Source organism: Gossypium arboreum, chromosome 3 (assembly GCF_025698485.1).
Source record: "Gossypium arboreum isolate Shixiya-1 chromosome 3, ASM2569848v2, whole genome shotgun sequence".
NCBI classification, from domain to species: Eukaryota; Viridiplantae; Streptophyta; class Magnoliopsida; order Malvales; family Malvaceae; genus Gossypium; species Gossypium arboreum.
The window spans coordinates 35,940,093-36,012,181 of NC_069072.1; the positions used below are offsets into that span (position 1 = coordinate 35,940,093).

Genomic DNA, 72,089 nt, shown 5'->3' on the forward strand with positions numbered 1-72,089 from the left:
TACTTAAGCTTAAGAGCAAAGAGGATCAAAGTCGGATAGGGAAAAGAGGAAGTAAACGAATAGCCGTGGATATCTAGTCGTCGACCACTTTCGAGGTAAGTTTTAAGTGATTAAACGTTGAGTAAATTCAATCATAATAGAACATAATGAGTTGATTTAATAAGATATGATGTGGCCATGATATGTTTTAAACTCAAATGATAAGTTCATAAGTGTTTGGACTTGAAATTTAAGAGCAAATTGTAATAATTTGCTTAGGACAAGAGAGTAACGTGATTTTAGAAAATCACCATAAATTGTTGGTGTGGAATTATAAGCTGAATAAAATATGTAATCAAAGCTTAATTAGTCTAGTTCCTTATAAAAGAGGCCGTGTGAGCAAAGAAATTTCCTATAAAGAGATATTTAATGTTGTGTGAGACGGTGTCGAATGACTCAAAATCCCTGTTCTGTTTTTAGAAAATCGTTATAATTTGCACAAAATGGTTATAAGGTAAAATTTATATGCTTAGACTCCTTAATGAGTCTAGTTTCAAATGAAATTTAATATAACACATTTTGAATTCTGTACAATGAGAAATCGGATTCGTAGTGAGGAGTGGTCAGATTAGTCGAACAGTGAAACAGGGGAAAACTTTAAGAAAAATATGGTATTGATTGGCCACACCTAAAATTCTGAAAATTTTATGGATGAAAGATACATGAGTCTACATTCGGGAAAATTAATGGCAATTGATTTTGAGTTTTGTAGCTCAGTTATAAACAATTTAGTGACTGTTGCTCGGAAAACTGCTTGTAGTGAATATGTTATTTTGTTGTAAACTTTGATGAAACTATTTGAGTTGCTTATAAGCTATTGCTGAAATTGATGTACAAGAAAAATATGAAATATGTATGAGATATATATATGTGATAAGGCCTAATGGCCGATGTGATGAATGTGAAAGTGTATATATGTGACAAGGCCTAATGGCCGATGTGATGAATGTGAAAGTGTATATATGTGATAAGGCCGAATGGCCAATGTGATGAATGTGAAAGTGCATATATGAGATAAGGCCTAATGGCCGCGGTGATGAATGTGAAAGTGTATATATGTGACAAGGCCTAATGGCCCATGTGATGAATGTGAAAGTGCATATATGTGATAAGGCCGAATGGCCAATGTGATGAATGTGAAAGTGTATATATGTGATAAGGCCGAGTGTGTAACACCCCGAACCCGAGACCATCGCCGGTGTCGGACACGAGGGGTTAACGAGACAAATCCTCTTAAAGTACCGACCAATTTGGCATTTCCGGACAGGCTGGAAAACTGCGTCACTGTCGCCTTAAAAATCATATCTCGAGTTTCAAAACTCGGAAACTGATTCCGTAAATTTTTCCTGAATTTAAACTCATATATCCATCCATGGATTTATTTCTAGAATTTTTGGTCGGGCCAATTGATACAGTTTATTAGTTAAAGTCACCAATGTTACAGGGGTCGACTACACTGACCTTCGCAACTTACAACTTGAATATCTCTCTGTACAGGGCTTTAATACTGGTGCTGTTTGTTTCTAATGAAACTAGACTCAAAATGGAATCTGAAAATATAAGGCATGACTTCTAATTCTTTCTAGATAATTTATAGTAAATTTTCAAAGACGCGACAGGGGACCCAGAAACCGTTCTGGCCCCGTCTCACGAAATCTCGAATATCTCTTAAAATACGCCTCATATGGTCGTTTCGTTTCATCCATATGAAAATAGATTCATCAAGGTTCAATTTCATAATTTATTCACTATTTAATTCTACTTCTACTATTTTTAGTGATTTTTCCATCTCACCTCGCTGCTGCTGGCAGCATCTGTTACTAAAGCAAACAATGACTATTTCATAATTCTTCCATGGCCAACTATTTCATCATACGTAATGCAACTATGGCCACCTTATCAAAATTAAGGTTTCTAAGGCTCGTGACCATAGGTTTTAGAATCACACTCAACCGACCACATAGGCCATTTTCGCATGGCTTAAAGTTTACAATCCACAATTCAACAAAACAAAATAGCCTATACATGCCAAACGTTCTCCTAGTTCAACTACGAAGACAATACCAAAAGATTTCCAGCCGGTGTGATGACTTCAACGACGGTTCCGAGCACGCAAACGATACGAGTCCAAGAGACCTAAAATGGGTGACAAGAAAACACAGAGTGAGTTTATAACTCAGTAAGTCATAAGCATTCATCATCCAACCATTAATAAAATTATCACAACATGAAACGATAAACGAGGCTAGGTACTCCATCCATATCGAAACTATACTATAATTCCTCGGACCTTTCGGTTCAATCTCATACCAAGTCATACATCCACATTTCATATTCTATACAATAAGATATTTGAGGCATTTTCACACACCAACTCATTTTCACCACAATCATACAATTGCAATCATCACATAGATTTAAAGCTTACCAAGCTCAACCCCGAGCATGAACATATTGCCTATTCGTCATGAGCTCAAGGTACTTACCGATCCGCTGTCCGGATTAACTTCGTAATGTCGCACACTCGAGTGCCAATTGTAATGCAAGAGCATATAGTGAATCCGCACACTTAGTGCTATATACATTCAGCTCGCACACTTAGTGCTATATAATCAAACTCGCACACTTAGTGCTGTACAATTTAAACCCGCACACTTAGTGCCAATCTTGTCACCGTGTCCATTTATACCCGCACACTTAGTGTCGAGACCAATACCTTATGCATTTTGCTGCCTTTATACATTCAACAATGGCATCATTCCATACACATACATTTCCATTTACACATCAACTCATTTAAACACATTTGCATATATATTATGATCATTCAAATCAACACCAAATATATGCTTAATGACTTACCTCGTGTTGGGTAAAATAGTTCCAAGTCGGCTACTCGATGACCTTCGTCTTTCCCTTGCTTGATTCTCCTTCTTTAACTCCTTGAGCTTAATCAATAAATCACTAGTTTAACCATCTTGCTAAACATTCATAATTCAACTACACATGCATATGTATGCTTGTATATTCGACAACCATTCTTACTAATCGCCCATTTGGTCGATTATACACCTAACCGAATATGCACCAAAAACTTGATTCAACATTACCTACATACTCACTTTAATGGCCGAATATATATATATATATGTACAATGTCAACAACATCTTTTAATCACCTAATTTCATCTCATGAACATTTAATCAAATTTTCCCAATCTAGCATATATTTTCACATCCATTTGTAACATCATGTACAAACACATATACACATATATCAAAACACAAATTTTTACCTATCATGCAACAAGCATAAATCGCACTTATGAGCATGCCATGGCGAATACATCCCACACCATCCCCTTTCAATTTTTGGTCATGGTTAAACAAAGAAAACTCCATGTCTTACTCAAGAATGCTAAAAGAAATTTCAAGAGTAGTCAATCCATCATTACATGCATCATCAACAAGCTTCACATTTAGCATGCAATGGCTTTAACACAATATCAACCTTGGCCAAATACCATTTCCATGGCATAACAAGGATTTGAACCATGGGCTAACATGAACATCAAGTTAGCAACTAAAACATGCATGAATCTCATGACACAACCTCAAACATACCTTAATCTTGACACAAGTATGACCAAATCTCCTTCTAGTTCTCTTCTAAACCAAGCATGAAGCAAAAATCCTTCCTTTTTCCCTTAGTATTTTCGGCCAAGATTTGAGAATGGATGAACAAATTTTCTCCTTTCTTTTCCTCTACTCACGGCAACAAGGGGGGGCATCCATGCTCATTTTTTTTTTCATTTCTTTATTTTTTCTACATGATCCACTAACTAAACATGTTGGAAACATGTTCCCTTGCCCATATTCTTGTCATGGCCGGCCACTCTTCCCTTTTTTGGGGGCAAATTGACATGCAAAACCACTCTTTTGCATGCATGTACTATTAGACCATTGTAAGATTAGCCTATCACCTTTCAACAATGTTTCATACAAGTCCATTTTAATAAATTCAGATAGAAATGATCAAATTAATGCATGAAACTTTCACACATGCATTTACTAACATCATAAACATAGAATATAACTTTTAATTACTTATAAGACTCGGTTTAGTGGTCCCAAACCACTTTCCGACTAGGGTCAAATTAGGGATGTCACAACTCTCCCCACTTAAGAAATTTTCGTCCCCGAAAATCTTCTTGTAAATAGGTTTGGGTATCGCTCTTTCATAGAGTCCTCGAGTTCCCAAGTGGCTTCTTCAATTCGTGTTTATGCCACAACACCTTCACTAATGGGATTTTCTTATTGCGCAACTCTTTTACTTCACGCATCGTAATGCGAACCGGTTCCTTTTCATAGCTCAAATTAGGTGAATCTCAATCTCGATTTGAGCCGATTACGTCGATGGATCGAGCCTATATCGTCAAGCATCGAGACATGGAAAACGTTAGGATCCTTTCAAGCTCGGGGTAAAATTAATCGGTACGCTACTGGTCCAACTCGTTCGGATACTTCATACGGACCGATGAACCTCGGACTCAATTTCCCTTACGGCCAAATCTAAGCACCTTCTTCTAGGGTGAGACTTTGAGAAATACCTTGTCTCCAACCTGATATTCAATGTCTTTCCTTTTCAAATCCGCATACGACTTTTGGTGATCCGGCGCCTTCAAACTTTCACGAATTACTCGAACTTTTGCTCAAAGATCCTTAACCAAATCAACCTCAAGATTTTACCTTCACTAAGTTCACCCGAAGATAGTAGGGTACGGCATTTACGTCCGTATAAAGCCTCGTAAGGCGCCATCTTAATACTTGATTGAAAGCTATTGTTGTGCTTAATTCAACCAAAGGTAAATATCGTTCCCATGAACCACTAAACTCAAGGATGCAACATCTCAACATATCCTCGAGTATTTGAATTATCCGTTCGGATTGACCATCGGTTTGGGGGTGAAAAGCAGTGCTAAAATGCAGCTTGGTACCCAAAGCCTCTTGCAATTTCTTCCAAAATCGCGATGTAAATCTTGGGTCTCTATCCGACACGATAGAAATAGGCACCCCATGCAATCGAATAATTTGGGAGACGTATAATTCTGCCAATTTATCAAGCGAAAAATTCGTGCGGACAGGAATAAAATGAGCAGACTTGGTCAGTCTATCAACAATGACCCAGATCGCATCCTTCTTACTCGCTGACAATGGTAGTCCGGATACAAAGTCCATGGTGACTCGATCCCATTTCCACTTGGGTATCGTGATCGGCTGAAGTAATCCCGATGGCACTTGATGTTCCGCTTTCACTTGTTGACATATCAGACACCTTGAAACAAATTCAGAAATGTCTCGTTTCATCACCGGCCACCAAAATTGGCGTTTCAGGTCATTGTACATTTTAGTACTACCCGGGTGGATTGACATTCGACTACTGTGAGCCTCGTTCAAAATCATCGAAACAAGTTCCGAATTCCTTGGAATACATAATCGACCCTTGAACGTCAAGCAATCATGGTCGTCAATCTGAAATTCTGATTCCTCATTCAAACACATTCGCTCGCTTAGCGACCAATTCGGCGTCGACCTTCTGAGATTCAAGTACTTGATGAATCAATAACGGTTTGGTCTCTAATTCGACTACTAGCACCTCATCGGGTGAAACGGATAGATGAGCATCCATCGCTCTCAAAGCAACCAATGCCTTGCGACTTAAAGCATCGGCCACCACGTTGGCCTTTCCCGGTGATAATCAATGATGAGTTCATAGTCTTTCAACAACTCAAGCCAACGTCTTTGTCGCAGTTTAAATCTCTCCGAGTCATCAAATATTTTAGACTATTGTGGTCCGAATAAATGTGACACCTTTCTCCAAACAAGTAATGCCGCCATATCTTCAAGGCGAACACTATGGTCGCTAATTCAAGGTCATGGGTCGGATAGTTTCTCTCATGCGGCTTTAGTTGTCTCGACGCCGTAAGCCACAACTCGACCTTCTTGCATCAACACACAACCTAACCCAAGCAAGGATGCGTCATCAGATATGACAAACTCTTTACTGGACTCACTTTGTACTAGTACCGGGCCTCGGTTAAACAGTTTTTAGTCGATCGAAACTTTCTTGACAACGTTCACCACTCGAACTTAACATCTTTTGAAGTAGTTTTGTCATCGGTCCAGCTATCATCGAAAAACCTTTCACAAATCGTTGATAGTATCCGCAAGCCCCAAAAGCTCCTAACCTCGGTAACATTCCTTGAGGTTTCCAATCGACTATGGTCAAATTTTGTTCGGGTCCACCACGACACCGATCGCATACACCACGCGCCCCAAAAAGCTAACCTCTTTCAACCAAAATTCACATTTATTGAACTTTATGTATAATCGCTTATCTCGTAAGATTTGCAACACTAGCCTCGGTGTTCAAGATGTTCGATTTCATCTCTCGATAGACCAAAATGTCATCGATAAATACAACTACGAACCGATCCAAGTATGGCCTGAAAATTCTATTCATTAAATCCATAAATACCGCAGGGCATTAGTAAGCCCAAACGGCATCACCAAGAATTCAGTAGTGACCGTACCTCGCTCTAAAAGCGCCTTGGGTATGTTCGATTCTCGGACCCTCAACCGATAGTACCCGACCTCAAATCTATCTTTGAAAACACCGAGGCTCCCTTTAATTGATCAAACAAATCGTCAATTCGTGGCAACGGATATTTGTTCTTTATCGTCACTTTATTCAACCGACGATAGTCGATGCACAATCTCATAGTTCCATCCTTCTTCTTCACAAACAATACCGCGCCCTATGGAGAAAAACTCACGAGCGAAACCTCTATCCGTCAATTCTTGCAATTGAACCTTCAATTCCTTTAATTCCGTTAATGCCATACGATACGGGGCTATTGAGATCGACGTAGTACCCGGTACAACCGATGTCAATTCCACTCTCGAACCGGTGGCAATCCGGTAACTCCTCGGAAAAACATCTGAATACTCACAAACCACTGTACCGATTCGAGTTTCCTTTCCGTCTCTTTACTTTCAAACACATACGCAAGGTATGTTTCACACCCCTTTTTCACATACCTCCGAGCGGTCATAGAAGATATTATCGCTGGCACTCCTTTTAAATCAGTAGACTCGACTCGGACTACCTCATTATTTGCACTCCTCAAATCAATGGTTTTCCTTTGCGATCCACCACCGCATCATGTACGATCACCAATCCATACCAAGAATAACATCGAATTCATCAAATGGTAGAAGCATCGGATCGGTAGGAAAACAGATTCTCGAATTATTAGGGGCATCTCTTGCACACTTTATCAACGAGTACGTATTGACCCAAAGGGTTTGACACTGAATTACGAACTCGAGAGACTCAACAGGTAGAGTCTTACTGGATGCTAAGGTTTCACATACATATGAATGAGTAGAGCCGGGTCAATCAATGCAATCACACTAGTATCAAAGAGAGTAAAAGTACCAAAGATAACGTCGGGGAGGATGCCTCCTCTCGTGCGCGGATGGCATATGCTCTAGCAGAGCACGGGTCTCGGATCAAACAAACCGTATCGTAGGCTCCTCTCGATTACCACCCTACCTCTAGAAATTCTCTGAGGCCTACCTCTAGCCGTTGTTCCACTAGGTCTTGCACCTTGCATCTTATTCTTCTCATCTAGCTCCGTGCAATCTCTAATGAAGTGGTCCTTGAACCGCATCCATAACAGCCCTATTAATGACTTACCCCAACATTCACCTAGGTGTCGCCTTCCACATTGGGGGCATTCAGTCTCTCTTGACGATTATTGCCCACACTAGCTACCGAAGTAGCTCTCGAGTCCGCCAATGGTCTGCCTCGATGGAAATTCCCGCATCGCCTCGACTTATTAGTGTCCTCCCGAACTTCTTTCTGCCGAGAACGAGCTTTACTCACGATCTTTTACGATAATCTCTTGCTTCAAATTCAGCCTTCTTCTTTTCCTTTCCGAGTTCTTACGCCTTGCGTGCTCGTTCGACTAGTGTTACGAACTCCTTTATCTCCAAAATACCCACTAGCACTTTAAGTCTTCATTCAATCCTTCTTCAAATCTTTTGCACATAGCAACCTCATCACCTGCACACTCCCGAGCATACCGACTAAGTCTTACGAACTCATGTTCAGATTCGAATCTGATCATCCTACTTACTTGAGTTCCAAGAATTCCTTACGCTTCGATCGATGAACTGTTGACTAATGTATTTCTTTCAAAATTCGGATTGAAAGAAATCCCATGTAACTCGTTCATTTGGGACTATGGAAATTAAAGTCCTCCACCAATAGTAAGCTGAGTCTCGCAACAAGGATATAGCACACTTAAGACATTCATCGGGTGTGCATGACAGTTCATCTAACACTCGAATGGTGTTATCAAGCCAGAATTCGGCTCTTTCGGCATCATCAGTGACTATGGCCTTGAACTCCTCGGCCCGTGTTTCCTAATCAAGTCTCTGGTGGTTTGCTTAGCCTCACAGATCGATGAATCGGAGGCATTGCGGACTCTTGGGGCGGAGTATTTAAATTCGGGAATGGTTGGACAGCCGGGTTGGTTCGGGCATATTGCGCGACCCACTCATTCATTATGGTGAAGAAGGCTTGTTTCGCCCTTCATTTTGATTATTCGCGGATGACCGAGGCTCAACAGCGGTGTCCCTTGTGCGGAGCAGCCGCTACACTTTCAACGTCATCCGCCAAGGGTCTCTCTATCCGGGTTCCATTGCTAATCAAAACAAAAATTTCAACCGTCAAAAGTCATCACATTATTAAGCACTAACAATTTGGCATGTATAGCTACACTCACACGCGCTATGGTAGTCCTAGAACCGACTAAACCTGGCTCTGATACCAATAAAATTGTAACACCCTGAACCCGAGACCATCGCCGGTGTCGGACAAGAGGGGTTAACGAGACAAATCCTCTTAAAGTACCGACCAATTTGGCATTTCCGGACAGGCTAGAAAACTGCGTTACTGTCGCCTTAAAAATCATATCTCGAGTTTCAAAACTTGGAAACTGATTCCGTAAATTTTCCCTGAATCTAGACCTATATATCCATCCATGGATTTATTTCTAGAATTTTTGGTCAAGCCAATTGGTACAGTTTATTAGTTAAAGTCACCCATGTTACAGGGGTCGACTACACTGACCTTCGCACGTTACAACTTGAATATCTCTCTGTACAGGGCTTTAATACTGGTGCCGTTTGTTTCTAATGAAACTAGACTCAAAATGGAATCTGCACATATAAGGCATGACTTCTAATTCTTTCTAGATAATTTATAGTAAATTTTCAAAGTCGCGACAGGGGACCCAGAAACCGTTCTGGCCCCGTCTCACGAAATCTCAAATATCTCTTAAAATACGCCTCATATGGTCGTTTCGTTTCATCCATATGAAAATAGATTCATCAAGGTTCAATTTCATAATTTATTCACTATTTAATTCTACTTCTACTATTTTTAGTGATTTTTCCATCTCACCTCGCTGCTGCTGGTAGCATCTGTTACTAAAGCAAACAATGACTATTTCATAATTCTTCCATGGCCAACTATTTCATCATACGTAATGCAACTATGGCCACCTTATCAAAATTAAGGTTTCTAAGGCTCGTGACCATAGGTTTTAGAATCACACTCAACCGACCACATAGGCCATTTTCGCATGGCTTAAAGTTTACAATCCACAATTCAACAAAACAAAATAGCCTATACATGCCAAACGTTCTCCTAGTTCAACTACGAAGACAATACCAAAAGATTTCCAGCCGGTGTGATGACTTCAACGACGGTTCCGAGCACGCAAACGATACGAGTCCAAGAGACCTAAAATGGGTGACAAGAAAACACCGAGTGAGTTTATAACTCAGTAAGTCATAAGCATTCATCAACCAACCATTAATAAAATTATCACAACATGAAACGATAAACTTGGCTAGGTACTCCATCCATATCGAAACTATACTATAATTCCTCGGACCTTTCGGTTCAATCTCATACCAAGTCATACATCCACATTTCATATTCTATACAATAAGATATTTGAGGCATTTTCACACACCAACTCATTTTCACCACAATCATACAATTGCAATCATCACATAGATTTAAAGCTTACCAAGCTCAACCCCGAGCATGAACATATTGCCTATTCGTCATGAGCTCAAGGTACTTACCTGATCCGCTGTCCGGGATTAACTCGGTAATGTCGCACACTCAGTGCCAATTGTAATGCAAGAGCATATAGTGAATCCGCACACTTAGTGCTATATACATTCAGCTCGCACACTTAGTGTCAGATAATCAAACTCGCACACTTAGTGCTGTACAATTTTAAACCCGCACACTTAGTGCCAATCTTGTCACCGTGTCCATTTATACCCGCACACTTAGTGCCGAGACCAATACCTTATGCATTTTGCTGCCTTTATACATTCAACAATGGCATCATTCCATACACATACATTTCCATTTACACATCAACTCATTTAAACACATTTGCATATATATTATGATCATTCAAATCAACACCAAATATATGCTTAATGACTTACCTCGTGTTGGGTAAAATAGTTCCAAGTTGGCTACTCGATGACCTTCGTCTTTCCCTTGCTTGATTCTCCTTCTTTAACTCCTTGAGCTTAATCAATAAATCACTTGTTTAACCATCTTGCTAAACATTCATAATTCAACTACACATGCATATGTATGCTTGTATATTCGGCAACCATTCTTACTAATCGCCCATTTGGTCGATTATACACCTAACCGAATATGCACCAAAACTTGATTCAACATTACCTACATACTCACTTTAATGGCGAATATATATATATATGTACAATGTCAACTAACATCTTTTAATAACCTAATTTCATCTCATGAACATTTAATCAAATTTTCCCAATCTAGCATATATTTTCACATCCATTTGTAACATCATGTACAAACACATATACACATATATCAAAACACAAATTTTACCTATCATGCAACAAGCATAAATCGCACTTATGAGCATGCCATGGCGAATACATCCCACACCATCCCCTTTCAATTTTTGGTCATGGTTAAACAAAGAAAACTCCATGTCTTACTCAAGAATGCTAAAAGAAATTTCAAGAGTAGTCAATCCATCATTACATGCATCATCAACAAGCTTCACATTTAGCATGCAATGGCTTTAACACAATATCAACCTTGGCCAAATACCATTTCCATGGCATAACAAGGATTTGAACCATGGGCTAACATGAACATCAAGTTAGCAACTAAAACATGCATGAATCTCATGACACAACCTCAAACATACCTTAATCTTGACACAAGTATGACCAAATCTCCTTCTAGTTCTCTTCTAAACCAAGCATGAAGCAAAAATCCTTCCTTTTTCCCTTAGTATTTTCGGCCAAGATTTGAGAATGGATGAACAAATTTTCTCCTTTCTTTTCCTCTACTCACGGCAACAAGGGGCATCCATGCTCATTTTTTTCATTTCTTTATTTTTTTCTACATGATCCACTAACTAAACATGTTGGAAACATGTTCCCTTGCCCATATTCTTGTCATGGCCGGCCACTCTTCCCTTTTTTGGGGCAAATTGACATGCAAAACCACTCTTTTGCATGCATGTACTATTAGACCATTGTAAGATTAGCCTATCAGCTTTCAACAATGTTTCATACAAGTCCATTTTAATAAATTCACATAGAAATGATCAAATTAATGCATGAAACTTTCACACATGCATTTACTAACATCATAAACATAGAATATAACTTTTAATTACTTATAAGACTCGGTTTAGTGGTCCCGAAACCACTTTCCGACTAGGGTCAAATTAGGGATGTGACAGAGTGGCCAATGTGATGGATGTGAAAGTGTATAAATGTGATAAGTCCCGAAGGGCATTTGTGTCAGTACTATATCCGGGTTAAAACCCCGCAGGCTTTATGCGAGAATATTATCCGATTAATGTCCGTAGGCTTCACTTTCATACTATATCTCGAGCTCTAAAGACCCGATGACTACGTGTGGAGATTATGTCCGTAAGACCCGATGACCACGGTGGAGATTTTGTCCGGTAAGCCCGAACTAAAGGTTTCATTTGAAGATTCGAGTAAAGCGTAAGATTATACGACTTCACAAGAACAATTGGTAATAAATACATTCAATGCGTTAAGTTGGTCGGTATGTATTTTGAGATTATATTTAAGCTTGATTTGGACTAAATCACAAGGTCGTTATATGATGAATATGTGAGTAAAGTAATAAGACTGTTCTATGATTATTGTGCATTTGGTCGATGTGGAAAGTTAGGTGAAAATATGTAATGTACCTATGTTTACAAGAGATCACTATCAAGTGAGAATTTATCGCCTATTATATATGATGAGATGTGCATATTCGGTGAAGGGATGGTATGCCCAAGGAAGAGTGAAATAAAAATACGAACAACTATGTTATAATTTGGTTGTTATCTGTTGACACCGCTTAAAACTTACTAACCATTGTAATGCTTACTCCGCTTACTTTGTTTCCTCTGTTTTATAGATCTCATTTGGAAGCTACAGCTCGGGGATCATCAGCAACTAGTCACACTATCACTATCCACCGCTTGGTACCGCTATGTTTTGGATTATCTTATGGCATGTATAGAATAGACTAGTAGCGGAGGATATTTTGGTTAATGTATATAAGCCATGCGAAAATGGCTTTAAGTATACTTTGATCATAGCATTATAATCATTTTGTATGTCGTCCGTCGAGAGGTATGGAAATGTTGGTAACGGTTAGTAATGGGAATGGTTATTCATTATCACTTTTGGTATATGTATGACAAACTCTAGTTGATCCATGGAGGATCATGAGATAGGTAAAGTTTACCTTAAAAAAATTGATGCCGGCAGCAGCAGTGATGTGAATGTGAAAAATCTCTAAAAATAGTAGGAATGGAATTAAATAGTGAATAAATTATGTAAACGAACGTTGACGAGTCTATTTTCATAGGAAAATAACAAAACGATCATATGAACAGTATGTTAAGAGATATTTAAGTTTTTGTGAGACAAGGCCAGAACGGTTTCTGGAGTCCCTGTTCCGACTTTGGAAATTCATTATAAATTCACCAGAGATAATTAGAAGCCATGCCATATATGTACAGATTCCTTTTCGAGTATAGTTTCTGTAGAAATAAACAAAATCAGTATTGAAGCCCTGTACAGGGAGATATCCTAGTCATAATGTGCAAAGGTCAGTGTAGTCGATCCCTGTAACATGGGGGAGTTTAACTAATAAACTGTACTAATTGACCTGACCAAATGTTCTAGAAAAAAAGTTGTAGATGGATATATGAGTCTAGTTTCAGGGAAAAATCACGAAACTGATTTTCGAGTTGTGGAACTCAAGATATGATTTTTAAGGTGACAGTGACATAGTTAGCCGGCTGTCTAGAAATTTTTAAAATGAACTGTGCAAGTAAGTGGATTAAGCCCGTTAACCCCTCGTGTCCGACTCCGACAACGGTCTCGAGTACGGGGTGTTACAGTTTAAGACAGCCTTCAAAGGAAAGTAAGTTGGGGCTAGTTACGTGGACGCTCGTCGAAAAGAATTTCTGAACTTGGTCCAAGGGAGTAAGTCAATGGCTGAGTATGAGTCTGAGTTTCTGAGACTGAGCCGGTATGCTTTTGGGATTGTTGCTACACAGTATGAGCGTAGCGTACGCTTCGAGGATGGTCTGAGAGATGAACTTAGGGTGCTGATTGCTCTGCAAGAGGAGTGTAACTTTGCTACTTTAGTGGAGAAAGCTAAGATAGCTGAGGAAGTGAAGCATAGAGAAAGACAGAATCGTGAGAAAGATCAGAACCGTTTTAGGAGAGATTCGGGACTTTCAGGTGGTATGAACTGAAATGTTAAGAGAGCAAGGGTAATGGAGCCAGTTCAAGCAGTACCGATGAATGCTATTAGACTGCAGGGTTGTAGGAATTGTAGGAAGATGTATATGGGCGAGTGTCGAAAACGTTCTGGTGCTTGTTTCCGATGCGAATCTATGGAGCATAGGGTTAAGTATTGTCCCCAGGAACCAGATCAGGTTCAAGTTTTAGAGCAGAGGGTCGCTCAACCAGTGAGGGGTGGACCACAGTTTCCGAGAGGACGTGGGCAAGGCAGTGGTGGTAATGGAAATGGTCGAGGAAGAGGAGTGCCTGGCAAGGGTGCTGGATTTGCTGAGGCTCGTCAGCCGGCGTTGGTGTATGTAGCTCGTCGCCGAGAGGAGGGTGATGCACCTGACGTCAAACTGGTACGTTTCTAATTTCGAGTATGCCGTACACTACATTGATAGATGTTGGATCTACCCATTCATATGTTGCATGTGCTATATCTGGGTCGCTGGGTGTGCGCTCTGAGGAGACCGTGAGTGGGGTATCTGTACTATGTCCTTTGGGTCACTCGGTTAGGGTAGATAAACTGTATAGAGATGTGCCTATAGAAACTCAAGGAAAAGTTTTCTCTGGAGATCTGATGGAGCTACCTTTCAGAGAATTCGATCTCATTTTGGGAATGGATTGGCTTGTTAAGCATAGGGCTACTCTAGATTGTGCTGCTAAGTGAATAATGTTAAAGACCACAAAGGATGAGGAGGTTTTGGTGATAGGCGAGCGTAGAGATTATCTGTCTAATGTGGTGTCAGCATTGAGAGCCGAGAAGTGGATTCGAAAGGGATGTGAGGCTTATTTGGCATTTGTAAGCCAATCAAAAAATTGAGAATCTGACAGTAGATAAAGTTAGAACTGTCAAGGATTTTCAAGATGTTTTTCCAGAGGAGCTTTCGGGTTTGCCCCCAAACCGAGAGGTTGAGTTTGGAATCGACTTGTTGCCTGAAACGGCATCGGTGTCCATTACACCTTATAGGATGGCACCGAAGAAGTTGGTGGAGCTGAAAGCCCAAATTCAAGAGTTATTGGATAGAGGCTTCATTAGACCAAGTATGTCTCCGTGGGGAGCACCAGTGTTGTTCGTAAAGAAGAAAGATGGGTCAATGCAGATGTGCATCGATTATCGGCAGTTGAACAAACTGACGATTAAGAACAAGTACCCACTGCCTAGAATCGATGATTTATTCGACCAACTTAGAGGAGATTCAGTATTTTCCAATATTGACCTTCGATCTAGGTATCATCAGTTGAGGGTTAAGGAGGTGGATATTCACAAGACGACATTCAGAACTCGGTATGGTCACTATGAGTTCTTGGTTATGCCATTTGGGTTGACGAACGCACCTGCGATATTTATGGATCTGATGAATCGAATGTTCCAGTCATACTTGGATCGATTCGTGGTCATCTTTATCGACTATATTCTGGTTTATTCTGAAACTAAGGAGAAGCATGATGAGCATTTTTGTATTGTGCTGCGAGTGTTGAGGGAGAATGAGCTTTATGCGAAATTTAGTAAGTGTGAGTTCTGGTTGAGAGAGGTAACTTTCTTGGGGCATGTTGTCTCTGCTGAAGGAATCAAGGTGGACCCTCGAAAGATTGAAGCGATTCTGGAATGGAAGCCACCGAGGTCAGTGTCGGAAATTCAAAGTTTTCTGGGTTTAGCTGGGTACTATAGAAGGTTTGTGGAAGGATTTTCTGTGATGGCAACACCTTTGAAAAAGCTTATAAGGAAAGGAGTACCGTTTGTTTGGACTGAGAAACAACAAGAATCTTTCGAGAAGTCAAGAAAGTTCGATCGAGGCACTGTCTTCGATTCAATGAGTCTGGAAAAGATTTTACCGTAGGCAGTGATGCATCACATGTACGGTTGGGTTGTGTGCTGATGCAAGAGGGTAAATTGGTTGCTTATGCATCGCGACAGCTTAAACCACATGAAGTTAACTATCCTACTCATGATCTAGAGTTGTCCACGGTAATTTTTACGCTTAAGATTTAGAGACATTACCTGTACGGAGAAAGGTGTATTATATACACAGATCATAAGAGTCTTAAGTACTTGCTGACTCAGAAGGAGCTGAACCTTAGGCAGTGGAGATGGATAGAGTTGCTTAAGGATTATGACTGCACGATTAAGTATCACCCAGGCAAAGCTAATGTGGTGGCTGATGCCCTAAGTCGTAGAACTATATCTGATCTGAGAGCCATGTTTGCTCGTTTGAGTCTGTATGATGACGGTAGTCTATTAGCAGAACTGCAAGTTAGGCCGACCTGGGTGGATGAGATTAAGGAAAAATAGTCGAGGGATGAGTCCCTGGTTTCTCGATTCTGGCAGGTTAAGAGTGGGGATACTTCTGAGTTCGGACTGAATAGTGAGGGAGTTCTGTGTTACTAAGGTAGAGTTTGTATTCCGAAGGACTCTGACTTGAGGCAAGCAATTCTGAAAGAAGCTCATGGAGGTCTGTGTGCTATGCATCCTAGAGAGACTAAAATGTATCGCGACTTAAAGGAGTTGTATTGGTGGCCTGGATTGAAGCGAAAGGTAACAGAAGTTGTGGGAAAATGTGTGACTTGTCAGCAAGTGAAAGCTAAACATCAATTACCTTCCGGACTTTTGCAGCCAGTGAAAGTACCACTTTGGAAGTGGGAGAGGGTAAGCATGGATTTTGTGAGTGGGTTACCCTTGACACCGTCGAAGAAGGACTTGATTTGGGTAATTGTGGATAGGTTGACCAAATCTACTCATTTCATACCTGTCTGCACTGATTATTCACTTCAGAAGTTAGCCAAATTGTATGTGGTAGAAATAGTGCGACTTCAGGGAGTGCCAGTGTCGATTATTTCTGATCGAGATCCTAGATTCAATAATCGGTTTTGGAAAAAGTTGCATGAGGCGTTGGGTACGCGGTTGAACTTTAGTACAGCCTTTCATCCTCAGACTGATGGTTAGTTAGAAATGGTTATTCAGATTATGGAAGACATGTTAAGGGGATGCGTTATCGACTTTCGAGGCAGTTGGGAGGATTACTTACCGTTGGCAGAGTTTGCATACAACAACAGTTATCAGGCAAGTATTCGAATGGCTCCTTATGAGGCAATCAGATGGGCGAAGATGTCGTACACCTAGTTGTTGGACCGAGTTGGGTGAACAGCGTGTTCTTGGACCCGAGTTGGTGGCGAATCGAGGATAAGGTCAAGTTGTTAGAGATCGGTTGAAGGAAGCATCTGATAGACAGAAGTCATATGCAGATTTGAAGCGCAAGGAAATTGAGTACTCTGTGGGTGATATGGTCTTCTTGAAGGTTTCACCTTGGAAGAAAATATTAAGGTTTTGTGACAGCCCTAAATTGACCCTAGTCGGAAAGTAGTTTCGGGACCGCTAAACCGAGTCATAAAAATAATTAACCGTCATAGTTGATGCTCATTATATGTACATATGCATGTGTGAAAATTTCATGTTTGGATTTTGTTAATTGTAAGTGAATTTTATCAAATAGGACTTGTGTGAGAAAATTTAGAAATGTGCTAGGAAAATGTAAAGTGGTCTATTAATGCATGTTGTGAAAATGATGGGTTTACATGTCAATTTACCCAAAATTTAAGCATGGTGGCCGGCCATGCTTTGAGTGGAAACATGTTGCAAACATGTTGGGTTAGTGGTTATGTTAGAAAGAATAAAATAATGAAAAAAAAGGAATATGATGAAAATAAAGGAAAAAAAAAAAGTGTCCATCCTTTCACATTTTTCTTCCTTGGCCGAATATTCTAAGAAGAAGGGGGGGGAGAGCTTGAGAAAATCAGCTATGGTAGTTTGCTAGACTAAGGTATGTTTGATGTTGTCCATGAGATTCATGCATGTTTTTAGTTGTTAGTTTGAGTTCTACCTAGCCCATGGTTTAAATCTTTGCTATGGGATGGAGATGACATTCGGCCATGGGTGTTGTCTTCTTGGTTGATGTTTGATGTTGTGGTGATGAGGCATGAAGATGAGTTAAGTTTCGCTAAGGTGGATTTGTGTTGATGTCATTTATGCGTGCTAAGTGTGAAGCTTTGTAATGATACATGTGTATGGTGCTTGTGATGTTGTGAATGGAAGTAGTGGAAAAGTAAAAGAAAATTTATGTAGAAATGTGGTATATGTGGATTTGTAGGATGTTATAAATATATGTGAAGCCATGCTAGATTAGGAAGAATTCGGTCAAGTGTTCATGAGATGAAATTTTGTGTTTAGGTGAATTAAAGATGATAGTATAGTTGATATCATGTATATATGTATGCATATTCGGCCATCAAATTAAGAGCATATGTGATGTTGAGTCTAAGCTTTGTACATTCGCCATATATATATATATGCATGTGTGATTGAATTATTGATAGTAGGGCGATAGCATATGGTTATTAGTCGAATAGCTCAAAAACATATGGTAGGAAGATAAGAATTAGTCATGTATCTCCTATGATATGAAATCATTAATATTTTGATATAAATATTTAGCAAGACGGTTAAACTAGTTAATTTGTTGATTAAGCTCAAGAAGTTAAAGGAGGAGAATCAAGCAAAGGCAAAGGAAAGGACATCGAGTAGCCGAGTTAGAACCATTTTACCCAACACAAGGTAAGTTATTAAGCATATATTTTGTATTGATATAAATAATCATAATACCTATGTACTTATGCCGAATTGAATGATATATAAATGCATGAAGTGTTAAAATTTATCGAGTGTAAAAAAAAGAAGTGAGATGTATTGAGTTGCTGATTTTGGCACTAAGTGTGCGGGTATAAACGTTTACTATAATGAGATTGGCACTAAGTGTGCGAGTTTAATTGTATAGCACTAAGTGTGCGAGTTTAATTGTATAGCACTAAGTGTACGAGTTTGAATTGTATAGCACTAAGTGTGCGAGTTTGAATATTAAGCACTAAGTGTGCGGACTTACTGTATATTTTCGAATAATCATTAACGTTAAGTGTGCGACTTTATCGAGTAGATGTTATGTTTATATTTGGGCCGAGCTTGGTAAGTCTTGAACCTATGTGGTGATTATATTTGAAGTAGGAACATAATATTATTGTGGAGTAGATGAAATGCTATTATTAGTATAATTTAAATGAAGATAAAATGATGTGTGGAGATGCATCAAATATCATATCGAATATCATACGAGATGTCAATGGAGGCTTGGCTAGTTGAGAGCATGTAATCATAAATGTGCGTGAAATTATGGCATAGTCGGTATGGATGGAGTACCTAATCTTGCATTATTTGATTTCTTTTATGATATTTTATAGATGGACAGAGTGTAATGCTTATGACTTCTTGAGTTATATACTCATTCGGTGTGTTTATTTGTCACTTGTTTAGGTTCCTTTGATTCATTTTTGTGTGCTCGGGACCATCGTCAAGTCATCACACCACTTGCAACTTTTGGTATCTTCTTCCTAGTTGGTCTAAGAGAACATTTCGCATGTATAGGCTATTATGTTTTGTTTGAACTTTGGTATGTAAACTTTGGATAGCCATGCGAAAATGGCTTATATATGTTTTGAGCATAATGTTATAGTCATCTTGAATGTATATGTTCATTAAGAGGCATGGAAACTATGTAATAGGTAAAGTCTACCTTAAAAATGGATGCTGATAGCAGCAGTGACGTGGATGTGAAAAATCGCTAAAAATAGTAGGAATGGAATTAAATAGTGAATAAATTATGTAATCGAACCTTGATGAATCTATTTTCATAGGAAAGTAACGAAATGATCATATAAACAGTATATTAGGAGATATTTAAGTTTTCGCGAAATAGGGCCAGGACGGTTTCTGGATTCTCTGTTCCGACTTTAGAAATTCATTATAAATTAACCAAAGATAATTAGAAGTTTTCCCATATATTTACAGATTCCTTTTCGAGTCTAGTTTCTATATAAATAAATGGCATCAGTATTGAAGCCCTGTACAGGGAGATATCCAAGTCGTAATGCTTGAAGGTCAGTGTGGTCAAACCCTGAAACAGGGGAGATTTAACTAATAAACTATACTAATTGGCTCAACAAAAAATTCTAGAAAAAACTTTTTAGATGGATATATGAGTCTAGTTTCAGTAAAAATTTACGGAACTGGTTTTCGACTTTTGGAACTCGAGATATGATTTTTAAGGTGACAGTGACGCAGTTAGCCAGCTCGTCTAGAAATTTAAAATGGACTGTGCAATAAGTGATTTAAGTCTGCGAACCCCTCGTGTCTGACTCCGGCAACGGTCTTGGGTATGAGGTGTTACAGGTTTGGGAGGAAAGGCAAGTTAAGTCCGCAGTTCATTGGGCTTTATCGGATTCTTAAGCGAGTGGGTCCAGTGGTTTATCAGTTGGAGCTACCTCCAGAGTTGGATAGGATTCATGATGTCTTTCACGTCTCCATGTTAAGGCGGTATCATTCTGACCCTACTCATGTTGTGCCGGTTGCAGAGATCGAGGTCCAAACAGACTTGACTTTTGAGGAAGAGCCTGTACAGATTTTGGATCAAGATGTTAAGATCTTGAGGAGGAAATCAGCTCCGCTAGTAAAGGTGTTGTGGCGTAATCATGGCAAAGAAGAAGCTACTTGGGAGCTAGAAGTGGCGATGCGTCAACAATATCCTCATCTATTTGATTCAGGTAAAATTTTGAGGACGAAATTTCTTTAAGAAGGGTAGAGTTGCAACGCCCCAATTTTTGGGTTTTTTGTGTTTCTGTGATTTTTAAAATTTGTGTGTGTTCTGGTTGGTTAAAATATACATTTTAGTAGGTTAGTGGGCCTTTGGAAGGCCCAAACTTAAGTTAAATCCGTGGTAGTCTTCGGAATTTTAATTTTATGAACAGGTGATGCAATTGGCGTTTGGGCTTTTAAGAGTAAAGGGGTAAAAGATGACACAAAAAGGAGTGTAGTGTAGTGGCAAGGTGGCGCCACTTAGAGGACAAAGAAGTGACGCCATAGAGGAAGCAAGGGGTCTAAGGTTCAAGTCTTGGCTCTTACAATATATTTTGGTTATTCTTTTCAATAAATCTGGAAGCAAGTAGCTGCGCTTTAAAGTTTAATGTGTTGGATTTATGACACAAATGAGTTGATGGCCTAGTGGTGGTGGCGTGAGTTGGCATGTGAGAGGACTTTGGTTCGAATCCCTTGGCACACAAAGGTTGATTATTTTGCTATGTTGGGACGGCAAGAGTTGGTGTTGGTTTTAAACTCTGGTGATGGAGGGATCCCACATCGGGAAGCTAACATAAGAGTAGATGGAGAGCTAGCTTTAAGTAGAGCAAACCATGAGGAGAGTAGGCATACCCTTCTTGGCTGATCCCTTTCGCTTTGTGACGTGCTCATTTGGGTTGGGCGTCAACTAAGAGTGTTTGGAGCGCGGATTAACTGTAGTCTTCTAACAGGTGTGTATTTCTCATTACTCTAGCAGTAGGATGGCTATTTCAGGCCGTGATGGGCTGAAATGGGCCATGTGGTCCTAATGGGTCCGTAGGCCCAAGTGGATAAGTTGTAGAATTATCGAAATACCCTTGTAGGGTAGAATTACCAAAATACCCCTGTAGGATAGAATTACTGAAATACCCTTGTAGGGTAGAAATACCGAAATACCCCTGTAGGGTAGAATTACCGAGATACCCTTGTGGGGTAAAATTACCATTTTGCCCCTAGGGTGTTAAATGACTATTTTGCCCCTCGTGCGTAAATGACTAACTTGTGTGATGATTGGGTTAGTTGACATGGATTTATGTTAGTTATCGTTAATTCGTAAGTCTAATGTGCTAGTGATCGATTGTAGGATTATCGCGTGGGAGATATCGTCATCAACCAGGTGTGTAAATGACACCCTCCCTTAGACTGAATCGGTAAAACCCAAAATATCGAAACGTTGGTATTTTGTGAACTCACGAGCGTGCCAGGGCTCGTGAGATAGTTGTTAATGAATATGCATTTGGATGATTAGAGTGCAGAGTGTTCATTTTCATGCACAATGGTATTTTGGGGCTTAATGGGCCAAAAATGGGCCAATGGGCCAACGGGCCCATTTTGGTAAAAAGACGAGGTAAGTACTTCTGATTACTTGGTAAACTTTAGAATGAGCATGAAACCTTAGCAATAGGTAATAATTACTGAAATACCCTTATGCATGCAAAATTACGATTTTACCCCTAGGGTTATTTTTTTCGAAAAGCATGATGTTACATTTACAGATACATATGCCATGACATATTATTTCATTGCATGGGACATGGGTTTATATTGATGGAGGAAGCGTTACGGCGACCTCATTGCAATCTGTGGCCTCGCCACATATATCTGCTCCGTGATTTCACACAATATCCGGCACCTCATTTTGCAATCCGGTGGTAACGCCACATATATATATATATATATATCTTACGTGGCCTAGCCACACTATCTTTATCTGGTGACTTCGTCACAATATCTGGCAACTTCGCTGCAATTTCTGTGGTGTGTAGCGGTTAGGTGGGTCGAGTAGTCTCCCCACATGGTGTAAGGCTGGTACGGGGGTGATATGGATGGCTCTGGGTTGGGATTTCTGCATTCATGATATATTTGTTCTGTATCTGCTATGGGCCTATGGGTTTCATTTTGATTTCTGTACTGGGCCAAGGCCCAGATAAGTCTGACTCTGAGGTTTGATCTGTTTTGGGCTATGGTCGGGTTATGTTACACACTGAGTTTACCGAACTCACCCTTTATTTTCATCTCTACAGGAAATCCCCAACCATAGTGGGCTTGGAGCTATGAGGGATTCGGAATGGCCATATCATCTACAAAGTTGGTTTTTCTAAGTTAGTTTATTTTTATTATTTTTATATTTTGATTTAATTTTGGGTTTTAAGTTGTAATAAGGTCGCCATTTAAATTTCTTTTTCTGCTATGGTTTTATTTTCTGATTATATTTATACTATGTCAAAACTGCTAGTATTAGGCTGCGCAGGTTTTCAAAATTAATGAACGTTTCCAAGACTCAACAAGCACAACAAATGGATAGCCTAAAGATTGATAAATCGGCTTTTCATTCAACCGCTGTTTTTACAAAGACCACCCCGATCACTTAAACCAACGAATGCATACTAAGTCGTAAGTCCATGTGACACGTCAGATCTGGCCATAACGTCTGGGCCGGGTTTGGGGTGTTACATAGACTCAACTTGCATCGGACCTTCAAAATAATTACCTTCAATACATCAACTTTCTTTGCTTTGACATGCTCTTTTGTACATCTTATTTTAAGAACTCATGCTTTCTTTTTCACACGAGCATTTTACTGAATGTGCTACAAATTTAGAGCATTTGATACTTCTTTTCAACTCCCCCAAACATAATTTCAAAGAATACTTTGAATAGTACTTAGTCTAGTGCTTGGGACAATTTTTAAGATAGTTAAGAGAGAAGTGATGGCTAAATTTACAAGGGTTAAAATAAAATTAGGCCATATAGTCTCAAATTTGGGTTTCAAAGGATAAAAATTTCATCATGGTTGGCTTGAAAGGTTCAAATGGTCCAAACAACAATTGCCTAAATCATTTTCAACATTCCTACTTCCTAGGATTTCGCCTCAAGAAACTACTAAGTCAATTCTAAAGACTTAAACTTTCATGCACGTCTAACTTTCCTAAGGAACTAAAAATTTTATGGTATGATTTGCATGCTTTATTAAAAATACATTTATGTCATTATTAAGCTAACATAACAATTATTGAAGTAATTGAACTTTATTTATACTGAAGTTTAGCATATTTAACAACATTTAAAATTATTGAACAATATATAACCTAATCATAACTGAAAGAAAAATTTATTCTAAGTGGAAATAATTTCAATTTTTTGGTCCCCCTACTTAAGACGAACAATGTTCTCATTGTTAAGAGTGAATAGATACTATACACCAGGTAAGAGTCTAGAAAAGAGGAGGTGAGTCAGTTTGACTGGTTAAATACCAAGCTCTCTCTAAATCCATTCCTAGACATGTATATATCTATTGCCACACTTTGTACTTTGCAATTTGTTCATTTTTATTTATGATTTCCACATCTTGTTTTGTTATGCAAAAAAAAAATCATAATAGAACCTAATCCTAAAACATTAAATAACCTAGGAAAGAAAATGAAATAAAGTAAAGATACCCTCTTTTTATTTATTTGCAGATCCCTCAGAATCTAACTCATCTTTTTCCTTCCTCGACATTGGAGTCCATGGTTGAAGTATAAAGCCTGGAAATTCATGCACAAAAATAAACGGGTCATTGTATATTTTTGTAAAAGCGCTTCTCATGGAGTCATCCCTTATTTTTTAATATCTCTAATAAACTTGTTGCTGTCACTGTATGTGTTGCATCATAGCCATTATACCAAATTGCTCACTTTGTAGAATGGTGCTAGATAAAAGGATTCTCAGCATCAAACTTAGGAAATTTGTTAAAGGTGGTTTTAGTTTTGGGCAGGTGGGTGAGTAGTTGAGGGTAAGGTTAAGAGTTGAAAAGGGTGGTGATTTTAAGGATAGTTTAGATGCAGTAGTTTGTGAATTCAAATGAAGGTGTTTGGGGTGGTGATTTAAGGAGTTAAGGGCTGCAAAATTAAGGGGTTAAGTCAGATCCATTATTGGGCTACTTGGGAGTGGTGGTGGAGCAAGGTATGGGCTGTAGGTTTTTATGGAAAAGGGTTGAATATTTCCCTTCTTAATAGTGTCTTAAGTCCAATGGCAGCTCTTTTTTGGATCCTAGGCTCCTATACTGAAAATAAACTAAAAAAAACTCAAAGAAATTAGTGCTTGGGTTAAAAGTTGACCCTTTATTTAACAAAACAAATACTTAAATTCTTTGAGCTACTTAGAAAAAATATATTTTTTTAAAATTACATAAAATTAAACTCCCAAGAAAGACTGGAGGGGTCAGGGATGGTTCCGTTTAAGTCCCAATCTCCTAGACAGAGTTTTAATTAATGTAATGAACTAAAGAAAATTTTATCTAAATCTACCATTTTATTCAAATGAGAAAAAAAAAAACTATAACGATAGAGAAAGTGAAGAGAACTCCCTCCCTTTTATTTAGGATCGCCATTGACCATGGTGGTGTCAAATGGCCATTTGTCTTACTAACCATAATCATCTAGGAAGTAGTCATATTCTTTCCCATCAAATCTGTCCAACATCTTATTAGGGAAAGAAAACCCGTAATGACCTTTCCTGGTGGCCTTGTTCAACTTCCTATAATTCTTACAAATCTTTCAACCCGTGACTCAAATATGTGAAATAATCCATCCAGTACCTTTCTTGTGCCTTTCCAAAATCACAGGTGCTCTTCATTGGTGAACTCAATTGAAATAATGATAGGCAAATTCGAAGACAGACCCAAATAATCATATTTCAAATGAGGAGACAAAATCTTCGGTTCCAATTTAGCTGGCTTTTCAATCAACACTTTTGGTTGTGTGTACTCCCAAGATAATAAATCTAATGATTCCAGTGGAACTTCCTGAGTGAATCCCTTCGTTTTAGCTTCTAACAACAACAAACATTCCTCATCTTCATCATCACTTGCGAATCCGATAGCAAAATACATTCTAATGGATCATCTATAGAATTGAGCTCCAACTCTGTAGAAGCCAGCAATTCCATCTTGGAAATAGCAGAACAATCTTCAACTACATCTGGGGATTTAGCAGCATCGAAGTCATTGAAAGTCATCTTGTCATCAAAAATTTCTTTCAACTGAGTATCCGGTTACTACTTCTGGAATCGTTAAGGATATGGCAATGGTGGAATCTTAGCTTTAATCAGACAACTCTTCTGTGGAAATTTTTCTGCGTATAGCAAGTGTTTTAGATAATCAGAACTAACTGGTTTAGAGTTTACCTCATCAAGGATCACTGAATCTAACTTCTGTGATACAAAAATTTCAACACTTCGTTAAACTTCCTCTTTGTCTTGAGCTAGAACAGGCTCATCTTGAACCTCAACCACATTGAGCTCCAATGTCTTTCGACTTGGCAAAGAGGCTGTTTTGCAATGTTCTTTGCCCAAAATTTTTGGATTTTCTGTGTCGCTTCGCCAAATACCTTGGGGTTTATTTTGAAGTTCATTGGTTAGCTGACCCATTTGATTCTCCAGATTTCTTAAAGTGGTATCATTCTTCACTATGTATGCCTTCAGCAGATTCTCAAGATCACTTGAAGATTCAGTTTGTGGGGGTTGTTGCACTTGTTGAGAATATTTCGATAGATAATTTGGTCGAAATGGCATAATAGAGTCGTTATGGTCCGCCCATTGATTACTCCATGCAGAAATTAGATGATTCTGCCATGAAGAGTTGTAAAAATTTGGATGTGGACCATTCCAACTCTAATTTCCCATGTAATAATTTGACTCTTAATTCGATGGGAAATTTTCAAAAAAATGGCCATCTCCACAGTATTCACAAGAAATATTCTCGAACTAGTTCAATTACTGACCTGTCATATTACCATTGAAACCATTAACAGTTATGTTCTTAAGCATAGAAGACATAGAGGATACCTGGGCTACCAAAGAAGCAAGTGTGTCCATTTTATGTACTCATGCTGCTCATCTTTCTGAGGCTGCTCGGTTGGTTGGCCACTGATAGTTATTGCTAGCAATTCTTTCAATAATCTCGTAAGCATCGTTATAAGACTTAGAAAGAAGGGCTCCATTTTTCGAAGAATCCACCATCATTCTAGTATGAATATTGAGACCAATATAGAAAATCTCCATTTGAATGTAGTAAGGAATGCCGTAATGAGGGCACTTTCGTAGTAACTCCTTGAACTGCTCTTATGCCTCATATAAAGATTCTTCATCAAGTTGTTGAAATGAAGTGATTTCATTTTAGATCTTAGCATTTAAAGATGGAGGAAAATATTTCATTAGGAAACGTTCAACCAACTCTTGCCATGTAGTCATAGAACCAGATGGTAGGGAGTTCAACTACGCTCGTGCTCTATCTCTTAAGGAGTATGGAAATAATCTCAATCTGAAGGTATCCTCAGTCACCCCGACTAGTTTAAATGAGTCACTCACTTCCATGAATAGCCGAAGATGAAGATGTGGATCTTCAGTAGGAATCCTACTAAATTGACCTATATTTTGCAACATTTGGAACATGACTGGCTTCAGCTCAAATTGTTGTGCCTCGATTTTGGGTCTCCTAATACTCGGATTGAGATCATTGAATAGAGGAATGGCATATTGTTGAATGACACAGTTTTTATCATTGGAAACAATGATCGAATTGTGAGTATTATAAGCGAATGTTCCTCCTGGATTTTGGTTTGGAATTTCAAAATTCATATCTTCGGTCCTTCTTTGGTTCATTTGTCTTCTCTTTTGTCAGAAAGTCCTTTCAATTTTAGGGTTTATGGGGAGTAAGTCAATGATTTGATAAATACTCATAAACACCTGAAACAAACGCACAAAAAAATGAAATTAAAATTTAACAGAAAAAAATAGACCAAAATGCAAAATTAACAATTTCACAAATAATGTCTTCTAAAACAGTCCCCGGCAATGACGCCAAAAACTTGGAGCAATGGAAATGTGCAAGTGTACACAATCGCAACAAGTAATAAAGTGACAAGTAAATGTCGAGTTATCGTACCCACAGGGACTGTGAAAAGAATTATTTATGAACGCTATTTAAAAGACTTTGTTGAAGAAAAAATATTTTGTTGAAGAGGGTGATTAAAAACTAAGATTTTAAACTAAGTAAACTAAATAAATAAATCTCTAATGCACGATTTCAAATTATGATTTTAATCAAGATAACATAATTGTGTTAGATTAATTACATTTCTTTAACTTAGAATTATTAAACTCGTGTTTATGTTGTTACGAACAAATTCACGGCAACTCGGGAATTTGCTAATTTATGAACATACTCACCGACACAAATCCATTCATCTCTTAACATATCCCTATGTCAATTCAAACGATTAAATAGATTTTAATAAGCAAACATGTTATTTCACATACATACTCATTAAATTGAACTAGTCTCTTGCATATTCCTATGTCATTTCAAACGATTAATTAAATCTAATAAGAACATAAAAGACTATGTGAGGTAACAAGGTATCCTTACCTTGAAACAATTTAATCACAATAATCTTGCAAGTTATGTAAGGCAAGTGTATCGCCAGATACATTACTAATTTAACCTTCAACTACCTTAGAACAATAGACATGCACTGATTAAGTATTGTGTCCATTAATTACAATTTCAATCTGTTTAAAAAATTAATTCATTAGTTCCCTCACAATTATAATGCAAGAATAACTTAGGCATGATTTTACTTAATCAAGCATTTTATCGAGACCTATAACAGCATAAACAAAATTTTAATAATTTAAGAGGACAAAATGCAATCAACCCAACACGAATTAAATTCAAGCTAAGCTTGTAACAGCACGATGTAGACCCTAGTCAAAACAGTGGTCTTGGGACCACGAATTCGAGTCAAAAAATATTTAAAAATTATTTTCAGTGTTTATTATGCGTGAATTTATATGTGTGAAATTTTCGTGATTAAATTTAATCATTTGTGTGCTCAATTTGACAAAAGGACCTAATCGCGTAAAAGGTGACAGTTGATTGCTACTTGTAAAAGTGCCTATTTGTTTTGATTAATTAAAGGTGAGGTCCTTATGATGAAATAAATCCAACTATATGATAGTGGAAGACATGGTTTAGCAATTTGGTAATTAGAAATAATTTTAATGAATGGTTAGGTAATTTATGTATTAAATGAATATTAACAAAAGCAAAAGCATAAAATAAAGCCATTGTTCATCCATACTTGTTGAAATTGAAAGAAAAGAAAAGAAAAAGTCTAAGCTAGGGTTCGGCTATTATTTCCTTTGATTAAGGTATGGTTTTGACTTGGTTTTTGATAATTTCTATATTTTTGTGATCGTTGCTTTGTGTTTTACTAAACCCATGTCTCAATTTCTATTGTTTTGGATGATTTTGAGCTGAGCTATAGATGAAAATATGAGTTTTGTGTTGTTAATTGTTGATTAATGGAAGATATGTTTTTGGTTAACATGTTTTGTCTCTGAATTTTTGATGAAATTGAGTAAAATGGGCTAAAATGTGAAATTTGTAAATTGAGGGACTAAAATGTGAAATAAATGAAATTTGTGGACTTTTATGAGTACTAGGAAAATTCAGCCCAACATGAGTGTATTCAAATTTTGAATATTTTGTGTTTTGTGAAATAGCGACTAAATTGTGAAAAATGTGAAAAGTCAGGGGCAAAAGTGTAATTTTCCCATTTATGTGTTTTTTGATGAATTTGATTGAATATTTGATTAAATAAGTTTAATTTATATTAATCTAGATCAAGAACCAAAGAAATTAGATTTGGATCGGGGAAAAACTTAAGTTGTCGACTAGCCGTTCCGTTTTGGTTTTTCCTTGTCTGAGGTAAGTTTATAAGCAAATAAATGTTGAATATATGTGAAAGTAAACATTTGGACTACTTATGTATTCATGACATAAATGGGAGTACATATATGTGTAAGAAAATCTATAATTGGTCAAATGATATGTATATGTGAATTTGTAAATGAAATGTATGTGTTTTCATATTTGGGCAATTGTGAAGTATATTCACTATATATATATATATATATATTACGTATAAATATGTGATATTAAGGTTTGATTTAAGAAGGTATGCATATAAGAGTTTAAATATTCAGTTATATATACATTGATAATATGGCTTTGAAAGAGTATGTTATTTTGATAATAGATACTGTAACAGCCCAAATTTGCCCGGGCCCATGAAATAAATAAAATAGAGGAAATAAAAAAGTTCATTTACAGTCCATTTACAATAAACAGGCCTCAAGGCCTGATAAGCCCAAAACCCACTACACTTGTAACCCAATTGGTCTAAACCAAAATGCCCATTAACTCTATACCTGGTTACACCCAAAACCTTTAGCCCAAATACCTAAAACCCAACAGCACCAAATACCCAAACTAGCAAGGCCCAGTGCCTAAATCGAATCTGGAAACCCTAGGGTTTCCAGAAGCTTCGCGCCGCAAACACCCAATCGTCACGCCTCTTCGTCTCGCGCCGTTCTAGTGGCCCTCCATCAGCGCTGTGACTCCGGCTCCGTATCGCGCCGCAATCGACGCATTCACTACCGAATTTCTTGCTATTACCTGCAAAAAAGGGAAAGAAACAACAGAGACGAAACAAATATAGCAGGAAATAAAATCGAAATCTGTAAATATATTTTATGAGGCTATAAAAGCCCGAATAGAAACAATGTAAAGGGACTACGGTTTTTTTAAATAGAGATATACAATAAAAGTACAACAGTTTATCAAAGAAAACAGAGGTGATTAGTTCTTTACCTTTTCTTCTTGTTGCAAACATATACAAATGTCACTAAAATAAAAGGAAAGGGAGTTTACCGTTGGATTTGCACCAAAAATGGAAACTTTTTAGCTTCCGGCCGCTGCATCCGGCGGAGTCGACGAAGGTGTGTGGGCGCGTGAGTCCGATGACCGGGGTTTGGCCCAACGGAGGCCGAAGCCTGGAGGACTTCCTCTCTTTTCCTCTTTTAGAGGATCTCTGTTCTTTTTTTTAAAAAAAAACCAGGGGCTAAAATGATTTTTGAAGTTTTTTTTTTTACATTTATAGGCAACCTATACGACATCGTTTTGGGATGACCGTTTAATGACCAAAACGGTGTCGTTTTAGGGCTGAGGATCATCGCGTTGACCCTTGACCCGAGGAGGATCCGCGCGTTTTTGGTAAATGGGCAAATTGCCCAATTGATCCTCTCGCATTTTTATGTCTTTAAAATTCATTTTATTTTTATTTTAATCTGGCCTTAAACTTTTGTATTTATTTCGATTTAGTCCCAATAGTCATTAAAATCTATTTTGAAGAACGACATCGTTTTTAGGGGTTAGGGCTAATTGCCCAGTGAGTCCCTCCGTCTTTAATATGCTTTTCAATTAGGCCCAAATTGTTTGTTTATTTGCAATTAACCCTGGATTCTTTAATTAAATTCAATTTTAATCCTTTTATATATTTAATTTATTTTAAATACTATATGTATTATTTTTAGTTATATATAAAAATAGTATATATATTATTTTTAATTATAGGTTATTTTATCATATTATTTATATTTCATTATATATTATATATTTTATATTTTATATTTTATTACATATCATATTTTATTATATATTATTCCTATATTATTTTCCTTTTATTATACATATGATTATTACATTATTTATTATTTATTAGTACATAAAAATTAAAATTTGTAAATTATTATAAACTAATACATATATTATTATTATATGTTTAATGTCTAATATTTTAAAATTTACTACAAAATTTTACTCCAATTTAACATATTATTATTTTTATAAGTATTAACTTATTATATCATGTAGTGTATTTTGTGTATATATATTAATCATCTCTAAAACTCATCTTCATATTTTATACTTTGTTTAAAATATTTTATTAAATACTTCATCTATTTTTTTTAAAAAATTTGTATTTATTTTCTTATCTTTTTTATTTATATGTTCATAATTTTGTTTATTTATTTTTGTATTTTTTGTATTTACTTAATATTGTTTTAAAATGGTAATGATATCTCACGACCTATTTGCTATTTTTTATATTTATTGTTTGCCATATTTGCATAAAATTGATGTTGTTTTAAGTTATATTTCCATAGAATATTGTTATATATTATGTAATTTATATGTTGCTAGATTCATTGTTTTCTATGTTATATTTTGCATGAAATATTATTATGTATGTATTATGTAGTCTATATTGTATTTTCATTGTTATCTATGATCATATATGCATAAAATGATAACGATATTGTGTAATTTATGCCATTATTCATCTTTTTTATATTATATTTGCATGGATCATGTTAAAGTAGGTATCATGTAGGATAATTTATTTAATATTGATCTTTTGTAATATGTTAAATGCATCATCACTTTAAAAAACTTTATATTTCATTCAATCTAAAAAGAATTTAAAAATAAGGCAATATTTTTTGGTAGTTAGGAATTCGGGAAGTAGTGCCCTAATATGCTGGGTTGCGATTTCTCGTTTGTCTAAAGACCTAAAATATCATTCTAAATAAGTTTTGAAAAATCACAAGATGCTTTTAGTTACAAAAGTTTAAGGATATCGTGTCCAATCATGCTGGATGTGATATTTATATTCTTTTGAAGTGAAGGAATCTTGATCCTTTTTAACTCAAATTATTACGGTTTTAAAAGAGATCTTATTTCTAAATTCTTTCAAACTTTTGACATTAAGACAAAACTATTCAATTTGGTTCCAATTTTGGGCGTTGTAAGGGTGCTAACCCTTCCTCGTACGTAACTGACTCCCAAGCTTATTTTCTCATAATTTCGTAGACCAAAATATTTTATAAGGTGATCCAATCACACCTAAAAAGGTTGGTGGTGACTCCCGTATTCAAAATACCTCCTTTTTAAAAAGAGGTTTCAACAGCTTGGCGACTCCACTGGGAACCAATAAGAGAGTCAAGCCAAAAAACTGATTATTTTCTATCTTAATGTCGGAAGTTTGGAAAATTTTAAAAATTGATCCTTTTTACAGGTGTGCTGCATATGTTTGTTATCCTGCTTCCGTACATTGCATTTACATGATCACTGTCGTCGCACCCTTAAGTGGGAGTGAGAAGCTACGCTTTCGTGAGGTTTTCACCTCCGTATGAGCTAGTGGATTGCTTCCGGGATACTGTACCTATGTCTTCGTGAGATTTTCATCTCCGCATGGCCATAGGGAAATGTGTCCCCCTAAACTGAACTTGTTCTATATGAGCCTATAATGGGTGAGGACTGAGGAATCTGCTGGTTCAGGTACCCTTGCTTTAGAACTAAAACGCACGCTTATAGTGAACTTTAAGTGCTTGCCCTAGGGAGTATAGTGATAGCCTTTAGTAAATTACCCTTATAGGTACTTGTTTATTATACTTTTATATATGATACTAACTTATTTTATTTTGCTATCATTGCATGACATTCAACATTTAATGGTGTCGATTCACGGTTCGGTTTCTAGATTAGAAAGTTTTGTAATGAGGAATGAATATCTTGATAAAGTGGAGGACAATGCTTATGTCTGTGCATGGTCAGAGAAAACCCAGTTAGCGAAAGGGGATAGTGTCACTGAGGGGTACACGTCAGAGTTATGGGACTTCATTTATATCAGTTCGACATAGAATGAGTTCCAGGAGTTGAAGGACATTTGGGCTCAATGGGATGACGAGGCTAAACAGTTGTTCTACCAGAATTATGGAGATCTTCCCTATTTGCTAGACATCAAGGTGGATAAGCATCTATTTCGGGCTATGGTACAGTTCTGGAACCCTGCTTATAGTTATTTTACATTTGGAGAAGTAGACTTAGTACCTACTTTGGAAGAGTATACGACCTTGCTTTGCTGTCCAAAAATTCAAGGTAACAAAGCTTATGTTAGGGCTGCCAATCTCCCTACTTTCGTGAAGAAATTAATGATGATCACAGGGGTGAGTGAACAGTGGGCCGCAGCTCAAATCCAACAAAAAGGTGATGGTAAATGCATCTCGTGGGCAAGTTTGAGGGATTTAATATTGGCACACCTAGATGTAAAGAAGAAGGTTGATGTCCTAGCCTTAAGTATTTATGGTTTGGTGATTTTTCCAAAGGCTATGGGACACGTAGATGAAACAGTCGTGAATTTATTCGATCGATTAGGTAAGCAGAATACACCTGTGCCTGCGATCTTAGTAGAAACATTTAGGTCCTTGAATGCATGTCGATGAGTTGGGGAAGGCAGATTCATTGGATGTGCACAGTTGTTGTTAGTTTGGTTCCATAGTCACTTCTGGAAGGTTGATAAGGTTCCTTGCCGAGTGTTCTTTAAAAACTATTCTTCGCTAAAGGAAGCAGCAGTTACACCGAGGAAGGATGACATTACAGAGGAAAGGTGGATAGAAATACTTTAGAATCTCCAAGAAGAAGATGTTATGTGGAAAGCCACTTGGATGACTCCTAGCAAAATCCTTTATCGTTGCGGGAGCTTTGATTGGGTACCTCTTCCTGGAATTTGGGGGGTTGTTGGTTATGCACCATTACTTGTCCTAAGGCAATGCAAGGCAGAGTAGTTTATACCGGCAACACAAGGGCTAGCTCAGAGTGACTTCTAATATAAATGGGATCATTATAAGAAGAAGATGTGAGAAATTTCCAAGACTTGGAAGAAGGTTTGTTGTGTGAAGATTCTGACTAAAGGACTGATGACAACTTTTGAATACAAAGGGTGGTTTAGTAAGAGGGTCAATGATAACATCCCTAGACCGAGTTTGGAGGCTGCTCGATCAATGGAGGAGAATTTATGAGTGATTCCATCAGCGTTAGAGGTTATAAAGTAAGAGTTCGAAAGGAAGAGTTTAGAGCTTGGAAGAAAGATAGAGAGGCTCAAAGAGGAAAATATGTACCTAAGCTTAGACATCGACGTTCAGAAAATCGAGGTTGAAAAAGTAAGGAAGGAATAGAGGAAGATTGAGGAAGACCGAGATGACTTGAAGACCCAGTATAAGAAGACACAGCTATCATTGAAGAGAGCTGGATTGGGGAAGTCTTCAGAGTAGTGGAAACAAGAGGTTCAAGAAGAAAGAGCCAAAGTAGAGTATTGGGAGAAGAAGTTCCAAGAGATGCAAGCACAGAATCAGTCCTTAGAGAAGGAGAATCAAGGATTAAAAGCTAAGGTGACAGAGCTTGGACGATCTCTCCATCATCATCGAAATCATAATTCTGCGGTCGAGTTAAAAGCAAGTCTGAACAAAATCGAGGAAATGAAGCATAATATTGGAAGGTTGGAAGTAGCATTGCAGAACTATGAATTACGGATAGAGTAGCTCGAGGCAAGAGAAGGGAATTAGAAGGAAGAGCTTCACCATCTTCAGGATCAAGTTAGAGATAGGGATTATCTCATGGGAGAAGCCATAGTCTAGATTCGAGAGGTTGCTAATCATTTACAAGACCTAGCAGGACAAGCTAACGTATTAAGTACAAAGTATGAGTTAGTGACAGATAGAGGTTTAGAGTTAGCTTCGTTGTTGGATAGGATTAAAACTCTGGACCTGAGGGCAAAGGCTGTAACACCCCGTACTCGAGTCCGTTACCGGAGTCGAACACAAGGTGCACACAAACTTGACTTAATCATTTTCACAGTCCATTTAAAATTTTCTAGACAAGCTGGTTACTGCATCACTGTCGCCTTAAAAATCATATCTTGAGTTTCAAACCTCGAAAATCAGTTTCATAATTTTTCCCTGAAATTAGACTCATATGTCCATCCACAAATTTTTTTCTAGAATTTTTGGTCCGGCCAATTAGTACAGTTTATTAGTTAAAGTCTCCCCTGTTACAGGGATCGACTACACTGACCTTTTCGCATTACGACTTGGATATCTCCTTGTACAGGGATTCAATACTGATGCCGTTTGTTTCTATAGAAACTAGACTCAGAGAGGAATCTATAAATATATGGCATGACTCCTAATTATCTCTGGTTAATTTATAATGAATTTCCAAAGTCAGAACAGGGGTTCCAGAAACTGTTCTGGCCCTGTTTCACGAGAACTTTAATATCTCTTAACATATAACTCATATGACCGTTTCGTTTCTTCCATATGAAAGTAGATTCATCAAGGTTCATTTACATAATTTATTCACTATTTAATTCCATTCCTACTATTTTTAGTGATTTTTCACATCCACATCACTGCTGCTGTCAGCATCTGTTTTCAAGGTAACCTTTACCTACTTCATAATTTCTTTGATTCAACTAGCCCTTTTAGCATACATGGCACAAGGAATGATCATGATTAACCATTCCAATGGCTAATCGTTTCCAAACATTTCCATACCTCTTAATGAACAACATACAAAATGATTATGATACCATGCCAAAGTGTATATAAGCCATTTTCGCATGGCTATCCAAATTTATACAAAATCAAAGGGGTCTATGACCAACAAACGAAAAAGTAGTCCTATACATGCCATTTCAAAGTTCAACCAAACTTTGTACCAAAAAGGGGGCTTTGATAGTGTGGATGACTTTGACTTCGACTTCGATGATCCCGAATCCAATAGCTAACGAGCAAAATCTATAAAACAGAGAGCCAAAGCAACGGGGTAAGCATTTTAATGCTTAGTAAGTCTCAAGTAAAGAAATCAGCTTTGACTAAAGTATTACAGTCACATAGCTAAATGAATCACTTTATTAATACACATTCTCATAATCATACTTACTTCATCAACATATACACACAAGGTATCAACCTATCTAAGAGCCGAAAATTCGTTAGTCGATTGAACGAATACTATTTCAAACGGATCGACTTTTCCGATGCACATGTAAACATACCTTATCGTATGGGTTTTTCGAAAGTATTAATTGAATTTATTACAGCACCAAAACGCTCACCTTCAAACCGAGTCTCTTCGAATTTAGCGGATATAACCACAAGCACAATTGCCTTCGGTCTTAACCCGGTTTGGTAACTTGCACAAATGCCTTGGTCTTAGCCCGGATATAACAACTCGCACGAATGCCTTGGTCTTAGCCGGATATAACAACTTCATACGAATGCCTTGGTCTTAGCCGGATAGAATCACTAGCATAAATGCCTTCGGGACTTAGCCCGGGTATCATTCAAATGCTCATGTACACATATATCAATAATCACGACACATCCATATTTCATTCTCGTTACTAAGGCTCAAACACAAAACATTTATCAAACCTTTCCAATTTCGGCTCAATAGCCACACACAAAGAGCATGATTTCAATTGACTTTATAACTTAGTCCCTACGCACATTCGGCTGTCCGCCATAATATGACAAATCATTTCAATATAATTCAAGTAGGGTCATTACTCGAAGACTTACCTCGGATGTTGTCGAACGATTTCGTGACTATTCGATCACTTTTTCCTTTCCTTATCCAACTGTGGTCCTCTAAGCTCTTGAGCTAATTCACACAAATTTAACTTATTAAAATCTCATTATGATAGCTTATGGCCGAATATGACAAGGAGTTTAAATGGTCATATGGCCATCCTTTAGCTCAAATACACAATGGTCATGCACATTTTTAATCACAACAAGCAATTCAATACAATTCATTCAAACATCAAAGTGAAGCTCAAGGTACTTAGCCCTTATATACATTAGACATTAGAGTCACATGTGTACGAAATCATGAATCAATTCAACACATTAGTTAGTACTCTCCTTAGCCAATTCTCCAAGCCAAGAATAGGCATCAATATGCTTGCCTCTAACCGAATGCATGCACACCACCCCCTTCATGTGGCGAATATGCATGTCCATGTTGAGGCCAATTATACACTTAATACCACACAAAAACAGCATACATTTTACTAACTAATGCATTCCATATTGTAACTCAATACGCATCCATCATTTATTTCATAACCGAAACATCATCATATGCAAATATATACCTTGAGATAGTATATATGTCATACCAATACATCATGTGCAACATATATACATGTAGGTGCAAGGGCCGAATCTCAAGTTGATTATAACTATCTCATATATTTTCATCATGGCCGAATGCTCCTTCCACACCATTTACCTTCACAAAGCATGAATTTCATCATCCAAATTACAAGCTTACAATCTCATGAAGTTTAACCTCATAGTATCTATCAAACTCTCACTCATTAGCTTCTATCATAATCTCCAACAACACCATCTAAACATATACTCCGTGGGCCTATGGTAGAACTAAGAAAGGAACTCATAGATATCAAGATGTAAGCAAACTACCATTATTTATCTAAGTTTAGCATCAAACACAACCATCACCCTTATTAATCTTTTATAGCCGAAAACCATACTCATCCCACTTAATCAAATTTCAACATGGTTTTCAAAAATCACTTAATATCTCGTCAACATAACATCAACACCAAGCAAGAATGATACATCCATGGCCGAGTATCATCTCTATCACATAGCAAGATTTAGACCATGGGGCTAGGTAGAACTCAAGCTAACAACTAAAACATGCATGCATCTCATGGAACATCATCAAACATACCTTAACTTAGATGCAAGTATGGCCGAATATCTTCAACCTTTCTCCTTTCAAAACGGCCAAGAAGAACCCAAGGATGAAGCTTTTCTTTCTCTCTTTTTCCTTCCTAGTTTCGGCTAGCAAGAACATGAATGATGATCTCTTTTTTTTCATTTCTTATTACTAACTTTTTATTTTATTGTTTCCTCCCATGATGCACCAACAAAACATGTCTATGACATGTTTTGCCCATAATTCTTTGTCATGGCCGGCCACTAGGCTTTAGTTTAGGGAAATTTGACATGCAAACCCCTCATTTTTGCATGCATGATCAACTAGTCATCACACATTTCCCTATCCTATTTTCAAAGTTTACTACTAGGTCCTTTTTAGTGAAATTCACATTTAAAACCCTAAATCAAAACATCAAAAATGTCACACACGAATTAACACATATTATAGGCATCAAAATGAATATTAGATTATTTTTATACCTCGGTTTGGTGGTCTCGAAACCACTTCCCGACTAGGGTCAATTTTGGGCTGTCACAACTCTCCCCCACTTAAGAAATTTTCGTCCCCGAAAATCTTACCGGTAAATAGGTTTGGGTAACGCTCTTTCATAGAGTTCTCGAGTTCCCAAGTAGCTTCTTCCATCCCGTGTTTGAGCCATAACACTTTTACTAATGGAACCCTTTTGTTTCGCAACTCCTTCACTTCACGAGCTAGGATACGAATCGGTTCTTCTTCATAACTCATATCGGCTTGAATTTTAACCTCTGATGGACTAATTACGTGCGACGGATCAGATCTATAGCGTCGAAGCATCGAAACATGAAAGACGTCGTGAATCTTTTCAAGTTCAGGGGGCAAAATCAAACGATACGCAACTGGACCGACTCGTTCAGATATCTTATATGGCCCGATGAACCTCGGGCTCAATTTGCCTTTACGGCCAAATCTGAGTATCTTTTTCCAAGGCGAAACTTTAAGAAACACTTTATCTCCCACCGATACTCAATGTCTTTTCGTTTGAGATCCGCGCACGACTTCGACGATCGGAGGCTATCTTCGATTTTCACGGATTACTTTTACTTTCTGCTCAAATCTTTAATCAAATCCACTCGAAAATTTTTCTCTCACCGAGCTCGGTCCAAAACAATGGTGTACGGCATTTACGCCTCGCACAAGGCCTCGTAAGGCGCCATCTTAATACTTGATTGAAAACTATTGTTGTAGCGAATTCAATCAAAGGTAAATACCGCTCCCATGAACCATCGAACTCGAGGATGCAACATCTCAACATATCCTCATGTATCTCAATTATCCGCCGGATTGACCATCGGTTTGGGGATGAAAAGCGGTGCTAAAATGCAGCTTGGTACCCAAAGCTTCTTGCAATTTCTTCCAAAATCGCGAGGTGAATCTCGGATCTCTATCCGACACAATGTAAATCGGTACCCGTGTAATCTCACAACTGAGAAACGTACAATTCAAATGAGTTTATCCAATGGAAAATCCGTGCGCACGGGATAAAGTGAGCCGACTTAGTCGGTTTATCAACAACAACCCAAATCGCATCCTTCTTACTTGTCGACAATGGCGGTCCGGACACAAAGTCCATTGTGACTCGATCCCATTTCCACTCGGGTATCTTGATCGGTGAAGTAATCTCAAGGCACTTGATGTTCGCTTTCACTTGTTGACATATTAAGCATCTCAAACAAAGTCGGAGATGTCTTGTTTCATGCCATGCCACCAAAACCGACGCTTCAAATCGTTGTACATCTTCGTACTCCCGGGTGAATTGACATTCGGCTACAATGGGCTTCGTTCAGAATCATTGAAATGAGTTCAATTCCTTGGAACACACAAACGACTTCAACCTCAAACAATCATCATCATCAATTTGAAACTCCGATTCCTTGTTCGAACATACTCAAATTGCTTTACAACCATTTCATCATCGACTTTCGAGCTTCACGAATTTGATGAATCAATAATGGTTTGGCTTTTAATTCACTACTAACACATTGTCGGGTAGAATGCAGACAAGTGTACATTCATCGTCAGAAGCTTAACAAGGATTTCGCTTAAGGCGTCCGCAACCACATTAGCCTTTCTGGGTGATAATCAATGACCAGCTCATAATCTTTCAACAACTCAAGCCAACGCCTTTGTCGAGATTCAAGTCTCTTTGGGTCATCAAATATTTGAGACTTTTGTGATCCGAAAATACATGGCACTTCTCACCAAATAAGTAATGCCGCCATATTTTCAAGGCGAATACGATGGCGACTAATTCGAGATCATGGGTCGGATAATTCTTCTCATGTGGCTTTAATTGTCTCGACGCATAGGCCACAACTCGACCTTTTTGCATCAATACGCAACCTAACCCAAGTAGGGAGGCATCACTATAGATGACAAACTCTTTGCCTGATTCGGATCGCACTAAAATTGGAGCTTCCAGTCAAATAAGTTTTCAGTTGATCAAAACTTTTCGACATTTTTCCGTCCATTCAAACTTAACATCTTTTGAAGTAGCCGTCATGGGTGTGGCTATCATCGAGAAACCTTTACAAACCGTCGGTAGTAACCGCGGAGGTTTCGATTAAGTATGGCTGAAATTTTGCTCAGGTCAACTCGAATCCCCGATGCAGATACCACATGACCCAAGAAGCTAACCTCTCTTAACCGAACTCACACTTGTTGAACTTAGCATATAACCGCTTATCCCGTAATATTTACAACACTAATCTCGGTGTTCAAAGATGTTCGGTCTCATCTCTTGAATAGACCAAGATGTCATCAATGAACACAACTACGAACCGGTCCAAATATCATTCAAGATCCGATTCATCAAATCCATAAATACCGTAGGGCATTAGTGAGCCCGAACGGCATCACTAAGAACTCGTAGTGATCGTACCTCATTCGAAAGCGCTTTGGGTACATCCGAATCTCGAATCCATAATCGATAATAGCCCGATCTCAAATCTATTTTTGAGAACTCGAGGCTCCTTCAGTTGATCGAACAAATCATCGATACGCGTAACGGATATTTGTTCTTTATTGTCACTTTATTAAGTCGACGATAGTCGATGCACAACCTCATGGTTCCGTCCTTCTTTTCACAAACAACACCGGTGCACCCAAGGTGAAAAACTCAGGCGAGCAAAACCTCTATCCACCAACTCTTGCAACCGAGCTTTCAACTCCTTTAATTCCGTTGGTGCCATACGTTCGGAGCTATCGAAATCGGTATGGTCCTGGTACAAGCTCAATACCAAACTCTATCTCCGAACAGTGGCAAACCCGTAATTCTTGGGAAAACATCCGGTATTCACAAACCACCGCACAGATTCGTGTTTTATTTCTAACTCCTTATCATCAAGTACATATGCAAGGTATGCTTCGCACCCTTTTCTTACATATTTCGGGCCAACATTGATGATATTACACCGGCAACCCTTCAAGTCCGTAGACTCAACTCGGATCATCTCGTTATTTGCGACCTCAAATCAATAGTCTTGCTTTTGCGTTCACAACCGCATCATGCAACGTCAACCAATCCAAACCAAGAATAACATCAAATTCATCGAACGGAAAGCATCCAATCCACGGAAAACAGAACCTCGAATTACTAGGGGCATTTCTTACACACTTTGTCGACAAGCACGTAACGACCCAAGGATTTGACACCGAATTACGAACTCAAGAGACTCAATAGGTAAAGTCTTCTTGGATGCTAAGGTTTCGCATATATAAGAATGAGTAGAACCAGGGTCAATCAAAGCAATCACATTAGTATCAAAGAGAGTGAAAGTACCGTAATAACATCCGGCGAGGAAGCATCCTCACGTCTGCGTATGGCATAAGCCCTAGCAGAGCGCGAGCCTCGGATCTGGTCGTAGCATCTCTAGATCCTCTCGACCACCACTAGCATTGCCCGTATTTCTAGATGGTCTACCTCGGCGAGTGGTAGTGCCCGGTTCCCACTCGATCTACATTCTTCGCACAACCTTGGGCAATCTTTAATGAAGTGGTCAACTGATCCGCACTTGTAACAGAGCGGTCACGGAATCTACAACTTCCGAATGCCATTTGCCACAATCGGCACTCCATTCTCTCTCGACGATCATTTCCACCATCGGCGATCGAAGTGACTCGTGGTCACGGGGGTCGATCGCGATCTCGTCTAGAAAAGCCCAAGTGTCTCTAGACCGCCTAAGCAATCTCTAAATTTCTTTGATGATGTGGGAAGGGCTTCCCGAAGACCTCTTACGAAACTCCTTGCTCCCACTTCACTTTTCTTTTCTCCATATTGAACTCCTCGGCTTTGCACGCCGCCGACAAGAGCCACAAACTCTCGGATTTCCAAAATGCCAACATACGACTTTATATCATCATTCATCCATCTTCAGCGTTTACACATCACAGCCTTCAAGAAATGCATTCACGCCGCATACCAAATAAGCCTCACAAATTTTCGCTCATAGTCGGTAACCGACATGGAACCTTGTTTAAGTTCAAGAAATTCCTTCCGTTTTTGATCCATAAATCTCGATGATATACTTTTTTCAAACTCGGTTTGGAAAAACTCCCAAGTTACTTGCTCTCGGGCACAATGAAGTCGAGTACACCACCAATAGTAGGCGTAATCACGTAGCAAGGAGATAGTACACTTTAGGCATTCATCGGTGTACAAGATAGCTTATCGAGTACCGGATAGTGTTGTCCAACCAAAATTCAGCTTGCTCGGCATCGTCATTGTCCGTAGCTTTAAATTCAAGAGCCCCATGTTTTCGGATTCATCAACTGGGGCTTATTGGACCTTATTTGGTCGATTCTCGGAGGCATTGTAGGTGCGGGGTTGTATTAGTCGGGAATGGAGGTTGTGGAATGCAGTAGTGTTAGTTCGAATGTATTGGTTGAACCAATCATTCATCACGTTATAAAGCTTGCCTAGCCTCATCATTCGGATTGCTAGCAACAGGTTGAGAGTCCGCCGGCGCTGTCCCTTATGCGGGAGTAGGCGCCACACTCTCCATGTAACACCCGCACTGAGTCCGCACGGAATCGAACACAAGGTGCACAGACTTAACTATTTTCACAGTCCATTTAGAAATTTCTAGACAAGTTTGTTTCTTGCATCACTGTCGCCTTAAAATCATATCTTGAGTTTCAGAGCTCGAAAATTTGTTTCGTCATTTTTCCTTGAAACTAGACTCATATTTCCATCTACAGATTTTTTCTAGAATTTTTGGTCGAGCCAATTGGTACAGTTTATTAGTTAAAGTCTCCCCTGTTACAGGGATCGACTACACTGACCTTTGTGCGTTACAAATCGAATATCTCCTTGTACAGGGATTTAATACTGATGCCGTTTGTTTCTATAGAAACTAGACTCAGAGAGCAATCTATAAATATATGGAATGACTCCTAATTATCTCTGGTTAATTTACAATGAATTTCCAAAGTCGGAACAGGGGATCCAGAAACTGTTCTGGCCCTGTTTCACGAGAACTTTAATATCTCTTAACATGTAACTCCTATGACCGTTTCGTTTCTTCCATATGAAAGTAGACTCATCAAGGTTCATTTACATAATTTATTCACTATTTAATACCATTCCTACTATTTTTAGTGATTTTCACATCCACATCACTGCTGCAGTCAGCATCTGTCTTTAAGGTAGGCTTTACCTATTTCATGATTTCCATGATTCAATTGCCCCTTTTTGCATACATAGCACAAAGTGTGATCATGATTAACCATTCCAATGGCTAATCGTTTCAAAATAATTCCATACCTCATAATGATCGACATACAAACGATTATAGTACTATACTAAAAACGATATAAGCCATTTTCGCATGGCTATCCAAGTTTACACAAAACCGAAAGGTACATGACCTTCAACAAAAGGGTAGTCCTATACATGCCATTTCAAAGTTCAACCAAAATTATACCAAAATGGAGGCTTTGATAGTGTGGATGACTTTGACTTCAATGATCCCGAATCCGATAGCTAACAAGCAAAATCTATAAAAGCAGAAAAAGAGAAAGCGGAGTAATTAATTTATGCTTAGTAAGTTTGAGCAAGAAATTCCAGCACAACAAAAGCATAGCATTCATAAAGCTAACGGATAATTTCATATGCACAAATTCCCAATATCATACTCATTTCACATTCCAACCCCTATGTTCATACATAAGGGATCACCTTAGTCAAATACTGGGAAACTCATTACTCGATCGAGCGAATATTATTCAAGGAATCAACTAATTCAAGCTCATATGAACATACCTCATTGCTGGAATTTTTTTCAAGCGCATTAACTGAAATTTTACAGCAAGATCGCTTATTCTAGAATCACGTACCTTCAGAATTTAACCGGATATAACGACTCGCTCAAATGCCTTCGGGACGAAGCCCGGTTATAGCGACTCGCATACGAATGCCTTCGGACTTAACCCGGTTTAGTAACTTGCACAATGCCTTCGGCTTAGCCCGGATTTATTAACTCGCACGAATGTCTTCGGATCCTAGTCCAGATATAGTCACTTAGCACAAAGCCTTCGGGACTTAGCCCGGACATCATTCGAATAACCGAGCACAATTATCAATAAATTATGACACATTCGTATTTCATTTTCAATAGCAAAACTCAAACACAAGGCACTTTTTACATTTGAAATTTCGGCTCAATAGCCACACACAAAGAGCATGATTTTAATTTGCTTTAAACATGATCTAATCAATTCAGAATTTAAGCTCTATTACTCAAGAACTTACCTCGGACGTGGTCGAACGATTTCGACGGCTATTCGACGACTTTTTCCTTCCCCTTATCGGATTTAGCTCCCCTTTGCTCTTGAGCTTAATTTAACAAATAAATTGGTTTTATCATTTGAGCATCGAAAGAGGAATTCAAGATACTTAGCCAATATATATATATACTCATTAGGCATCAAAGTCGCATATGTACGAAATCATGAATCGAACTAAACACATTAGTTAATATTCCTCTTAGCCGAATTTTCTAAGCCAAGAATAGGCATCAATATGCTTGCCTCTAACCGAATGCATGCACACCATTTCCCCTCATGTGGCGAATATACATGTCCATGTTGAGGCCAATTATACACTTAATACCACACAAAAAGCATACATTTTACTACTAACGCATTACATATCGTAGCTCAATACACATCTCTCATTTACTTCATAATCGAGACATCATCACAAGTAAATATACACCTTGAAATAGCATATATGTCATACCAATACATCGTGTGCAAACATATATACATATATATATGCTAGAGCCGAATCTCAAGTTGATTGTAACTAAATATGAACAAAATTTCAATACACAAATCTTACTTTCCATGCAATAAGCATAAATCACACTTATGGATGTACCATGGCCGAATACATCACAACACCATAATTTTGGTCATGATTAAACAAAGAACTTAGTATCTCATTCAAAAGTGCTAAAAGAAAATCTAAGAGTCCTCAATCCCCCATCACATGTATCGTTATCAAGCTTGATATTTAGCATGCAATGGCATTAACACCACATTTACTTTGGCCGAATTTCATTCCCATGACATAGCAAAGATTTGAACCATGAGCTACCAAGAATATCAAGCTAGCAACTAAAAACATGCATGAATCTCATGGCACAACCTCAAACATACCTTAATCTTGATGCAAGTATAGCCAACCTCTTCCTAATCCTCTTCCAAAACAAACATCAAGCAAAATTCCTTCCTTCCTCTAGTATTTTCGGTCAAGAGAGAATGAAAAGATGGATGAACAATTTTTTTTCTTTTCTCTTCCACAATGCACGGCAATGGGGGGGGTTTCACTCACACACACATTTTTTTTTTCTTTCTTTATTACCCATACTTATTTGTTTATTGTTTCTCCCTAATGCACCAACAAAACATGTTACATGACATGTTTAGCCCATGATTCCTTGTCATGGCCGGCCACTACAACTTGGGGGGGGAATTTGACATGCAAGTCCTCCCCTTTGACTACATGCACTATTAGGTCCTTATAGATTAGCCTTTCACTTTTCAAAAGTGTCACACAAGTCCTACTAACTGAATTCACATGCAATCGGCTAAATCGAACTTGAAATTTTCACACATTCATAATTACATATTCTAGACAATAAATATTATATTCAAACATTTCGGTGACTCGGTTTAGCGGTCCCGAAACCACTTCCGACTAGGGTCAATTTTGGGCTGTCACAACTCTCCCCACTTAAGAAATTTTCGTCCCCAAAATCTTACCGATAAATAGGTTTGGGTAACGCTCTTTCATAGAGCTCTCGGGTTTCAAGTAGCTTCTTCCATCCGTGTTTGAGCCATAACACTTTTACTAACGGAACCCTTTTGTTTCGCAACTCCTTCACTTCACGAGCTAGGATACGAATCGGTTCTTCTTCATAACTCATATCGGATTGAATTTCAACCTCTGATGGACTAATTACGTGCGACGGATCAGATCTATAGTGCCGAAGCATCGAAACATGAAAGACGTCGTGAATCTTTTCAAGTTCAGGGGGTAAAATCAAACGATACGCAACTGGACCGACTCGTTCGGATATCTCATATGGCCCGATGAACCTCGGGCTCAATTTGCCTTTACGGCCAAATATGAGTATCTTTTTCCAAGGCGAAACGTTAAGAAACACTTTATCTCCCACTTGATATTCAATGTCTTTTCGTTTCAGATCCGCGTACGACTTCTGACGATCGGAGGCTATCTTCAGATTTTCACGGATTACTTTTACTTTCTGTTCAGCATCTTTAATCAAATCCACTCCAAAAATTTTGTTCTCACCGAGCTCGGTCCAAAACAATGGTGTACGGCATTTACGCCGTACAAGGCCAATGAAGCGCCATCTTAATACTTCATTGAAAACTATTGTTGTGTTTAATTCAATCAAAAGTAAGTACTGCTCCCATGAACCATCGAACTCGAGGATGCAACATCTCAACATATCCTCAAGTATCTGAATTATTCGCTCGGATTGACCATTGGTTTGGGGTGAAAGGTGGTCTTTGAAATGCAACTTGGTACCAAGCTTCTTGCAATTTCTTCCAAAATCGCGAAGTGAATCTCGGATCTCTATCGACACAATGTAAATCGGTACCCGTATAATCTCACAACTGAGAAACGATAATTCAGCTAGTTTATCCAATGAAAATCCATACGCACGAGGATAAAGTGAGCCGACTTAGTCGATCTATCAACAACAACCCGGATCGCATCCTTCTTACTTGCGACAATGGCGGTCCGGACACAAAGTCCATTGTGACTCGATCCCATTTCCACTCGGGTATCGTAATCGGTGAAGTAATCTCAAGGCACTTGATGTTCCGCTTTCACTTGTTGACATATTAAACATCTCAAACAAAGTCGGAGATGTCTCGTTTCATACCATGCCACCAAAACCGACGTTTCAAATCGTTGTACATCTTCGTACTCCCCAGGTGGATTGCCATCCGGCTACAATGGGTTTCGTTCAGAATTATTGAAATAAGTTTTGAATTCTTTGGAACACACAGACGACTTCTGAACCTCAAACAATCGTCATCATCAATTTGAAACTTCGATTCCTTGTTCTAACACACTCAACCGTTTTGCAACCAACTCATCGTCAACCTTCGAGTTTCACGAATTTGATGAGTCAACAATGGTTTGGCCTTTAATTCGGCTATTAACACATTGTCGGGTAGAATAGACAAGTGTACATTCATAGCTCGTAAAAGCAAACAAAGTGATTTTCGCTTAAGGCGTCCGCAACCACATTAGCCTTTCCCGGTGATAATCAATGACAAGCTCATAATCTTTTAACAACTCGAGCCAACGTCTTTGTCGCAGATTTAAGTCTCTTTGAGTCATCAAATATTTGAGACTTTTGTGATCCGAATACACATGGCACTTCTCACCAAATAAGTAATGTCGCCATATCTTTAAGGCGAATACGATGGTAGCCAATTCGAGATCATGGGTCGGATAATTTTTCTCATGTGGCTTTAATTGTCTCGACGCATAGGCCACAACTCGACCCTCTTGCATCAATACGCAACCTAACCCAAGTAGGGAAGCGTCACTATAAATGACAAACTCTTTGCTAGATTCGGGCTGTACTAGTATTGGAGCTTCCGTCAAATGAGTTTTCAATTGGTCGAAACTTTTCTGACACTTTTCCGTCCATTCAAACTTGACATCTTTCTGAAGCAGTTTTGTCATGGGTGTGGCTATCATCGAGAATCCTTTTACAAACCGTCGGTAGTAACCAAGTCCCAAAAACTCGAACCTCGAGAATATTTCTGAGGCTTCCAGTTAAGTATGGCTGAAATTTTACTGGTCGACTCGAATACCGTCTGCAGATACCACATGACCCAAGAAGCTAACCTCTCTTAACCAGAACTCACACTTGCTGAACTTAGCATATAACTGCTTATCCCGTAAAATTTGCAACACTAATCTCAGGTGCTCCGCATGTTCGGTCTCATCTCTTGAATAGACCAAGATGTCGTCAATGAACACAACTACGAACCGATCCAAATATGGTCTGAAGATCCGATTCATCAAATCCATAAATACCGCAGGGGCATTAGTGAGCCCAAACGGCATCACTAAGAACTCGTAGTGACCATATCTCGTTCTGAAGGCAGTTTTGGGTATGTCCGAATCTCGGATTCGCAACTGATAATAGCCCGATCTCAAATCTATTTTTGAGAACACTGAGGCTCCCTTCAGTTGATCGAACAAATCATCGATACGCGGTAACGGATACCTATTCTTTATTGTCACTTTATTTTATTGGTATCAGAGCTCGAAAATTTGTTTCGTAATTTTTCCCTGAAACTAGACTCATATGTCCATCTACAAATTTTTTTTCTAGAATTTTTGGTCAAGCCAATTGGTACAGTTTATTAGTTAAAGTCTCCCCTATTCCAGGGTTCGACTACACTGACCTTTGTACGTTACGAATCGAATATCTCCTTGTACAGGGCTTTAATACTGATGCCCTTTGTTTTTATAGAAACTAGACTCAGAGAGGAATCTATACATATATGGAATGACTCCTAATTATCTCTGGTTAATTTACAATGAATTTCCAAAGTTGGAATAGGGGATCCAGAAACTGTTCTGGCCCTGTTTCACGAGAACTTTAATATCTCTTAACATGTAACTCCTATGACCGTTTCGTTTCTTCCATATGAAAGTAGACTCATCAAGGTTCATTTACATAATTTATTCACTATTTAATACCATTCATACTATTGTTAGTGATTTTTCACATCCACATCACTGCTGCAGTCAGCATCTGTCTTTAAGGTAGGCTTTACCTATTTCATGATTTCCATGATTCAATTGCCCCTTTTTGCATACATAGCACAAAGTGTGATCATGATTAACCATTCCAATGGCTAATCGTTTCAAAACAATTCCATACCTCATAATGATTGACATACAAACGATTATAGTACTATACTAAAAAACGTATATAAGCCATTTTCGCATGGCTATCCAAGTTTACACAAAACCGAAAGGTACATGACCTTCAACAAAAGGGTAGTCCTATACATGCCATTTCAAAGTTCAACCAAAATTATACCAAAATGGAGGCTTTGATAGTGTGGATGACTTCGACTTCAATGATCCCGAATCCGATAGCTAACGAGCAAAATCTATAAAACAGAGAAATAGAGAAAACGGAGTAAGCAATTTATGCTTAGTAAGTTTGAGCAAGAAATTCCAGCACAACAAAAGCATAGCATTCATAAAGCTAACGGATAATTTCATATGCACAAATTCTCAATATCATACTCATTTCACATTCCAACCCCTATGTTCATACATAAGGGATCACCTTAGTCAAATACCGGAAACTCATTACTCGATCGAGCGAATATTATTCAAGGAATCAACTAATTCAAGCTCATATGAACATACCTCATTGCTGGAATTTTTTCAAGCGCATTAACTGAAATTTTACAGCAAGATCGCTTATTCTAGAATCACGTACCTTCAAATTTAACCGGATATAACGACTTCGCTCAAATGCCTTCGGACGAAGCCGGTTATAACAACTTCATTACGAATGCCTTCGGACTTAACCCGGTTTAGTAACTTGCACAATGCCTTGGGCTTAGCCCGATTTATTAACTCGCATCGAATGTCTTGGATCCTAGTCCAGATATAGTCACTTAGCACAAAGCCTTGGGACTTAGCCCGACATCATTCGAATAACCGAGCACAATTATCAATAAATTATGACACATTCGTATTTCATTTTCAATAGCAAAACTCAAACACAAGGCACTTTTACACTTGAAATTTCGGCTCAATAGCCACACACAAAGAGCATGATTTTAATTTGCTTTAAACATGATCTAATCAATTCGAATTTAAGCTCTATTACTCAAGAACTTACCTCGGACGTGGTCGAACGATTTCGACGGCTATTCGACGACTTTTTCCTTCCCTTATCGGATTTAGCTCCCTTTGCTCTTGAGCTTAATTTAACAAATAAATTGGTTTTATCATTTGAGCATCGAAGAGGAATTCAAGATACTTAGCCAATATATATATACTCATTAGGCATCAAAGTCGCATATGTACGAAATCATGAATCGAACTAAACACATTAGTTAATATTCCTCTTAGCCGAATTTTCTAAGCCAAGAATAGGCATCAATATGCTTGCCTCTAACCGAATGCATGCACACCAATTTCCCTCATGTGGCGAATATACATGTCCATGTTGAGGCCAATTATACACCTAATACCACACAAAAACAGCATACATTTTACTACTAACGCATTACATATCGTAGCTCAATACACATCTCTCATTTACTTCATAATCGAGACATCATCACAAGCAAATATACACCTTGAAATAGCATATATGTCATACCAATACATCGTGTGCAAACATATATACATATATATATGCTAGAGCTGAATCTCAAGTTGATTGTAACTAAACATGAACAAAATTTCAATACACAAATCTTACTTTCCATGCAATGAGCATAAATCACACTTATGGATGTACCATGGCCGAATACATCACAACACCATAATTTTGGTCATGATTAAACAAAGAACTTAGTATCTCATTCAAAAATGCTAAAAGAAAATCTAAGAGTCCTCAATCCCTCATCACATGTATCGTTATCAAGCTTGATATTTAGCATGCAATGGCATTAACACCACATTTACTTTGGCCGAATTTCATTCCCATGACATAGTAAAGATTTGAACCATGGGCTACCAAGAACATCAAGCTAGCAACTAAAAACATGCATGAATCTCATGGCACAACCTCAAACATACCTTAATCTTGATGCAAGTATAGCCAACCTCTTCCTAATCCTCTTCCAAAACAAACATGAAGCAAAATTCCTTCCTTCCTCTAGTATTTTCGGTCAAGAGGGAATGAAAAGATGGATGAACAATTTTTTTCTTTTCTCTTCCACAATGCACTGCAATGGGGGGGTTCACTCACACACACATTTTTTTTTTTTCTTTATTACCCATACTTATTTGTTTATTGTTTCTCCCTAATGCACCAACAAAACATGTTTCATGACATGTTTAGCCCATGATTCCTTGTCATGGCCGCCACTACAACTTGGGGGAATTTGACATGCAAGTCCTCCCCTTTGACTACATGCACTATTAGGTCCTTATAGATTAGCCTTTCACTTTTCTAAAGTGTCACACAAGTCCTACTAACTGAATTCACATGCAATCGGCTAAATCGGAACTTGAAATTTTCACACATTCATAATTATATATTCTAGACAATAAATATTACATTCAAACATTTCGGTGACTCGGTTTAGCGGTCCCGAAACCACTTCTCGACTAGGGTCAATTTTGGGCTGTCACACTCCACATCATCAGCTATCGCTCGGTTGGGATCGGGATCCATTACTATAAATAAACACAAATTCAAACGTCAAAAATCACCATACTATCAAATAATCACATAAAATGGCATGTATAGCTAGACCCAAACGCATTACGGTAGTCCTAGAATCGACTAAACCATAGCTCTGATACCAATAAAATTGTAACACCCCGTACTCGAGTCCGTTACCGGAGTCGAACACAAGGTGCACACAAACTTGACTTAATCATTTTCACAGTCCATTTAAAATTTTCCAGACAAGCTGGTTACTGCATCACTGTCGCCTTAAAAATCATATCTTGAGTTTCAAAGCTCAAAAATCAGTTTCGTAATTTTTACCTGAAATTAGACTCATATTTCCATCCACAAATATTTTTCTAGAATTTTTGGTTAGGCCAATTAGTACAGTTTATTAGTTAAAGTCTCCCCTGTTACAGGGATCGACTACACTGACCTTCGCACATTACGACTTGGATATCTCCCTGTACAGGGCTTCAATACTGATGCCGTTTGTTTCTATAGAAACTAGACTCAGAGAGGAATCTATAAATATATGGCATGACTCCTAATTATCTCTGGTTAATTTATAATGAATTTCCAAATTCGGAACAGGGGATCCAGAAACCGTTCTGGCCCTGTTTCACGAGAACTTTAATATCTCTTAACATATAAGTCATATGACCGTTTCGTTTCTTCCATATGAAAGTAGATTCATCAAGGTTCATTTACATAATTTATTCACTATTTAATACCATTCCTACTATGTTTAGTGATTTTTCACATCCACATCACTGCTGCTGTCAGCATCTGTTTTCAAGGTAACCTTTACCTACTTCATAATTTCTTTGATTCAACTAGCCCTTTTAGCATACATGGCACAAGGAATGATCATGATTAACCATTCCAATGGCTAATCGTTTCCAAACATTTCCATACCTCTTAATGAACAACATACAAAATGATTATGATACCATGCCAAAGTGTATATAAGCCATTTTCGCATGGCTATCCAAATTTATACAAAATGAAAGGGGTCTATGACCAACAAACGAAAAAGTAGTCCTATACATGCCATTTCAAAGTTCAACCAAATTTTGTACCAAAAAGGGGGCTTTGATAGTGTGGATGACTTCGACTTCGATGATCCCGAATCCGATAGCTACCGAGCAAAATCTATAAAACAGAGAGCCAAAGCAACGGGGTAAGCATTTTAATGCTTAGTAAGTCTCAAGTAAAGAAATCAGCTTTGACTAAAGTATTATATTCACATAGCTAAATGAATCACTTTATTAATACACATTCTCATAATCATACTTACTTCATCAACATATACACACAAGGTATCAACCTATCTAAGAGCCGAAAATTCGTTAGTCGATTGAACGAATACTATTTCAAACGGATCGACTTTTCCGATGCACATGTAAATATACCTTATCGTATGGGTTTTTCGAGCGTATTAATTGAATTTATTACAGCACCAAAACGCTCACCTTCAAACTGAGTCTCTTCGGAATTTAGCCGGATATAACAACTCGCACGAATGCCTTCGGGTTTTAGCCCGGATATAATCACTAGCATAAATGCCTTCGGGACTTAGCCCGGGTATCATTCAAATGCTCATGTACACATATATCAATAATCACGACACATCCATATTTCATTCTCGTTACTAAGGCTCAAACACAAAACATTTATCAAACCTTTCCAATTTCGGCTCAATAGCCACACACAAAGAGCATGATTTCAATTGACTTTATAACTTAGTCCTTGCGCACATTCGGCTGTCCGCCATAATATGACAAATCATTTCAAAATAATTCAAGTAGGGTCATTACTCGAAGACTTACCTCGGATGTTGTTGAACGATTTCGACGGCTATTCGATCACTTTTTCCTTTCCCTTATCCAACTGTGGTCCTCTAAGCTCTTCAGCTAATTCACACAAATTTAACTTATTAAAATCTCATTATGATAGCTTGTGGCCGAATATGACAAGGAGTTTAAATGGTCATATGGCCATCCTTTAGCTCAAATACACAATGGTCATGCACAATTTTTAATCACAACAAGCAATTCAATACAATTCATTCAAACATCAAAGTGAAGCTCAAGGTACTTAGCCCTTATATACATTAGACATTAGAGTCACATGTGTGCGAAATCACGAATCGAATTCAACACATTAGTTAGTACTCTCCTTAGCGAATTTTCCAAGCCAAGAATAGGCATCAATATGCTTGCCTCGACCGAATGCATGCACACCACCCCCTTCATGTGGCCGAATAGGCATGTCCATGTTGAGGCCAATTATACACTTAATACCACACAAAAACAGCATACATTTTACTAACTAACGATTCCATCTTTGTAACTCAATACGCATCCATCATTTATTTCATAACCAAACATCATCATATGCAAATATATACCTTGAGATAGTATATATGTCATACCAATACATCATGTGCAACATATATACATGTAGGTGCAAGGGCTGAATCTCAAGTTGATTATAACTATCTCATATATTTTCATCATGGCGAATGCTCCTTCCACACCATTTACCTTCACAAAGCATGAATTTCATCATCCAACTTACAAGCTTACAATCTCATGAAGTTTAACCTCATAGTATCTATCAAACTCTCACTCATTAGCTTCTATCATAATCTCCAACAACACCACATAAACATATACTTCGTGGGTCTATGGTAGAACCAAGAAAGGAACTCATAGATATCAAGATGTAAGCAAACTACCATTATTTATCTAAGTTTAGCATGAAACACAACCATCACCCTTATTAATCTTTTATAGCCGAAACCATACTCACCCCACTTAATCAAATTTCAACATGGTTTTCAAAAATCACTTAATATCTCGTCAACATAACATCAACACCAAGCAAGAATGATACATCCATGGCCGAGTATCATCTCTATCACATAGCAAGATTTAGACCATGGGGCTAGGTAGAACTCAAGCTAACAACTAAAACATGCATGCATCTCATGGAACATTATCAAACATACCTTAACTTAGATGCAAGTATGGTAGAATATCTTCAACCTTTCTCCTTTCAAACGGCCAAGAAGAACCCAAGGATGAAGCTTTTCTTTCTCTCTTTTCCTTCCTAGTTTGCTAGCAAGAACATGAATGATGATCTCTTTTTTTTTTTTTCATTTCTTATTACTAACTTTTTATTTTATTGTTTCCTCCCATGATACACCAACAAAACATGTCTATGACATGTTTTGCCCATAATCTTTGTCGTGGCTTACCACTAGGATTTAGTTTAGGAAATTTGACATGCAAACCCTCATTTTTGCATGCATGATCAACTAGTCATCACACATTTCCTATCCTATTTTCAAAGTTTACTACTAGGTCCTTTTAGTGAAATTCACATTTAAAACCCTAAATCAAAACATCAAAAATGTCACACACGAATTAACACATATTATAAGCATCAAAATGAATATTAGATTATTTTTATACCTCGGTTTGGTGGTCCCGAAACCACTTCCCGACTAGGGTCAATTTTAGGCTGTCACAAAGGCGTATTTGTAATCTGTTTTGTGTAAAGATTTTTGTCTCTTAAATAACGTTTTCTAAAAGGAACTGAATCAGAATCGATATCTTTTAGCATTCATGCATTTGCATCTCATCGCATCATATGCATTCAAGTTTATAGAAAGACCCTAATTAGTTAAAATTATTAGGGAGAAAGAGAGAGTAAGAGAAAGAAAATCTGGAAGCAACACATCCTTACGATACACTCGCTAAGTCAAAGAATATGGATCAAAGACTTGAGCAAATTCAGAAAGAAATGCAAGAGTAGTTGCAGAAGCAATTGGCAAAAATCCAACAAGAGATGAAGGATCAGATGTTGGAGGCTGAAAGGAATATGATGGCTGAGATGGCTCAGCTATTGAGGGGGAAAACAGATAAAGGAAAGGCCCCTATGACTACCACTGAGGAGGATAACGAGGGTCATCTTCCTGGTTTTACTCCACCTCATGTGCAGACTCAACCTGAGGCATATCCCTGAGGGTCGTCCGTCACAATAAGGCCTCAATAGGGACAAGTCGATACTGGAATGCCCATGAACTTTCAAACTGGTTCGGGATTCAACCCTGGAGATAACCCTGCCAATCCTGTTATTCCTGATCTAGATGTAGCTGAGAGGGAAGAGATGAGACTCAAATCATCAAGGCAATTAGAGGAACGTTGCAGATGGTTAGAGGAGAAATTTAAGGCACTAGAAAATGTTGATAATCATCAGTGAATTGATGCTAAGGACTTGAGTTTGGTCCCAGATTTGGTGCTTCCCCATAAGTTCAAAATGCTGGAATTTGAGAAGTACAATGGGACTACTTGCCGTGAAGCCCATATCACCATGTTCTGCAGACGGATGACTGGTTATGTAAACAATGATCAATTATTGATCTATTGGTTTCAGGATAGTTTGGTTAGGGCAGCGGCTAGATGGTATAATTAACTAAGTCGTGCAAGAATCAGTTCTTGGAGAGACTTAGCGCAAGCTTTTATACAACAATATAGTCATGTGACTGACATGACTCCTGATAGAATCACTTTGCAAAATATGGAAAAGAAGCCCAATGAAAGCTTTAGGCAATATGCACAGAGGTGGAGGGAGGTTGCCATGCAAGTTCGACCACCGCTCTTGAAGAAAGAAACTACCATGCTGTTCATTAACACTTTGAAGGCCCAATTCATTACTCACATGATTGGAAGTACCACCAAGAGTTTTGCTGATATAGTTATGGTGGGAGAAATGATTGAGAACGCCATAAGGGGTGGCAAGATAGAGGGGGAAACTGCTAAAAGATCGGCCCCAAGAAGGAAAGATAATAAGGTGAACAATATGAATAGTTATAATTCAAAAGTGGTTACGGTTAATCAGACCAGAGTGACTACAGTTGGGCAACAAGATTCTCAAAAGCAGAGATCAGGTTCGAGACAAAATCCTGAAAAGGTCTCATTTACGCTTATCCCAGTGACGTATTGGGAGCTTTATCAAAGCTTATTTAATGCGTATGCAATAGCTCCTTTTCAATTGAAACCTCTGCAACCTCCATACCCTAAATGGTACGATGCAAACGCCAAATGTGAATACTATGCAGGGATATCAGGGCATTCGATCAAAAATTACATTGGCTTTAAAAAAGCAATGGAAAGACTTATTAAGATAGGGGTTGTAAAATTTGATGACACCCCTAGTAACAAGAACCCGTTGCCAAATCATGGTGATCAAGGGGTAAACGCAGTTGGGGATACTGGAATGAGACGGATTAAGGAGAGCGTGGCAGAGGTGAGAACGCCGATAAAAATAATTTGGGAAGAAATGGTGAAAAAAGAGATGATAATCTCTAAAGAAAGGAATAGAGGAGTGAGAGACTACTGCGAATTCCATGCTGAAGAGGGACACGAGATCCAGGAATGTGATGAGTTTAAGGCCTTAGTACAAAGCCTTATGGATAATAAGAAGTTGGAATTTTATGAAGCTGGCTCAGATGAGGGACGTATATGCACATTAGAAGGAGGACCGAAGAATCAAAACTGGCCAAGGATCATTATTTCTTTACCAAGAAATAATGAAGTTGAAATACCAATGGTACCGAAAGTCATTATTCATAAACCTGTTTCCTTTCCTTATAAGGATAACAAGAGGGTACCTTTGAATTATAACTGCAATGTGACAGTGCCGAAGGAGGATATAGCTAGTGCCTCTAAGGAGGTTCGAGATGAGGGTTCATATACACGTAGTGGGAAGCGTTATGATGCAGAAGGCGTTGGAGTCGAGTCCGTAAAAGAAAAAGCCTGTGACAAAGGAAAGGGGACTGAAATACTGGTTAATGAGCCAGTAAGGGAAGAAGAAGCCAGAGAATTTCTAAAATTCTTGAAACACAGTGAGTACAGTATAGTTGAGAAATTGCGCAAACAACCAGCTCGTATATCAGTATTGGCTTTGCTTCTGAGTTCAGCGGTACATCATGGGCGTTAATGAAGGTGCTCAATGAGACTTATGTTACTAATGATATATCCGTCAACAAGTTGGATCGATTGGTTAGTAACATAAGTGCTGAAAATTTCATTTATTTCAACGATGATGAAATCCCACCTGGAGGCATGGGATCAGCTAAGGCTTTGTATAGTACCACTCGCTGCAAAGGATATACATTGCCAAGTGTGCTTATTGATAATGGGTCAGCCTTAAACATCATGCCGTTTTCCACATTGAACAGATTACCCATTGACAGTTCTCACATGAAAACATGCCAAAATGTAGTGACAGCATTTGATGGCACGGAGAGAAAGGTCATGGGAAGAATTGATATCCCTTTGATGATTGAGCCAAACACGTATGAGGTGGACTTTTTAGTAATGGAAATCAAGCCCTCTTACAATTTCCTGTTGGGGAGGCCTTGGATACATTCGACAGAAGCGGTGCCCTCATCTTTGCACCAAAAATTGAAGTTAGTAGCCGATGGACGGCTGGTCACCATAAATGTGAAAGAAGACATCATAACGACAGTAACTAGTGATGCACCCTATGTAGAAGCAAACGAAGGGGCCATTGAGTGTTCTTTTCATTCCTTAGAATTCGTTAATGCAACATTCATTTCAGAGGGAAATGAGGTGCCAGTGCCTAAGATATCCAGAACCACAAGAATGGGTTTGCAGATGACAGTGGGGAAGGGAGCCTTGCCAGGAAAAGGATTGGGAAGATACCTCTAAGGAGGGATTCAAGGTCCTGAACTAAAGGAGAAGAGAGACCGTTTTGGCTCGGGTTTCAGGCCAGATTACAAGTAGAGGGGGAAAAAATAGAGAAGCGCCAAGAGAGAAGAAGGGCGCGTTTAAATGGAAGAGAGGTATAGTGGGAACCGATGACATTCCCCTATATATCTCAAACCTTATCTCCATTATCAGAGAGCAGATCGAAGATAACAGATTTGACGTCTCTGTATTGTCAGAGAACAGGTCGAAGATAGCAGATTTGGAGTCTCTGTATTGCCAAAGAGCAGATCAAAGATAGCAGATTTAGCGTCTTTGTATTGTCAGAGAGCAGATCGAAGATAACAGATTTGGCGTCTCTGTATTGTCAGAGAGTAGATCGAAGATGACAGATTTGGCATCTCTGTATTGTCAGAGAGCAGATCGAAGATAACAGATTTGGCGTCTCTGTATTGTCAGAGAGCAGGTCAAAGATAGCAGATTTGGCGTCTCTGTATTGCCAGAGAGCAGATCGAAGATAGCAGATTTTGCATCTCTGTATTGTCAGAGAGTAGATCGAAGATAACAGATTTGGCGTCTCTGTATTGTCAGAGAATAGGTCGAAGATGACAGATTTGGCGTCTCTGTATTTCAGAGAGCAGATCAAAGATAGCAAATTTAGCGTCTTTGTATTGTCAGAGAGTAGGTCGAAGATAGCAAATTTGGCATCTCTGTATTGCTAGAGAGCAGATCGATGATAATAGATTTAGCGTCTCTGTATTGTCAGAGAGCAGATCGAAGATAGCAGATTTGGCGTCTCTGTATTGTCAGAGAGCAGGTCGAAGATAGCAGATTTGGCGTCTTTCCATTGCCAGAGAGCAGATCAAAGATAGTAGATTTGGCGTCTCTATATTGTCAGAGAGCAGATCGAACATTTCAGCTTGACGTCTCTATATTGACAGGAAGTAGGTTGAAGATAGTAGATTTGACATTCCTGAGTTTTGGTGAAGCAAGTTTGAAGCTATCAGAATACCTTTAAGGAAGATGAGGATCAAGATTTCGAGACATTGGCAAGGCCGAGCAAATTTGGTCCTTTTATAATCTTTGCTCTATTCCTGTTACACAGTAATAAGCAAAGAGGCAAAATAATGACCCAAATTTGCCCGGGCCCATGAAATAAATAAAAATAGAGGAAATAAAAAAAGTTCATTTACATTCCATTTACAATAAATAGGCCTCAAGGCCTGATAAGCCCAAAACCCGCTACACTTGTAACCCAATTGGTCTAAACTAGAATGCCCATTAACCCTATCCTGGTTACACCCAAAACCTTTAGCCCAAATACCTAAAACCCAACAGCCCCAAATACCCAAACCAGACCCAAACTAGCAAGGCCCAGTGCCTAAATTGAATCTGGAAACCCTAGGGTTTCCAGAAGCTTCGCGCCGTAAACATCCAATCGTCACGCCTCTTCATCTCGCGCCGTTCCAGCGGCCCTCCATCAGCGCCGTGACTCTGGCTCCGTATCGCGCCGTAATCAATGCATTCACCGCTAGATTTCTCGCTGTTACCTGCAAAAAGGGAAAGAAACAACAGAGACGAAACAAATATAGCAAGAAATAAAATCGAAATCTGTAAATATATTTTATGAGGCTATAAAAGCCCGAATAGAAACAATGTAAAGGGACTACAATTTTTTTAAACAGAGATATACAATAAAAGTACAATAGTTTATCAAAGAAAACAAAGGTGATTAGTTCTTTACCTTTTCTTCTTGTTGCAAACATATACAAATGTCATTAAAATAAACCGAAAGGGAGTTTACCGTTGGATTTGCGCAAAAAATGGGTGCGTGAGTCCGATGACTGGGGTTTGGCCCGACGGAGGCCGGACCCCGGAGGACTTCCTCTCTTTTCCTCTTTCAGAGGATCTCTATTCTTTTTAAAAAAAAAAAAAACCAGAGGCTAAAATGATTATTGAAGTTTTTTTTTTACATTTATAAGCAACCTATACGACATCGTTTTGGGATGATCGTTTAATGACCAAAACGGTGTCATTTTAGGGCTGAGGATCCGCGCGTCGACCCGTGACTCAGGGAGGATCCGCGCGTTCTTGGTAAATGGGAAAATTGCCCAATTGATCCTCTCGCATTTTTATGTTTTTAAAATTCATTTTATTTTTATTTTAATCTGGCCTTAAACTTTTGCATCTATTTCGATTTAGTCCCAATAGCCATTAAAATCTATCCTGAAGAACGACATCGTTTTTAGGGGTTAGGGCTAATTGCCCAGTGAGTCCCTCCGTCTTTAATATGCTTTTCAATTAGGCCCAAATTGTTTGTTTATTTGCAATTAACCCCGAATTCTTTAATTAAATTCAATTGTAATCCTTTTTACATATTTAATTTATTTTAAATACTATATGTATTATTTTTAGTTATATATAACAATAGTATATATATTATTTTTAATTATAGGTTATTTTATCATATTATTTATATTTCATTATATATTTTATATTTTATATTTTATATTTTATTACATATCGATTTTATTATATATTATTCCTATATTATTTTCCTTTTATTATACATATTATTATTACATTATTTATTATTTATTAGTACATAAAAATTAAAATTTGTAAATTATTATAAACTAATACATATATTATTATTATATATTTAATGTCTAATATTTTAAAATTTACTACAAAATTTTATTCCAATTTAACATATTATTATTTTTATAAGTATTAACTTATTATATCATGTAGTGTATTTTGTATATATATATTAATCATCTCTAAAAACTCACCTTCATCTTTTATACTTTGTTTAAAATATTTTATTAAATACTTCATCTATTTTTTTAAAAAAATTTGTATTTATTTTCTTATCTTTTTTTTTGATTATTTATATGTTCATAATTTTGTTTATTTATTTTTGTATCTTTTGTATTTACTTAATATTGTCTTAAAATGGTAATGATATCTCACCACCTATTTGCTATTTTTTATATTTATTGTTTACCATATTTGCATAAAATTGATGTTGTTTTAAGTTATATTTCCATAGAATATTGTTATATATTATGTAATTTATATGTTGCTAGATTCATTATTTTCTATGTTATATTTTGCATGAAATATTATTATGTATGTATTATGTAGTCTATATTGTATTTTCATTGTTATCTATGATCATATATGCATAAAATGATAACGATATCTTGTGTAATTTATGCCATTATTCATCTTTTTATATTATATTTGCATGGAATGTTAAAGTAGGTATCATGTAGGATAATTTATTTAATATTGATCCTTTGTAATATGTTAAATGCATCATCACTTTAAAAACTTTATATTTCATTCGATCTAAAAGAATTTAAAAATAAGGCAATGTTTTTGGTAGTTAGGAATTCGGGAAGTAGTGCCATAATATGCTGGGTTGCAATTTCTCGTTTGACTAAATACCTAAAATATCCTTCTAAATAAGTTTTGAAAAATCAGAAGATGATTTTAGTTACAAAAGTTTAAGGATACCGTGTCCAATCATGCTAGATGTGATATTTATATTCTTTTGAAGCGAAGGAATCTTGATCCTTTTTAACTCAAATTATTACGGTTTTAAAAGATATCTTATTTCTAAATTCTTTCAAACTTTTGACATTAAGACAAAACTATTCAATTTGGTGCCAATTTTGGGCGTTGCGAGGGTGCTAAACCTTCCTCGTACGTAACCAACTCCCGAGCCCGTTTTCTCATAATTTCGTAGACTAAAATATTTTATAAGGTGATCCAATCACACCAAAAAAGGTTGGTGGTGACTCCCGTATTCAAAATACCTAACTTTTAAAAAGACGTTTCAATAGCTTTGGGAATCAACTAGGGACCAATAAGAGAGTCAAGCCAAGAAACTGATTATTTTTTGTCTTAATTTCGGAAGTTTGGAAAATTTTAAAAATTGATCCTTTTTACATGTGTGCTGCATATGTTTGTTATCCTATTGCCGTACATTGCATTTTCATGACCGCTGTGGTCGCACCCCTAAGTGGGAGTGAGAAGCTATGCTTTCGTGAGGTTTTCACCTCCGTATGAGCTAGTGGATTACTTCCGGGATACTGTACCTATGTCTTCGTGAGATTTTCATCTCCGCATGGCCATAGGGAAATCTGTCCCCCTGAACTGAACTTGGTCTATATAAGCCTACAATGGTTAAGGACTGAGGAATCTGCTGTTTCAGGTACCCTTGCTTTAGAACTAAAATGCACGCTTATAGTGAACTTTAAGTGCTTACCCTAGGGAGTATAATGATAGCCTTTAGTAAATTACCCTTATAGGTACTTGTTTATTATACTTTTATATATGATACTAACTTATTTTATTTTGCTATCATTGCATGACATTCAACATTTAAGGGTGTCGATTCTTTCGAGTGATTCCATCAGAGTTAGAGGTCATAAAGTAAGAGTTCGAAAGGAAGAGTTTGGAGCTTGGAAGAAAGATAGAGAGGCTCGAGGAGGAAAAGATGTGTGACAGCCCAAAATTGACCCTAGTCGGGATGTGGTTTCGGGACCACAAAACTGAGGCATAAAAATAATTTAAAATTTATTTTGATGCCTATGATATGTGTTAATTTGTGTGTGACATTTTTGATGTTTCGATTTAGTGTTATAAATGCGAATTTCACTAGAAAGGACCTAGTAGTGAACTTTGAAAGTATGATGGGGAAATGTGTGATGACTAGTTGCTCATGCATGCAAAAATAAGGTATTTGCATGTCAAATTTCCCCCCCCCCCAACATGAAGTGGCCGGCCATGGCAAGAGAAGATGGGCAAAACATGTCATGAAACATGTTTTGTTGGTGCATTAGGGAGAAATAATAAACAAAGGTGTATGGGTAAGAAAAGAATGAAAAAAAATGTGTGTGAGTGTGGTATTCCCCCCCCATTGCCGTGAGTTGTAGAGAAAGAAAGAAAAATTTTGTTCATCCTTTCTTTGAGCCAAAACTAAGGAAGAAGGAGGATTTTTGCTTCATGCTTGGTTTGGAAGAGATCTAGAAGGAGATTTGGCTAAGTTTGCATCAAGATTAAGGTATGTATGAGGTTGTGTTAGGAGTTTCATGCATGTTTTGGTTGCTAACTTGATGTGCATGATAGCCATGGCTCAAATCTTTGTTATGCCATGGAAATGGTATTTGGCCAAAGTTGTTATGGTGATAAAGCCATTGCATGCTAAGTGTGAAGCTTAATGATGATGCATGCAATGATGGATTGTCTACTTTTGAGTAAGATTTTGAGTTTTCTTTTGTTTAATCATGATTGAAGTTGAAAAGGGCATGATTGTCATATTCGCCATGATGCATTCATGAGCATGGTTTATGCTTCTTGCATGTTAGTTAAAATTTGTGTTTTGGATGGCTATGGACACCTTGAAATTGCCATGCTCATATATGTATATATATGTTTGCACATGATGTTTTGGTTATGAACTAAGTGATGAATATGGTTGTTTAAAGAAGAAGATGTTGAAGAATGATTGTGAAATTGCAAGCACATTGCCTAGCACACATATGAGTGCTTGATGCTATATTATAAGTTTTGAGCTACAATATGCAAAGCGTTAACTAGTAAAATGCATGCTGTTTTTGTGAGGTATTAAGTGCATAATTGGCCTCAACATGTACATGAATATTCGGCCTTGGGTAGCCTATTGAAGGCCTTAGCTTTTCCTTGATGCTCGAATAAATTGTATTGAATTGCTTGATGTAGTATAAAATGTGCATGACCATTGTGTATTCAAGCTAAAGAGTGGCCATATGACCATTTAAACTCCTTGTCATATTCGGCCATAAGCTAGCACAATGAGGTTTTAATAAATTGAATTTGTTTGAATTAGCTCAAGAGCTAAGAGGGCCACAATTGGACAAGGGGAAGGAAAAAGTGATCGAATAGCCGTAAAAGCCGTTCGACAACATCCGAGGTAAGTCCTCAAGAAGTGACCTTACTTGAATTATGTGGAATGAAATATGGATGTATTGATTATTGATTTATGTGTGTATGAGTAATTGAATGATATCCTGGCTAAGCCTCAAGACAATTATGCTGGAAATTATAACCGGTTAAGACCAAGGCAATGGTGCTAGTAGCTATATCGAGGCTAAGACCAAGGCATTCGTGCAAGTTGTTAAATCCGGCTAAGACCAAGGCATTTGTGCAAATCGTGATATCCGGGTTAAGTCCGTGAGGCCTTGGTGCGGGTTACCATAACCGGGCTATGTCCCGAAGGCGATTGAACGAGTAGCGACATCCGGTTAAACTCCGAAGGTATGTGATTTGAAAATTATAAGCTTGCTGGAAAATTTCAGCTAATGCACTTGTGAAATTTCCCAATGACAAGGTAAGTGCGGTGTGTGCTTTATGCTGCTAGGAGTAAGAGCGTATGAATATCCGCTCCTATGATGGAATGAGTTATCGGCCTTAATGAAGCCGTTATTTGTGTATGAACATAAGAGTTGGGATGGTGAAGTAAGTATGATTATGTGAATGTGCATTAATGAAATGATGCATTTGGTTATGTGAATGTATTGCTTTAATTAAAGCTGATTATATTCCTTGAGACTTACTAAGCATAAAAATGCTTACCCCGTTGCTTTGGCTCTCTGTTTTATAGATTTCGCTCGATAGCAATCGGATTCGGGATCAATAAAGTCAAGTCATCCACACTATCAACGCCTCTATTTTGGTATAAATTTTGGTTGAACTTTGAAATGGCATGTATAGGACTACCCTTGTTGGTTTAAAAATGTGGCGATGTATATGTATACGGCCATGCGAAAATGGCTCGTAAAAGGAAGCATGAACTTAGACTATTTGTGGTTTGAATGTATATATATGGTGTCATGATGTGATTATGGATTGGAAATGGGAGTGTTGGTCACATGATCAGCCATTGGTATGGTTAAAATGATCATATGTGAACCTATGTATGGCAAGACTAGTTGGTTGATGGAGACTACAAAAATAGATAAGACCTACCTTAAAACAGATGCTGCCAGCTGCAGTGACGTGAATGTGAAAAATCACCAAAAATTGTAGGAATGGTATTAAATAATGAATAAGCTATGTAAATGAACCTTGATGAGTCTATTTTCATATGGAAGAAGCGAAATGGTCATAGGAGTTACATGTTAAGAGATATTGAAGCTATTGTGAAACAGGGCCAGAACGGTTTCTGGGTCCCCTGTCGCAATTTTAAAAATTTACTATAAATTATCCAGAAAGAATTAGGAGACATACCTTATATGTACAGATTCCATTTTGAGTCTTGTTTCATTAGAAACAAACGGCACCAGCATTAAAGCCCTGTACAGAGAGATATTCAAGTTATACCGCGCGAAGGTCAGAGCAGTCGATCCCTGTAACATGGGTGACTTTAACTAATAAACTGTACCAATTGGCCCGACCAAAAATTCTAGAAATAAATCCATGGATGGATATATGAGTCTAAATTCATGGAAAATTTACGAAACCAGTTTCCGAGTTTTGAAACTCGAGATATGATTTTTAAGGCGACGGTGGCGCAGTCTTCCAGCCTGACTGGAAATGTCAAATTGGTAGGCAAAACATGTGAACTTGGCTTGTTAACCCCTCGTGTTCGACACCGGTGATGGTCTCGGGTTCGGGGTGTTATAATTTTATTGGTATCAGAGCCACGGTTTAGTCGATTCTAGGACTACCGTGATGTGTTTGGGGTCTAGCTATACATGCCATTAAATGATGACTCGATAGTGTGGTGATTTCTGACAATTTGACTTTGTGTTTGTTTATAGCAATGGATCCCGATCCCAACCGAAGCGATAGCTGATGATGTGGAGAGTGTGGCACCTGCTCCGCGCAAGGGACAGCGCCGCGGACTCTCAACCTATGGCCAGCAATCCGAATGACGAGGCTAGGCAAGCCTTTTATAGTGTGATGAGCGAATGGTTTAATCAATACATTCGAACTAACACTACTGTTCCACAACCTCCATTCCCGACAAATGCAACCCCGCACCTACAATACCTCCGTGATGACCAAATAAGGTCAAGTAAGCCCCAGTCGATAGGATTCAAAACATGGGGCCACTGAATTTAAGGCTACGGATGATGATGATGCCGAGCGAGCTGAATTTTGGTTGGATAACACTATCCGGGTGCTCGATGAGCTATCCTACACCGATGAGTGCTTAAAGTGTACCATCTCCTTGCTACGTGAGTCCGCCTACTATTGGTGGAGTACTCGACTTGTGGTACCTAGAGAGCGAGTGACTTGGGAATTCTTTCAAACCGAAGTTCGAAAAAAGTATATCGATCGAGATTCATCGACCAAAAGCGAAGGAATTCCTTGACCTTAAGCAAGGTTCTATGTCGATTCTGACTCACGAACGAAAATTTGTGAGGCTTAGCCAGACGCGAGAATGCATTTCGTCCGAAGCCATTATGTGTAAACGCTTGAGGATGGGCTGAATGATGATATAAGGATGTTCGTTGGCATTCTCGAGATACGAGAGTTCGTAGTACTTGTTGAGCGAGCTTGTAAAGTCAAGAGCTTAGAAAGGAGAAACAAAAAGTCGATGTGGGAACCGGAGAATTTCGAAGAGGTCCTCGGAAAGTCTCTTCAACAAGCATCAAAGAGATTTCGAGATAATGCGAGCCGGTCTAGAGGCGTTTGGGCTTTTCTAGACGAGGACGCGATCGACCCCCTGTGACCACACGAGTCACTTGATCGCCAGATGGTGGAAATGATCGCCGAGAGAGGCGAGTGTCCACATTGTGGCAAATGGCATTCGGGAGCTGTTGGTTTCGTGATCGCTCTTGCTATAAGTGTGGGTCGGCCGACCACTTTATGAAGGATTGCCCGAGGATGCATGAGCAGAATATAAGTCGAGTGGAAACCGGTGCTACCATTTGCCGAGGTAGGCCACCTAGAAATATGGGCAATGTCGGTGGCGGTCGAGAGGATCTAGAGATGCTACCATCGGATCTGAGGCTCGTGCTCTGCTAGGACTTATGCCATACGCCAGCACGCCGAGGATCTTGCCTCTCCGGATGTCATTACTGGTACTTTCACTCTTTTCAATACAAATGTGATTGCTTTGATTGACCTGGTTCTACTCATTCATATATATGTGAAACCTTAGCCTCCAGTAAGACTTTGCCTATTGAGTCTCTGAGTTTGTAATTCGGTGTCAAACCCTTGGGTCATTACGTGCTTGTCAACAAAGTGTGCAAGAAAAGTCCCTAGTGTTCCGAGGTTCTTGTTTTCCCATGGACTTGATGCTTTTGCCGCTCGATGAGTTCGACGTTATTCTTGGGTTGGATTGGTTGACCATGCACGATGCGGTTGTAAATTGCAAGAGCGAGACTATCGATTTGAGGAGCGCGAATAACAAGATAATTCGGGTTGAGTCTACGGACTTAAAGGGGTTGCCACCGTAATATCGCCGATGTTGGCCCGTAAATATGTAAGAAAAGGTGCGAAGCATTCCTTGCGTCGTGCTCGATGAAAAGGAATCGAAAAGAAACCGAATCTGTGCGCGTGGTTTGTGAATACCGGATGTTTTCCCAAGAATTGCGGGTTTACCACCGTTCGGAAATAGAATTTGGCATCGAATTGGTACCGGTACCACTCCAATTTCGATAGCTCCGTATCGTATGGCACCAACGGAATTAAAGGAGTTGAAAGCTCAGTTGCAAGAATTGGTGGATAGAGGTTTTGCTCGTCCGAGTTGTTCGCCTTGGGGTGCGCCAGTGTTGTTTGTGAAAAAGAAGGATGGAACCATGCGGCTGTGCATCGACTATCGTCAGCTTAATAAAGCGACGATAAAGAACAAATATCCGTTACCACGTATCGATGACTTGTTCGATCAACTGAAGGGAGCCTCGGTGTTCTCGAAAATAGATTTGAGATCGGGCTATTATCAATTGCGAATCCGAGATTCGGACGTACCCAAGACTGCCTTCAGAACAAGATATGGTCACTATGAGTTCCTAGTGATGCCGTTTGGGCTCACTAATGCCCCTGCGGTATTTATGGATTTAATGAATCGGATCTTGCACCATATTTGGATCGATTCGTAGTCGTGTTCATTGATGACATCTTGGTCTATTCAAGAAATGAGACCAAACATCTTTGAACACCGCGGTTAGTCTTTGCAAATCTTACGGGATAAGCAATTATATGCTAAGTTCAAGAAGTGTGAGTTACGGTTAAGAGAGGTTAGCTTCTTGGGTCATGTGGTATCTCAGACCGGTATTCGAGTCGACCAATAAAATTTCAGCCATACTTAATTGGAAGCCTCAGAAATATTCTTGAGGTTCGAGTTTTGGGGCTTGCTTATTACCGACGATTTGTAAAAGGCTTCTCAACGATAGCCACGCCGATGATGAAGCTACTCCAAAAGGATGTTAAGTTCAAATGGATTTGAGAAATGCCAAAGAAGTTTCGATCAATGAAAACTTATTTGATCGAAGCCCCAATTCTAGTGCAACCCGAGTCCCAAAAAGAGTTTGTCATCTATAGCGACGCCTCCCTACTTGGATTAGGTTGTGTATTGATGCAAGAAGGTCGAGTTGTGGCCTATGTGTCGAGGCAATTAAAGCCACACGAGAAAAATTATCCGACCCATGATCTTGAATTGGCATATCGTATTCGCCTTAAAGATTTGGCGACATTACTTATTTGGTGAAAGGTGCCATGTGTACTCGGATCACAAAAGTCTCAAATATTTGATGACCCAAAGAGACTTAAATCTGCGACAAAGACGTTGGCTCGTAATGTTAAAGGATTATGAGCTGGTCATTGACTATCACCGGGAAAGGCGAATGTGGTTGCGGATGCCTTGAGTCGTAAATCATTATTCGCTTCTGAGCGATGAGCGTGCACTTATCTGCTCGATCCGATAGTGTGTTAGTAGCTGAATTGAAAGCCAAACCACTATTGATACATCAAATTCGAGAAGCTCGAAAAGTCGACGACGAGTTGGCTGCAAAAGCGGGCCGAGTGTGTTCAACAAGGACTCGAATTTCAAATCGATGATGACGATTGTTTGAGGTTCAAAAGTCGTCGTGTGTTCCAAAGAATTGAAACTCATTTCGATAATTCGAATGAAGCCCATTGTAGCCGAATGGCAATCCACCCGGAGTACGAAGATGTACAATGATTTGAAACGTCGGTTTTGGTGGCGTGGTATGAAGCGAGACATCTCCGACTTTGTTTGAGATGTTTAATATGTCAACAAGTGAAAGCGGAACATCGGTGCCTTGAGGATTACTTCATCCAATCACGATACCCGAGTGGAAATGGGATCGAGTCACAATGGACTTTGTATCCGGACCGCCATTGTCGACAAGTAAGAAGGATGCGGTTTGGGTCGTGGTAGATAGATTGACTAAGTCGGCCCACTTTGTCCCCGTCGTCACGGATTTTTCAATGGACAAATTGGCGAATTGTACGTTCTCAGATTGTGAGATTACACGGTGCCTATTTCCATCGTGTCGGATAGAGATCCAAGATTTACCTCACGATTTTGGAAAAAGTTGCAAGAAGCTTTGGGTACCAAGTTGCATTTCAAGACCGCTTTTCACCCCAAACCGATGGTCATCCGAGCGGATAATTCGAGATACTTGAGGATATGTTAAGATGTTGCGTCCTCGAGTTTAGTAGTTCATGGGAGCGGTATTTGCCGTTGATTGAATTCGCTTACAACAACACTTTCAATCAAGTATTAAGATGGCACCCTACGAGGCCTTGTACGGTCGTAAATGTCGTACACCATTGTTTTGGACCGAGCTCGGTGAAAGCAAGATTTTCGGGTGGATTTGATTAGAGATGCTGAGCGAAAGTGAAAGTAATCCGTGAAAGTCTCAAGATAGCCTCCGATCGTCGAGAAGTCGTCTGCAGCGGATCTGAAGCGTAAGGATATCGAGTATCGTGGGTGATAAAGTGTTTCTCAAGGTATCGCCTTGGAAAAAGATACTCGATTCGGCCGTAAGGGCAAGTGAGCCCGAGGTTCATTGGGCCATATGAGATATCCGAAGCGAGTCGGTCCAATGGCATATCGTTTGATTTTGCCCCGAACTCAAAAGGTTCACGATGTCTTTCACGTTTGATGCTTCGACGCTATAGATCCGATCCATCGCACGTGATTAGTCCATCGAAATTGAAATTCAAGCTAATATGAGTTATGAGGAAGAACCGATTCGTATCCTATCACGAAGTGAAAGAGTTGCTGAAACAAGTGGGTTCATTGGTGAAAGTGTTATGGCTCAAGCACGGGATAGAAGAAGCTACTTGGGAGACCGAGAACTCTATGAAAGAGCGATATCCAAACCTATTTACGGTAAGATTTTCGGGACGAAAATTTCTTAAGTGGGGAGAGTTGTGATGTTTCAAAATTGACCCTAGTCGGGATGTGGTTTCGGGACCACAAAACCGAGGCATAAAAATAATTTAAAATTTATTTTGATGCCTATGATATGTGGTAATTTGTGTGTGACATTTTGATGTTTCGATTCAAGTTTATAAATGCGAATTTCACTAGAAAGGACCTAGTAGTGAACTTTGAAAGTATGATGGGGAAATGTGTGATGACTAGTTGCTCATGCATGCAAAAATAAGGGATTTGCATGTCAAATTTCCCCCAACATGAAGTGGCCGCCATGGCAAGAGAAGATGGGCAAAACATGTCATGAAACATGTTTTGTTGGTGCATAGGGAGAAATAATAAACAAAGGTGTATGGGTAAGAAAAGAATGAAAAAAAATGTGTGTGAGTGTGGTATTCCCCTCCCCCAATTGCCGTGAGTTGTAGAGAAAGAAAGAAAAATTTTGTTCATCCTTTCTTTGAGCCAAAACTAAGGAAGAAGGAGGATTTTGCTTCATGCTTGGTTTGGAAGAGATCTAGAAGGAGATTTGGCTAAGTTTGCATCAAGATTAAGGTATGTATGAGCTTGTGTTAGGAGTTTCATGCATGTTTTGGTTGCTAACTTGATGTGCATGATAGCCATGGCTCAAATCTTTGTTATGCCATGGAAATGGTATTTGGCCAAAGTTGTTATGGTGATAAAGCCATTGCATGCTAAGTGTGAAGCTTGATGATGATGCATGCAATGATGGATTGTCTAC

At 38.4% G+C, this 72,089-nt stretch overlaps 1 protein-coding gene and 1 non-coding gene across 2 annotated transcripts; both read left to right on the forward strand.

Annotated features, from left to right (window-relative positions):
- Positions 1-26,801: 26,801 nt before the first annotated feature.
- LOC128290797 (small nucleolar RNA R71) lies at positions 26,802-26,908 on the forward strand. The gene has a single exon (XR_008280583.1). It is a non-coding gene; the product is annotated as a small nucleolar RNA R71 (small nucleolar RNA).
- Positions 26,909-56,980: 30,072 nt separating this feature from the next.
- Positions 56,981-58,210, forward strand: LOC108488248 (uncharacterized). The gene has a single exon (XM_017792540.1). The coding sequence runs from the start codon at positions 56,981-56,983 to the stop codon at positions 58,208-58,210; it is 1,230 nt and encodes a 409-aa protein (XP_017648029.1).
- The last annotated feature ends 13,879 nt before the right edge of the window (positions 58,211-72,089 follow it).

Excerpts from the sequence above, each read along its gene's own strand:
- LOC108488248 (XM_017792540.1), top strand. The coding sequence starts at position 56,981 with ATGATTGAGAACGCCATAAGGGGTGGCAAGATAGAGGGGGAAACTGCT.